Source organism: Salmo salar, chromosome ssa01 (assembly GCF_905237065.1).
Source record: "Salmo salar chromosome ssa01, Ssal_v3.1, whole genome shotgun sequence".
NCBI classification, from domain to species: Eukaryota; Metazoa; Chordata; class Actinopteri; order Salmoniformes; family Salmonidae; genus Salmo; species Salmo salar.
Window position 1 is genome coordinate 50,082,545 of NC_059442.1, and position 72,089 is coordinate 50,154,633.

General features: G+C 42.8%; 2 protein-coding genes across 3 annotated transcripts; one reads left to right on the forward strand and one right to left on the reverse strand.

The window, feature by feature from the left end:
* Positions 1–14,381: 14,381 nt before the first annotated feature.
* Positions 14,382–32,401, reverse strand: zdhhc16a (zDHHC palmitoyltransferase 16a). The gene is made up of 11 exons (XM_014198860.2): positions 32,247–32,401; positions 19,127–19,385; positions 18,382–18,576; positions 18,192–18,280; positions 17,953–17,981; positions 17,577–17,710; positions 17,301–17,384; positions 16,935–17,020; positions 16,370–16,493; positions 16,225–16,295; positions 14,382–14,988 (listed from the first exon to the last, which is right to left on the reverse strand). Exons 2-11 carry the CDS (start codon positions 19,376–19,378, stop codon positions 14,886–14,888), a joined length of 1,167 nt encoding a protein of 388 aa, XP_014054335.1. The 5' UTR covers positions 19,379–19,385; positions 32,247–32,401; the 3' UTR covers positions 14,382–14,885.
* Positions 32,402–32,404: 3 nt separating this feature from the next.
* On the forward strand, positions 32,405–42,378 carry LOC106604331 (histidine protein methyltransferase 1 homolog). 2 transcript variants are annotated; one of them, XM_045718814.1, is made up of 3 exons: positions 32,431–32,637; positions 33,447–33,738; positions 40,659–42,378. In XM_045718814.1, the coding sequence occupies exons 1-3, from the start codon at positions 32,624–32,626 to the stop codon at positions 41,679–41,681; spliced, it is 1,329 nt and encodes a 442-aa protein (XP_045574770.1). In that variant the 5' UTR covers positions 32,431–32,623; the 3' UTR covers positions 41,682–42,378. The 2 variants fall into 2 exon arrangements, with proteins under 2 accessions (XP_014054346.1, XP_045574770.1); XM_014198871.2 differs by lacking the exon at positions 33,447–33,738 and having other exon boundaries at positions 32,405–32,637.
* The last annotated feature ends 29,711 nt before the right edge of the window (positions 42,379–72,089 follow it).

Here is a 72,089-nt window from a genome sequence, read left to right on the forward strand (position 1 = left end):
AAGTCCTCAACGGGCAGCTTCATTAAATAGTACCCGCAAAACACCAGTCTCAACATCAACAGTGAAAAGGCGACTCTGGGAAGCTGGCCTTCAAGGCAGAGTTCCTCTGACCAGTGTCTGTGTTCTTTTTCCCATCTTAATCGTTTATTTTTATTGGCCAGTCTGAGCTTCTGGCCTTTTCTTTGCAACTCTGTCTAGAAGGCCAGCATCCCGGGGTCTGGCTGGGCCACTTAAGGACATTCAGAGACTTGTCCCGAAGCCACTCCTGTGTTGTCTTGGCTGTGTGCTTAGGGTCGTTGTCCTCTTGGAAGGTAAACCTTCGCACCAGTCTGAGGTCCTGAGTGCTCTGGAGCAGGTTTTCATCAAGGATCTCTCTGTACTTTGCTCTGTTCATCTTTCTCTCTGTCCTGACTTGTCTGCCTGTCCCTGTCGCTGAAAAACGTCTCCACAGAATGATGCTGGCATCACCATGCTTCACCGTAGGGATGGTGCCAGGTTTCATCCAGACGAGACACTTGGCATTCAGGCCAAAGAGTTCAGTCTTGGTTTCATCAGACCAGAGAATCTTGTTTCTCATGGTCTGAGAGTCCTTTAGGTGCCTTTTGGCAAACTCCAAGAGGGCTGTCATGTGCTTTTTACTGAGGAGTGGCTTTTGTCTGGCCACTCTATCATAAAGGCCTGATTGGTGGGGTGCTGCAGAGATAGTTGTCCTTCTGGAAGATTCTCCCATCGCCACAGAGGAACTCTGGAGCCATGTCAGTGACCATCGGGTGCTTGGTCACCTGCCTGACCAAGGCCCTTCTCCCTCGATTGCTCGGTTTTGCCGGGCGGCCAGCTCTAGGAAGAGTCTTGGTGGTTCCAAACTTCTTCCATTTAAGAATGATGGAGGCCACTGTGTTCTTGGGGACCTTCAATACTGCAGACATTTTTTGTTACCCTTCCCCAGACATGTGCCTCAACACAATCCTGTCTTGGAGCTCTACTGACAATTCCTTTGACCTCATGCGGGACCTTATATAGACAGGTGTGTGACTCCAATGAAGTTGTAGAAACATCTCAAGGATGATCAATGGAAACATGATGGACCTGAGCTCAATTTCGAGTTTCATAGTAAAGGGGCTGAATACTTATGTAAATAAGGTTTATTTTTTTTATGTTTAATACATTTGCTAAAATTACAAAAAAAACTGTTTTCACTTTGTCATTATGGGGTATTGTGTGTAGATTGATGACAAAATTAATACATTTTAGAACAAGGCAGTATTGTAACAAAATGTGTAAAAAGTCAAGTGGTCTGAATACTTTCCGAATGCACTGTACACACTCACTCACTCACTCACACACACTGCATTGACACTCCCACACAAAACATACGCACACACACATACCGACACAACACAAACACACATACACATGACACACACGCACTCACACACTTTTACACTCATCATTTGCTGCTGCTACTTTGTTCTTTATTTTACTCTTATCATTATCTATCCTGATGGCTAGTCCCTTTACCCTGCCTTCATGTACATATCTACCTCTAATACCTTGTAACTCTGCACATTGATCTGCTACTGGTACTCTCTGTATATAGCTCCATTGTGTATTAAATGTTTTTCCTCGTGTTACCATTTTATTTATATTATTATTATTTTTAAGCTGCATCGTTGGGAAGGGCTCTTAAGCAAGCATTTCACAGTAAAGTCTACAACAGTTTTATTTGGTGCATATGACAAATAAAATACAGTATTATTTGATATAAACCCTGCACTAGTCAAGCTTTACCCCTACTCCTTAACTCTCACCCCTCCCCCTGTCAAGTATCATCTCTGCACTAGTCAAGCTTCACCCATCCTCCTCAACCTTCACCCTTGCATTGGTCAGTTATCACCCAAGAGGAGGACAGAGGAGTCGAGGAGTGAATGGACTTTTGAGAAAAGGCCAGAGAAGAAAAAAAAAACCTCTCAAATGATGTAAAGAAAACAGGGTAAAAAGCATTTAATTTAACGATCAATAAAAATACAGATAAACAGTCAGATATTGTGGAAGCACAGCTTCTCTACCATGTTGGCAGTCTGATATGGTTGATTAGAATCAGATTACATTTGGCCTCATGCCAAAAAGGTTCTGCTAAAAAAAGTTCCAGGCAAAGGTAATGCATTATACAGGAAATAAGGTGCAATTCCAGGCCCTTGGTGTTCGTAATAGTTTGTGGGACATAAGACTCCATCTTCTCCTAAAGTGTACCTGGGTAATACCACAAATAGAGTGCCTTTTAAGTCCCACAGACATTGTGTGTACATGTTGATAAAACACTCAATTAAAAAGTTAAATCACATCTATTTTCTCATTCTCTCACTTGTCCATCTCCTCAATTGAATTCAATGCTGTCACTGTGACTTGTCCACTCAAGCTTAACATTGTTGTCATCTATCGCCCATCAGGGGCCCTTGGAGAGTTCATCAATGAGCTTGACACTTTGATAAGTTCATTTCCTGACGATGGCTCACTTCTCTTCGTACTTGGCAACTTCAACCTCCCAACGTCTGCCTTCGATTTGTTCCTTTCCAACTCTCTTTCCCTTCCTTGCCTCCTTTGACCTCACCCTTTCCCAGTCCCATCCCACTCACAAGGCAGGCAATACGCTTGACCTCTTCTTTACCAGAGGCTGTTCAAATCAAATGAAATGTATTTATATAGCCCTTCGTACATCAGCTGATATCTCAAAGTGCTGTACAGAAACCCAGCCTAAAACCCCAAACAGCAAGCAATGCATGTGAAAGAAGCACGGTGGCTAGGAAAAACTCCCTAGGAAAAACTCCCTAGAAAGGCCAAAAACCTAGGAAGAAACCTAGAGAGGAAGCAGGCTATGAGGGGTGGCCAGTCCTCTTCTGGCTGTGCAGGGTGGATATTATAACAGAACATGGTCAAGATGTTAAAATGTTCATAAATGACCAGCATGGTCAAATAATAATAATCATAGTAGTTGTCGAGGGTGCAACAAGCACGTCCGATGAACAGGTCAGGGTTCCATAGCCGCAGGCAGAACAGTTGAAACTGGAGCAGCAGCACGGCCAGGTGGACTGGGGACAGCAATGAGTCATCATACCAGGTAGTCCTGAGGCATGGTCCTAGGGCTCAGGTCCTCCGAGAGAAAGACAGAAAGAGAGAAAGAGAGAATTAGAGAGAGCATATTTAAATTCACACAGAACACCGGATAAGACAAGAGAAATACTCCAGATGTAACAGACTGACCCTAGCCCCCGACACATAAACTACTGCAGCATAAATACTGGAGGCTGAGACAGGAGGGATCAGAAGACACTGTGGCCCCATCCGATGATACCCCGGACAGGGCCAAACAGGCAGGATATAACCCCACCCACTTTGCCAAAGCACAGCCCCCACACCACTAGAGGGATGTCTCCAACCACCAACTTACCGTCCTAAGACAAGGCCGAGTATAGCCCACAACGATCTCCGCCATGGCACAACCCAAGGGGGGGCGCCAGCCCAGACAGGAAGACCACGTCAGTGACTCAACCCACTCAAGTGACGCACCCCTCCCATGGACGGCATGGAAGAACACAAGTAAGCCAGTGACTCAGCCCCTGTAAAAGGGTTAGAGGCAGAGAATCCCAGTGGAAAGAGGGGAACCGGCAAGGCAGAGACAGCAAGGGCGGTTCGTTGCTCCAGCCTTTCCGTTCACCTTCACACTCCTGGGCCAGACTATACTTAATCATAGGACCTACTGAAGAGATAAGTCTTCAGTAAAGACTTAAAGGTTGAGACTGAGTCTGCGTCTCTCACATTGGTAGGCAGACCATTCCATAAAAATGGAGCTCTATAGGAGAAAGCCCTACCTCCAGCCGTTTGCTTAGAAATTCTAGGGACAATTAGGAGGCCTGCGTCTTGTGACCGTAGCGTACTTGTAGGTATGTACGGCAGGACCAAATCGGAAAAATAGGTAGGAGCAAGCCCATGTAATGCTTTGTAGGTTAGCAGTAAAACCTTGAAATCAGCCCTTGCCTTAACAGGAAGCCAGTGTAGGGAGGCTAGCACTGGAGTAATATGATCAAATTTTTTGGTTCTAGTCAGGATTCTAGCAGCCGTATTTAGCACTAACTGAAGTTTGTTTAGTGCTTTATCCGGGTAGCTGGAAAGTAGAGCATTGCAGTAGTCCAGCCTAGAAGTAACAAAAGCATGGATTAATTTTTCTGTTCGCCTACTAATCTCACTGCAACCCCCCTCCAGGTCTCTGATCACTACTTTGTTTTACCTTTTCTGTCTCCCTTTCCTCCAACCCTAGCCACTCAGCCACTACCCAGATGGTCATGAGCTGTCGCAATCTTCGCTCTCCCATTAATCTCTCCCTTTTGCTAAATCCTTCTGCCTTCTCAACCCTACTCTTCTCCGTTCCCTCATCTTATGACTCGCACTGTCCCCTTTCCTCCCGGACGGCTTGGCCTTCCCCTCCTGCTCTGTGGCTGAGTGACTCATTGCAAGGTTACAGAACAGGTCTGCAGGAAGCTTGAGTGAAAATGGAGGAAACCTACACTTCCGGAGGACCTACCATCCTTCCACTCCCTCTATATCCGCTGCTAAAGCCACTTTCTATCACTCTAAATTTCAAGCTATTGCCTCTAACCCAAGGAAACTCTTTTCCACCTGCCCCTCCCTCCTCCCTCTCTGCAGACAACTATGTCAACCCCTTTGAAAAAAAGGTTGAGAACATCCACTCCTCAGCCTATTGAGTCTACTGGTTCCACTCACACAGAACTACCCTACGCATTGACCTCTTTCTCCCCAGATGAAATCTTGACTAGTGAGGTCCGGCCGCCCGACAACCTGCCCACTCGACCCCATCCCCTCCTCCAGACCATCTCTGGAGACCTTCTCCCATTCCTCACTTCCTCATTCCTGACCCTGACCGCGGTCCCTCTGACTTAAAAATGTCCCGAGTCGCTCCACCTCAAGAAACCAAGACTAGAATGCTCTGACTTCAAAAACTACAGACTGGTATCCCTTTTCTTTCCAAAACACTTGAGCATGTGGTCTCTGACCAACTCTCTCGCTGTCTCTCTCAGAACTATCTTCATGACCCGAATGAGTCAGGTTTCAAGATGGTTCACTCAACCGAGACTGCTCTTGTCTGTGTCACAGAAGCTCTCCGCACTGCCAAAGCGAAATCTCTATCTATCCGTCGCCTTTGACACCGTGAACCATCAGATCCTCCCTTCTCAGGGCTGGGAGTGTCAGGCTCGGCACTCTTGGATTGCATCCTACCTGGCAGGCTGCTCCTACCAGGTGACGTGGAGAGGATCTGTGTCTGCACCACATATTCTCATAACTGGTGTCCCCCAGGGCTTGGTTGTAGGCCCTCTCCTCTTCTCTCTATACACCAAGTCACTCGACTCCATCATATCCTCACATGGTCTCTCCTATCATTGCTATGCGGATGACAACTACTTTTCTCCTTCCCCCCCTTCTGACACCCAGGTGGCAACACGCATCTCTGTGTGCCTTGCAGAAATCTCAGCTTGGCCCACCACCTCAAGCTCAACCTCAAGAAGACGGAGCGTCTTGGCGTGACCCTGGACAACACCCTGTCGTTCTCAGCAAACATCAAAGCAGTGACTCGCTCCTGCAGGTTAATGCTCTACAACATCTGTAGAGTATGACCCTGCCTCACACAGGAAGCGGTGCAGGTCCTAATCCAGGCCCTTGTCATCTCCCTTTTGGACTACTACAACTCGCTGTTGGCTGGGCACCCTGCTTGTGCCATCAAATCCCTGCAATTTATACAAAATACTGAAGCCCGCCTGGTGTTCAACCTTCCTAAGTTCTCCCATGTCACCATGCTCCTCCGCACACTCCACTGGCTTCCAGTCTAAGCACGCATCCACTACAAGACCATGGTACTTGTCTACGGAGCAGCAAGACGAACTGCCCCTCCCTACCTTCAGGCTATGCTCAAACTCTACACCCCAACCAGAGCACTCCATTCTGACACCTCTGGTCTTTTGGCCCTCACACCCCTACGGGAGGGCAGCTCCCGCTCAGCCCAGTCCAAGCACTTCTCCGTCCTGGCACCCCAATGTTGGAACCAGCTTCCCCTGAAGCTAAGCCAGCAGAGTCCCTGCCCATCATCTAAAAAAAAAAGTAAAACCCTACCTTTTTAAAGAATCTCTTAAATAATTGCACCGCACCCCCCTCCCGCATCCCCTTCGCACCTGACCCTCCCCACATAAAAATAAATAAATACTAAAACAAGTACTGGAGTGTGGTAGTCCTTTATTACGCAACCCCAGAACCAAGTGCCAGGACCAGGTTTGAGGTTAGGTGTGCGTTTCTTTCGCCTCGAGATTATTCTGTTACCCAGTAAACAGCACCCTACCGACAAAAAGCTCTACAAAGATGCCGAATTATAATTATTTTCCTGACACTGGTCAAAGACCCAAACAAGATTACTTTGAATGTAGCCAAAGGGAACGTGATAAGATAATTGTATCGGAGTCCATTTTTGACATGCCAGGAGGTAATTCTGACCTCTCGAAAGAATTGTTACATTTATCTAAGCGCCAGATGAGAATGCCTCTACATATAGTCACTCTTAGTGATTATGTGCGTCAAGGCATTATTCCACGGGGACGCAAAAAGAGCCATCATTGGGACAGCGCACAGATGATTTATGTGACTGCTGGTGTGCCCTCCTGAACAAATACTCTATTGATTTAATTACATTAATTGTTGACCAGTTGAAAAATGATTTTATTGAAATGGATAACACGATTGAAGAGACCGACGAGATGATGCACCCGATGGGGTGAGAAGAAACGACTACCAGAGGCAGAGGGGACCGTTCACACGGGCCCATAACCCACGGGACTGAGTGTTTATAATTTATCATGCAAGATATTGCGCCCTGCCCATATCTCCTTGCTTAATAAAGGGTTATCTTTTGTGCCTACAACTCAGTGCAACGATTTTGATGTTAAGGTAGACATGTTTTAAGTTTTTTAGAAACATCCGTTTAAGGGAATACTTTAGCTCCCCTAATCGTGATGTTTCTACTGAACATGTAGGTTGCTCACCTGCACATACTCCGACTCCTTTCAGAAGTAAGAGTTATTTTGTACCTCCAGCCAATCGCAATCACTCTATTGAGACATATTGCAGACTCGATAAAGATATGTACAAACAGAAATACATATCTTTCCATAATTTACCTAAGGATGAAAAACAAGCTTTGCTTGATTTACAATCCGATACATCAGTCCTTACCCGCCCTGTTGATAAGGGTGGGTCGGTTGTACTCATGGATAGGACAGTTTATGTAAATTAGTGTCAAAGACAACTGTTTGACAACACCTTTTACAAGAAACTCAGAAGTGACCCCACTGCCCCATTTCAGAACACGATCTTTACTGTCCTAGATGGGTATTTAAGTTCTGGTCAGATAACCAAAAAAGAACACAACTTTTTGGCTATTCAACACCCTAAAATTGCCACTTTTTATACTTTGCCAAAATTACACAAGAATGTTACAAAACCTCCAGGGCGCTCTATGTAGTGGGCATTGATGCAGTAACGGCCCCTCTATCGACTTTTGTTGACTTTTTTATTACACCACTCGCAGAACAGCTCCCCTCCTTTGTAAAGGACACCAGCAGTATGATCTATATTATTGAATCTCTTGATCCTCTCCCAGATAATACTTTGTTAGTTACTTTTGATGTTGAGTCGTTATACACAAATATTCCACAAGAGGGCAGTATTGAAGCTATGAAACATTTTCTTCTGCAACGTGACCATAATGAACTACCTTCCTTCCAGTACATGCATTATAACATTGGCTGTAATAGTACTCACACACAACTACTTCATGTTTCTAAATTATTTCTTTATTCAGACGAAGGGTACTGCTATGAGATCCCCCATGGCTCCTAACTATGCTAATTTGTATGTGGGTTACATGGAGAAACAAATGTTTTCTTGCCTAATATCATTATTTGGAAACGGTATATTGATGATAGTTTTGTTCTGTGGAGGGGTGATGCAAAACAGCTCCAGGCATTCCATGCTTTTCTTAACTACTGTTCTGAGCATCTGAGATTTACTATGCAATCTGATAGACCTCAAATCAGTTTTCTTGATCTTCTGATCTTGTGTGAAGATAATGTTCTATACACTGATCTTTACAGAAAACCTACTGATCGTAACAGTTTGTTGAGGGCTGATAGTTGGCACCCACTTCCCTTGAAAAACAGTTTACCCTACAGCCAATTCTGTTGAATCAAAAGAATTTGTAAAAAACTATCAGATTTCGACAGAAATATGACAGACGCAAAGGAAATTCAAGGAGAGGGGGTACAAAAATGGTCAGATTAATATTGCCATTGAGAAAATTCAAAACAAAACGAGACATGACCTTTTTCAAGGTAAAAATAAGCATTCTTGCATTCTAACTACCCGCTATTCAAAGTGCTCTGAACAAATTAAGGGAATCGTTCACAAACATTGGCACATTCTAAGTTCCGATGATAGTATCGGTAATGTGTTTTCAGACCTTCCCTTGGTTGTATTCTCACGGGGCAGAAACCTCAGAGATCAACTTGTAAACTGATTTACCACCCCAAGATATCCCTGCACAACATGTATTTGCGCCACTACAGGGTGGAAAGTAGTGTAATGGCTGTGCTCAATGCAATGGCACTTATAAATGTAGATCCTTCAAACACCCCCAAACAGGGACACAGATCCCAATCAAAGGTGTTATCACGTGCTCCACTAAGGCAGTTATTTATCTTATAACTTGTCTTTGTGGGAAAAATGATGTGGGTAAAACAAAGCGCGAATTAAAAGTACGTATATCGGAGCATCGTAGCACCAATAGATGCAAAAACACGACTTACCCAGTTGCGGCCCACTTTTTGGAAGAAAACCATTTGATTTCGTCTCTACGTTATATTGGCATCGAACATGTCACCCTCCCTAGGAGAGGGGGTGACCTCGACAATTTATTGTTAAAACGAGAGGCTGCTTGGATCTTTACTTTAAAGACCCTTGCTCCCTTCGGTCTCAACATAGACTTTGATCTGAAGCCATTCTTGTGATTTTGCTATTGTAAATGTTTGTAGGCTTATGTAGCCAAATTGTACCTATGTTCGTATGCTACCCATTTGTTTTTTTGTATGCTATTTCTATATATATGAGAATTAACCAATGATATCAGGCCACACCCGGCCATGATTACAGACACGTGTGTCTTTTGACACTATATAAATGAGTCATCCTGCAGTGTTTGTCATTATACCCGGATGAAGACAGCTTGTCTGTCGAAACGTTGGACATAAATATTTTTTTGCATCTGCGCTCCTAGAGTGTGTGACTCTCCTTTATTTTTTTTGAAGAGGACCAGGTTTGAAACATTTTGTAGGGGGGCAATTCCACGGTAAACTGAATTGCGCTGACTCAGATTTTACACTTCAAACCTATGCTAAACAAAAACCATTGATTCCAAAATGTAACAAACCATACACATCTATGCACAAGGACTACTTTCAACAATTTACACTGAACTTTTTACAAAAACACATTTTCTGGAAGAACTGTGCAGGTGCACATTTCGGTAACATAATTTCATTAAAATCTCCCTCAGTTTTTTACATGACCACATTTTCAAAAACGTTTAAATATCTGCTCTGAATTAAGATTCAATGATGTCTGCAGAAAGAATGTGGTCTCAGCTATGATAACAGCTTGAGTTTGAAAAAATCTATTTTGGAATTACAATAAGTGAAGTGGATTTACACCTGGTAACAGAATTGCGGTAAAAGAATTGTATCATCGGTCCCTGATCTTTACTACACAGAAATGCAAAATTATGGATATTAATGTAATTCTGTTCATGGTGATGTATCCTAAATAGTTAAACCAAAGGTAGAAAAATGCAATATCATTCTTTGCATAGTTGGGTATTATTCTACACACTGGCTATTATTTTAATGAGCTACGCCACCAAACAAGACCAACGTTTTTTTGCTTCTATAATCAGCACAACAGTTTTCAGCTGTGCTAACATAATTGCAAAAGGGTTTTCTAATGATCAATTAGCCCTTTAAAATGATAAACTTGGATTAGCTAACAAAACGTGCCATTGGAACACAGCAGTGATGGTTGCTGATCATGGGCCTATGTAGATATTCCATTAAAAATCAGCTGTTTCCAGCTACAATAGTCATTTACACATTAACAATGTCTACACTGTTTCTGATCAATTTGATGTTGTTTTAATGGACACATTGTTTTGCTTTTCTTTCAAAAACAAGGACATTTCTAAGTGACCCCAAACCTTTGAACAGTAGTGTAGTTCAGTACATTATAATTCAGTACAGTACATTAGTGTACTCAACTTGTGTGCTCTACTGTGTATTGTTCTGAACTCTACTTTTCTTCACTGTACAGAACTACAGTACCAGTCAAAAATTTGGACACACCTACTCATTCAAGGGTTTTTATTTTATTTTTACTATAATAGTGAAGACATCAAAACTATGAAATAACACCTATGGAATCATGTAATATTTAAAATTATTAAAAGTAGCAACCCTTTGCCTTGATGACAGCTTTGCACACTCTTGGCACTCTGCTTTTCCTCTCGAGTTCCCACAGATGCTGAGCACTTGTTAGCTGCTTTTCCTTCACTCTGTGGTCCAACTCATCCCAAACCATCTCAATTGGGTTGTGATTGTGGAGGCCAGGTCATCTGATGCAGCACTCCATCACTCTCCTTGGTCAAATAGATCTTACACAGCCTGGAGGTGTGTTTTGGGTCATTGTCCTGTTGAAAAACAAATGATAGTCCCACAAAGTCAAAACCAGATGGGATGGTATATCACTGCAAAACAAATCAAAAATTCTGATTCATCAGACCAAAGGACATATATCCACCGGTCTAATGTCCATTGCTTGTGTTTCTTGGCCCAAGCAAGTCTCTTCTTCTCATTAGTGTCCTTTAGTAGTGGTTCGACCATGAATGTCTGATTCATGCAGTCTACTCTGAACAGTTGATGGTAGACGTGTCTGTTACTTGAGCTCTGTGAAGCATTTATTTGGGCTGCAATCTGAGGTGCAGTTATTCTAATGAACTTATCCTCTGCAGCAGAGATAACCCTGTGTCTTCCTTTCCTGTGGCGGTCCTCATGACAGCCAGTTTCATCATAGCGCTTGATGATTTTTGCAACTGCACTTGAAGAAACTTTCAAATTCTCGTAATGTTCCATATTGACAGGACTTCATGACGTAAAGTAATGATGGATTGTCGCTTCTAATATGGACTTTGTCTTTTACCAAATAGGGTTATCTTGTCACAACACAACTAATTGGCTCAAACGCATTAAGAAGGAAAGAAATTCCACAAATTAACAAGGCACACCTTTAAATTGAAATGCATTCCAGGTGACTACCTCATGAAGCTGGTTGAGAGAATGCCAAGATTGTGCAAAGCTGTCATCAAGGCCAAGGGTGGCTACTTTAAAGAATCTCAAATATAAAATATATTTTCATTTGTTTAACACCTGGTTACTACATGATTCCATATGTGTTATTTCATAGTTTTGATGTCTTCACTATTATTTTACAATGTAGACCCTGGAATGAGTAGGTGCGTCCAAACTTTTGACTGGTGCTGTATACTTTACTGTACTCCACCTACGGTGCTGTAATGTACTGAACAATACTCTACTGTAGTGTACTGTTCAAACTTGGGAAACACTATGTTTGGGTCAAATGAAGGCCGGTCCAGACGTTTGTGGATGTTGAAACCAAGGCTGGTCTGGACCAAAATACATCTGTGGGCATTGAAATCAAGGCCAGGGCGGATTGAACCAAATTGTAACTACTTTTTACGTCCATGGACGTCCAATGCTCAGTGGATGAGGAGGCTGGTTTCAGTAAATGGAAAGAGAGGACTCATGGGTAGGTGTCAGTAAAAGCCGTTAAGAGGTTACAATTAATTTCTGTCTAGTGACTTTGGCCACTAGCCCGAAATAAAACAGTTACAAGCTGAACATAACAGTATGCCAGTGGAAGGCAGGACAGTAGCAGGTGACAACTGTGGTATGTGAATACTATGATTTCCCATTGAAGCTAATTCAATTGCAGAAATTCTGTTACCGAATTGTTAACAGAATTAAAAGTTTTAATACCTTAATTCATAAAGTAAAAATTATCACTAATTGATAGTTCTACTTTTACTTGTTACTTCTGGAAGGAGTAACAAGTAAAGGAGAACATTTTAAAATATCTTAAATATATGTGGGTTTTTGGTAACGGAATTTCAACATTTACATTTACATAATTTAGCAGACACTTATCCAGAGCGACTTACAAATTGGTGCATTCACCTTATGATATCCAGTGGAACAACCACTTTATAATAGTACATCTATATATTTTTTTTTGGGGGGGGGTTAGAAGGATTACTTTATCCTTATCCTATCAAGGCAAAAGACAATGTTTCTTAAAACTTACAGAAGGCAGAAAAAATGATCCTAAGCTAAAATGTGTTGCCATTAGTTGGCAGGGGTCTTTACTTCAATAGTATTGTCTTTTGATATATTTCTAATCCATTTTAAGACTTTTTCTGGTAGATGTTTTCTAAGACTCCTTTTCCATCTGTTTGACAAGAAATCAAAGCATTTGCCTATTCTACATTTTTAGGATGTAAAATAATTTAAACATTTACAGTTGAAGTCGGAAGTTTACATACACCTAAGCCAAATATATTTAAACTCCGTTTTTCACAATTTCTGACATTCAATCCTAGCAAAAAGTCCCTGTCTTAAGTCAGTTAGGATCACCAGTTTAATTTAAGAATGTGAAATGTCAGAATAATAGTAGAGAGAATGATTCATTTCAGCTTTTATTTCTTTCATCACATTCCCAGTGGGTCAGAAGTTTACATACACTCAATTAGTATTTGGTAGCATTGCCTTTAAATTGTTTAACTTGGGTCAAATGTTTCAGGTAGCCTTCCACAAGCATCCCACAACAAGTTGGGTGAATATTGTCCCATTCCTCCTGACAGAGCTGGGGTAACTGAGTCAGGATTGCAGGCCTCCTTGCTCACACACGCTTTTTCAGTTCTGCCCACAAATCTTCTATAGGATTTAGGTCAGGGCTTTGTGATGGCCACTCCAATACCTTGACTTTGTTGTCCTTAAGCCATTTTGCCACTGTTAACTCGAAATGACACAACGACAAGGTTCCAGTTTAACAACGTTTACTATACCGTATGAACACACTACAAGGTAGCCATTCCACTCAAGGCTAGGTCCATCAACAACTAAACTTCCCACGCAGGCGCACTCTTAACAGAGTGATAGCCCCGTAATAACAGAAATATAGGGATACTTAAAACATGAACTTAACAGCCACAACTTTGGAAGTATGCTTGGGGTCATTGTCCATTTGGAAGACCCATTTGCGACCAAGCTTTAACTTCCTGACTGATGTCTTGAGATGTTGCTTCAATATATCCACATCATTTTCCCTACCTCATGATGCCATCTATTTTGTGAAGTGCACCAGTCCCTCCTGCAGCAAAGCACCCCCACAACATGATGCTGCCCCCCCCCCCCCGTGCTTCACGGTTGGGATGGTGTTCTTTGGCTTGCAAGCCTCCCCCTTTTTCCTCCAAGCATAACGATGGTCATTATGGCCAAACATTTCTCCAAAATGTACGATCTTTGTCCCCATGTGCAGTTGCAAACCGTAGTCTGGCTTCTTCCTTGCTGAGTGGCCTTTCAGGTTATGTCGATATAGGACTCGTTTTACTGTGGATATAGATACTTTTGTAGCCGTTTCCTCCAGCATCTTCACAAGGTCCTTTGCTGTTGTTCTGGGATTGATTTGCACATTTCGCACCAAAATACATTAATCTCTAGGACACAGAACGCATCTCCTTCCTGAGCAGCATGACGGCTGCGTGGTGCCATGGTGTTTATACTTGCGTACTATTGTTTGTTCAGATGAACGTGGTACCTTCAGGCATTTGGAAATTGCTCCCAAGGAACCAGACTTGTGGAGGTCTACAATTTGTTTTCTGAGGTCTTGGCTGATTTCCCCATGATGTCAAGCAAAGAGGCACTGAGTTTGAAGGTAGGCCTTGAAATACATCCACAGGTACACCTCCAAATGACTCAAATTATGTCAATTAGCCTATCAGAAGCTTCTGAAGCCATGACATCATTTTCTGGAATTTTCCAAGCTGTTTAAAGACACAGTCAACTTAGTGTATGTAAACTTCTGACCCACTGGAATTGTGATACAGTGAATTATAAGTGAAATAATCTGTCTGTAAACAATTGTTACTTGTGTCATGCACAAAGTAGATGTCCTAACCGACTTGCCAAAACTATAGTTTGTTGACAAGAAATGTGTGGAGTGGTTGAAAAACAAGTTTTAATGACTCCAACCTAAGTGTATGTAAACTTCCGACTTCAACTGTATATATGCATTCATTTCTCAAAAATATTGACTCTTAGCTTTCATTTGACACCCAATTTGACATGCTCCTATGAACTTCACATGTTGGTGCTCATGGGTCCTTTTACATGGAATTGACCAGGTTTGTTTCACTTGGGCGCTGCAAACATTCCCCATCTCTTCCCTGCTGGCTATCCCTGTAGTCCTCGGAGTATTCACTCTCCAGCTCAGAACTCCACTTCTCGTCTATGGTCATTGGTCTTTAGCACCTGTAGGGAGCAGGGGCCACAGGGAAATGTTGTTTTCTCTGTAGACAGAGTCTGTGGGGTCAGACAGCCATCAGGTGTTTCTTCATTGGGTAGATGTCTCAAGTCAGTTCTTTTCTATTTGGCTCAGACGGGAATCATGTCTTTTCTGATTGGATAGATGTCCCAGGTCAGGCCGTTCCCATAGGGGGCATGTCCAGAGGGCAGGAGGACTCGCGTCAGCCAATGACTGGAGAGAGAAGAGAGGCAGAGGTTACCACAACTAAGTACAATATATTATTTATTAATAGTGTTTTTATGACCACAACAGTCACATAATGTGCGTGTTAAATATCTGCAAAGAGCAACAGATCTTCACACTGCTTGGTGACAAGTAGGGCTGGGCGATATATCGATATAAAAAATATATCGATATATTTTAAATGTGATATGAAATTAGACCATTTCGCATATATCGATATAGTTCAAATTTGCGCTCTGATCCTTGCTCCAAGCAAGCTGCAGACCCGGAGCTCTCTGCGCTGCTCCCCGCGCCCCGCCCCTCCTCTTTCATGCACAGAGCGGGGAGGGGCAGGAACAGACACTTCAACAAACATGGAGGAAGCAACAGCGTCTGCGGAGCGTTTTGAGGAGGAATTGGTTAGTAAAAGAAAAAGCATTGGCTCAGTAATTTGGAGATGGTTCGGATTCAAAGTATCAGATGAGCAACAAAATCACGTTATATCTAGGCAGTGCCATAAAAAAGTTACAGCCAGGGGTGGAAGCACTACAAATCTTTTTCACCACCTTAAACAGTGGCACAAACTGCAATACGAAGAGTGTGTGAAACTGCACGCTGCAGAAGCCCCAGCCGCAAGCCGTCGACAACCCGAAAAAGCCCCGAAACAAAGCTCACTGCAAACTTCATTTTCCCGCAGTGTGCCTTATGAAAAGAAAATTGGCAAGTGGTGTACTATAACTAAAGCGGTGTCCTATCACATTGCTAAAGATATGGTCCCTGTTGCAACTGTGGAACAAGTCGGATTCAAAAAGCTACTGAAAACTATGGACCCGAGATATGAGCTTCCCAGTCGCAACTACTTTGCACGAGAAGCACTGCCACAAATGTACACTGAAGTCAGGCACCTTATGGAGCTTTGATTTCAAAAAAGGTACTCCTGTTGTTATACAGTGTTTATGTTTACATGTTATTGTTATTTGAACAGCTGAACATTTAATCTGAACCAGGTGAAGAGCCCTGTTTATTATTTATTCATTTGATTTTTCAACTGTTCACTGTAATAGCCGGTTTCAATAAAACTACTTGAGACATGTCATATCTGGCTTTGACTTTGACTGAACATTTGCTCTCACTTTGCGGAAAAAATATTGGGATATATATCTTATATCGATATTCAGCCTAAATATATCGGGATATGACTTTTGGTCCATATCGCCCAGCCCTAGTGACAAGCATTTAACCAACCTTCTCTTCTCCACACCAAAGAAGACTTTCCAGTTGTTTAATCTGCCATAGTTAAAGGGGTTCTTGTACACCTGGGAGAAAGAGGAGAATACAGTTTAAATAGCTTGTGTCCGCCAACTTTAAGACTAGTGGCGTGTGTGCTCACCTTGCCATGTTTGGCCATGCGTTCGGCCTCCTTGTTGTTGATGTGTCTCTCTATGCTGGTCTCTCCTCGGGATATCAGCACTGCGTGCCAGATAGTCAGCCCCCCCAGAGCTACGGCCACCGTGCTAAAATGACCAATCACAGTTTTGGGGGGGAAAACAGCCAATGACAACACACGGTTGAGGTTCTATCATCATGGGGAAATAATGTACTTTGGTTACAAAAATTATATTTTCGCCTAATTTCAGTTAATGTGACAAAACAAGCAGGTATTGTGTTAACAATCATTGTACCATCTCAACCACTGAAATATATTTTCCATAACAAAAAATATTGTATTTTCAGCTGTTTGAAACTGGTGTACAAAACCGAAAGTAAAAGACACAAAAACTAAATGGGAAGAATGGGAAGCATAGAAATAGCTCACATAAAACATATCTACTGCTTCTTAGACTTCCTTTCAATGACAAATTTATAACTAACATTTCTATGTGAACATGGTCAGGTCACCCAAAAAGTTACATATTACAGTAATAATAACAGTAATATTATGAAGTAGATCTCACCTGGTTAATACCCACATGTAGATGATACTCTTGTGGAACATCTTGTCTCTGAACGTGTAGGGAGGAGGAGGGGTCTGGTAGGTGCTCTGATTGACAACAACATACAGAGGTCATACAAACTCCTAAACATTAAAACATATCCTAGTTGGGACCCAGAGGTTGTGCTTAAGTCACCGGTTTTATGAGTATACAATAATAAGCATAATATAAGATCAATGATCATATGAACAATACCACCCTTTAAATCTAAGTCATCCATTGACCTACCACCACTAAGAACAAGAAAGTAACTACGAGAAGCAGAATGACGTGGAAGGGGCAGTGTGTGTGTGTGTGTGTGTGTGTGTGTGTGTGTACGCGTACTACCTGCCCAGGAGGTAAGATTCCTATGAGTTGCCCCATCCCTGTCACCGGGACACCTGATTTATCCAAGTCCATGTGTTTGAAGCGCTATGGGGACAATGCAAAAACACACACTGAGACAACCAAGAGTTAGAGATAAACAGAAACACTTCAAGAGTTAAAACTGAACACAGAGACTGTTAAAGTAGACCGACAATAGAAGCCCCACAATGGAGGAGATAGCAGACCAGCAGGCGCAGGTCTCTCTCAAAGAGTTTGCAAGCGTGTGTATGTGTGTACCTCTATAGCACTATAAGCATCTAGGAAGAGGTTCCGGCCACTGATGCTGCAGTAAACACAGCCCAGGGTCATGGAGAGACAGAAGCAGAAGAAGTAGCGCTGGTTAAAATGGCCAACACAGTTATTCAGCCACGCTGGAGGAAACGGGAGTTAAGGAGAAAACCAACAACACTAACACCCATTCTCAAAATACTACACATTGTCATGTGTTTAAATGTTTTATATCCTGTGATTTTGTCTTCATTCTTGTGCCTAACAGACTTGCTTGTAAAAGACATAGCTATGGTAGAGACACAATCTAAATGGTGTCACCCATCCCTAATAACTTGACATTACCAATCATAATCTCCACTCTCCTACTTCATTTAAAGGATACGACAATGATGATCCATTTTCAGAATACACCTGTGAAGTAGAAGATGTCATGTTAGCGTTGGCCATCTACAACGCTACCATACTGTAGCAGGGTTATGAGTTTATCGAGTAGGTAGAAGTAATTCCCGTACCACTGACCCAGGGTCAGATATTTCATCCCCCTAGTGGTTATGGTTAGGATATGCGATAGGATCATCTGATCTTAGATCTGTGGTTAGGGGCAACCTGAGTTTGTCTTACGTGTTGCAGATGCCACAGTGGTGAGTCCTGGCTGGTTTGGGGATGATACACTTCTTACACACGGACACAAACGGAATGTCATTCTTTACCTGGAATAAACACAACACAGAGATATCTATTACACCCCTGTGTGTGTGTGTGTGTGTGTGTGTGTGTGTGTGTGTGTGTGTGTGTGTGTGTGTGTGTGTACCGTAGGGGGGTATCCTGGGGCGGTCTTGGTGGCTTTATAGTAGTGGAAGACGATCATGAAGAGGTTCCAGTGTCCATAACCGATGTGCCAGACTATCCAGGGTGGAGAGTAGGTGTTGAGAATCAGGGGCAGCAGACCCACGTAAGCTATCAGCAGGATAGAACTGGTCAGTATCACCACCAGACAGACAAACACCTGCAGAGATAGAGAGAGTAATTAAAGACATGATCCGGAACTTTGGCGACTACTTAGTATTTTCTAAACCTCCCACTTTGGGCTGGATGTGTCAATGTGTAGTTCATACATGCATAATCTATGAGCAGAATTAGTCTTAATTAGCCTTAGAAGAATTAACCCTAATTAGCCACGAAATCCCTAGTTTGAAAGCGACTGTTTTTCTGAAAGCTGTGCTGTGCCATTTTCCCTACATTTACCCCCAGATGGGCCCACCCCCTAGCAATTTGATTTCTACCGAAGAGCTTCAGCCCATTGCCATATAAGTGACAGCTAGCAAGAGGTATATCATGCACCCACCGCAGAGCAAGAGAACAATGACGTGGTGCACATATTTGCACATAATGTGATGTAGTAAGTAATTTTCGGGAACCACTTGTCTCGAGCGCTACTTTCAGAACTACTGGCTAAAAAGTATACAAAAAAAAGGTACCAGAGAATCTACTTAAGAGCAGGAGACATTGTTTCATGAGCAGGAACATCTGTGCAACTATCTATCACACATACTTACCGACCCGAACCAGCGGGTGAGTAGGTCCACCATCCAGAAGATGGGTTCCATCAGTGAGTCCATGACGACGTCAGAGTTGGTGAGGGAGTTGTAATAGAGGGAGTTAACCATCAGTTTGAGGTAGGCCCATCTCTGTCTCACACACAGCGGTAGTCTACTGTTGTTGCCATTGCTGTAGCGCCACCGTCTGGCGCACATGCGCAACCGCACCCAGCGCAGCAGCACCAGCAGGAAGGTGGGGCACGGCCGCATTCTGCTCCTGAAACACACACACATGGATGAATGTACACACACGCAATATGTACCACACAGAGCTACAAAGACCACATGGGTGTAAGGAATGGTATTGGTTCTGGGTTCAGGCCTATTCCTTCTCTTGTCATCTGCCGGACGTAGCAATTATGATGTTGGGATCTATGTTCTGACATTCCCCTGGCTCCCTGGGAATAACGGCATATGTTGGACCTGCCAGCTGGCCCTTCTGCCTACCCGTAATTCCAGTTTAGGATTAGATTAAACCAACCCCCCCATGACACCACATTTAATCTCTGCTATTGGATGGTGGGAAGTTACATTCCAGCCATTTGGAAATAAAATTAAATTGTGTTTCATACTTTCACATCCTTTTCAGAAGGGGGTTGACTACAACGTGCAGAAAAATGAATGATGAAATCTGGATTAAAACAGTGCAAATGAATGTATTTATTTTAACTAGGCAAGTCAGTTAAGAACACATTCTTATTTACAATGACGGCCTAGGAACAGTGGGTTAACTGCATTGTTCAGGGGCAGAATGACAGATTTTTACCTTGTCAACTCGGGATTTGATCTAGCAACCGTTTGGTTACTGGCCCAACGCTCTAACCACTAGGCTACCTGCTGCCCCAGTCTCAGTAAAGGGATAAATGTGGAAACAGGCCAAATGTACATTTATAAATCACTGGCCCAATTCCAAACCGATCCCTAGACCCTACGCTCAATGCACTTGTGGAGATCGGAGATAGTTTGATAGGTCAAAGCCATATGGTGAAACTTCCACCTAGCCTGGAACTATTACCAAATTGCTAACATCTGTCAAATAATCTCAGACAAGTGTATAGGGTAGATTTGAGATTGAACCACCAACTGCTAGGCCTACTGCTGTAAAAAAAAAAAAAACACTTAATTTACAGCAACTCTTGCTATTCTGCATTCCAAACACGCTAACAATGTCAATAGATGTCCTTAAAGATGGAAGGCAGGAGACAAATGGCGAGATCAGGTGAAACCATTCACGCCAATGAGAACTCCGATATAAAGTCTTTTTTTCCTCCAAAGTTGTCGAAATGCCACGTGCGTCCACTTATATCAGAGCATTCGTAACAACATAACCACCAGGAAGCTTCTATTCAAATAAGCCTCACATCGTGGTCTTATGTTTGTGGGCAGATTTTGGGCGGAATAAACCCTCTCGCTTCGCCTCTTCCTCTCCGATATCCAGATGTTCTTAAAGGCCCAATGAAGCCATTTTTAATCTCAATATCAAATAATTTCTGGGTAACAAGTAAGTACCTTACTGTGATTGAAAACAATCAAAAAGTAACAAAAATAGATTCTTAGCAAGAGCCATTTCTCAAGAAAGAAAACTGAAAACTAGCAGTTATTGGCAGAGAGCTTTGTGTTATGTATGCTAGAATGGAGGTTTAAAAATGACAGCTGTAAATGCATATTAACCAATCCATATATAGCACACCTTGCAATACAATATTCTCTAAAAACAGTTGTACAATGTGCTCTGCAATAAGATATCCAGAGTTTGAGTTCTAAACCAGATGAGTCCTCAAACAGCAGCTGCCCAATACCAAGGTGGGCATACATAATGTTGGATGCATTAGAATATAAGGTATGGAGAATAATAAAGAGCCTGTATGATTATAGAAAAAGCAGTTGGGAAATTAATGTTTTAGTTTCAAATACTAAATATTCAGTGAATGCGAGTATATTTAGGTAGTTTAAAATCAGCGATTCTCCACTGGTGGGTCGTGAACCAAGATTTTGAAAGGGTCACAGGTGTCTGAGTAAAAAAAAATGCGCTGAACAAAAATATAAAATAAACACAACATGCCTTCATGAGCTGAAATAAAATATCCTAGAAATATTCCAAATGCACAAAAAGCAAATTTCTCTCAACGGTTGTGAAAGAAAATTTGTTTACATCCCTGTTAGTGAACATTTTATCCTTTGTCAAGATAATCCATCCCCCTGACAGGTGTGGCATATGAAGAAGCTGATTAAACAGTATGATCATTACACAGATGCACCTTGTGCTGGGGACAATAAAAGGCCACAAATGTGCAGTTGTCACAATACTGACGGCAGGAATATCCACCAGAGCTGTTACCAGAGAATTTACTGTTCATTTCTCTACCATAAGCCACCTCCAACATTTTATAGAATTTGGCAGTACGTCCAACCTGCCTCACAACCGCAGACCACGTGTATGAGCGGGTTTGCTGATGTTAACGTTGTGAACAGAGTGCCCCATGGTGGCGATGGGGTTATGGTATGGGCATGCATAAGCTACGGAAAACGAACACAATTGTATTTTACCAATGGCAATTTGAATGCACAGAGATACCGTGACAAGATCCTAAGGCCCATTGTCCTGCCATTCATCTGCCACCATCACCTCATGTTTCAGCATGGTAATGCACGACCCCATGTCGCAAGGATCTGTACACAATTCCTGGAAGCTGACAATTTCCCAGTTCTTCCATGGCCTGCATACTCACCAGACATGTCACCCACTGAGCATGTTTTGGATACTTTCTTTTTACAGTATCTGTGACCAGATGCATATCTGTATTCCCAGTCAGAGCCGGGCGGCCCTATACGCTCACTACGCAAGTTGCGTTGTGAGCGTAGGGCCCCGCAAATTATACAAGGGCCCGCCACAGGAGTCGCTAGAGAACATACCTGCCAGCCAAACCCTCCCCTAACCCAGACGACGCTGGGCCAATTGTGTGCCGCCCCACGGGTCTCCCGGTCGCGGCCGGCTGCGACAGAGCCTGCACTCAAACCAGGATCTCTAGTGGCACAGCTAGCACTGCGATGTAGTGCCTTAGACCACTGCGCCACTCGGGAGGCCGTTCATATGGAGAATTTCTGGGATCTTTTATTTCAGCTCATGAAACATGGGTCCAACACTTTACATGTTGCGTTTATATTTTTGTTCAGCATATACAGGGCATTCGGAAAGTATTCAGACCCCTTGACTTTTTCCACATTTTGTTACATTGCAACCTTACTCTAAAAGTGATTAAATGATTGTTTTTATTCCCCACATCAATCTACACACAATATCCCAAAATGAAAAGGCCATTTTTTTGGGCACATTTATAAAAAGAATCTGTAATATCACATTTACATAAGTATTCAGACCCTTTACACAGCACTTGAAGCACCTTTGGCAACGATTACAGCCTCGAATCTTCTTGGGTATGACGCTACAAGCTTGGCACACCTGTATTTGGGGAGTTTCTCCCATTCTTCTCTGGAGATCCTCTCAAGCTCTGTCAGGTTGGATGGGAAGTGTCACTGCACAGCTATTTTCAGGTCTCTTCAGAGATGTTCGATCGGGTTCAAGTCTGGGCTCTGGTTGGGCCACTCACTGACAATCAGAGACTGTCCCGAAGCCACTCCTGCGTTGTCTTGACTGTGTGCTTAGGGTTGTTGTTCTGTTGGAAGGTGAACCACTCTGGTTTAGGTTTTGATCAAGGATCTCTGTATCGCATCTTTCCCTCGATCCTGACAAGTCTCCCAGTCCCTGTTGCTGAAAAACATCCCCACATGATGCTACCACCACCATGCTTCACCGTAGGTATGGTGCCAGGTTTAGATGTGACGCTTGGCATTCAGGCCAAGGAGTTCAATCTTTTATAAATAAATAAAAAATCGAACGTTTATTTAATTAGGCAAGTCAGTTAAGAACAAATTCTTATTTACAATGACGGCCTACCCCAGCCAAACCCGGACGACACTGGGCCAATTGTACGCCGCCCTATGGGACTCCCAATCACGGCCGGATGTGATACAGCCTGGATTCGAACCAGGTACTGTAGTGAAGCCTCTTGCACTGAGATGCAGTGCCTTAGATCGCTGCACCACTTGGGAATTACAGTATGAAATTCACAACTTAATGTTTGCAAACTAGATATCTTATACCTATTAAGTTAACTGTCTAAAATGTGCTAAATGCTCTGCAGTTGTGCATTTGGTTTGCTAATTTATTAGCTAGTTAGCCATCTAGCTAAGTGGTTAGCTTCTTCCAGAAATCAAATCTTTGATTGGTAACAGCAGAGAATCCTCTCCTGGACCAAGAGCCTTGCTGTCTATATCATTTGTTTTGTGTGTGCAGCAAACTGTGTAGCATTTGAGCTGGGATATCTGTCCTGCAAATACACTACATGAGCAAAAGTATGTGGACAACTGCTCGTCGAACATCTCATTCGTAAATCATGGGCATTAATAATGGAGTTGGTCCATATTTCTGCTATAACAGCCTCCACTCTTCTGGCAAGGCTTTCAACTAGATGTTGGAACATTCGGCCCGGCTCGCAGTCAGCATTCCAACTCATCCCTAAGGTGTTTGATGGGGTTGAGTTCAGGGCTTTGCGATCTCGACAAACCCTTTCTGTATGGACCTCGCTTTGTGCACGTGGGCATTGTCATGCTGAAACAGGAAAGGGCTTTCCCCAAACTGTTGCCACAAAGTTGGAAGCACAGAATCATCTAGAACGTCATTGTATGCAGACGATTCTTACACGCTACGTGCTTCAGCACTCGGCGGTCAAGTTCTGTGAGCTTGTGTGACCTACCACTTCGTGGCCGAGCCATTGTTGCTCCTAGAAGTTTCCACTTCACAATAACAGCACTTACAGTTTACCAGGGCAGAAATTTTATGAACTGACTTGTTGAGAAGGTGGCATCCTATGGCTGCCAAGACGAAAGTCACGGAGGTCTTCAGTAAGGCCATTCTACAGCCAATGTTTGTCTATGGAGATTGCATTGCTGTGTGCTCAATTTTACACCTCTCAGAAACAGGTGTGGCAGAAATAGCGGAATCCACTAATTTGAAGGGGTCCACATTAGGGATGCACAATATATTGGTGAACATATCGGAATCGGCCGATATTAACCTGTTATGGCTAGGGGGCAGTATTTTCACGGCCGGATAAAAAACGTACCCGATTTAATCTGATTATTACTCCTGCCCAGAAACTAGAATATGCATATAATTATTAGCTTTGGATAGAAAACACTCCAAAGTTTCTAAAACTGTTTGAATGGTGTCTGGGAGTATAACAGAACTCATTTGGCAGGCCAAAACCTGAGAAGATTCCTTACAGGAAGTGCCCTGTCTGACCATTTCTTGCCCTTCTTGATTATCTCTATCCATTACAGGGGATCTCTGCTGTTACGTGACACTTCCTACGGCTCCCATGGGCTCTCAGAAGGCGGCAAAAAGCTGAATCGTGGCTTTGCAGGCTCTGGCTGAAAAAAAAGTAGCGTTTGGATAGTGGCTGGTCACAGTACTGTGAGACTCAGGCTCGTGCACGAGGGGATCCCATGCTTTTATTTTCTCTCTCTTTGTACGTATACACGCTTTCCCGGTCGGAATATTATCGCTTTTTTACGAGAAAAATGGCATAAAAATTGATTTTAAACAGCGGTTGACATGCTTCGAAGTACGGTAATGGAATATTTAGAAATCTTTTGTCACGAAATGCGTTGTGCTCGTGACCCTTATTTACACTTCGGATACTGTCTTGAACGCACGAACAAAACGCCGCTATTTGGATATAACAATGGATTATTTTGAACCAAACCAACATTTGTTACTGAAGTAGAAGTGCATTCTGACGAAGAACACCAAAGGTAATCAAACTTTTCTAATAGTAAATCGGAGTTTGGTGAGGGCTAAACTTGGTGGGTGTCTAAATAGCTAGCCGTGATGGCTGGGCTATCTACTCAGAATATTGCAAAATGTGCTTTCACCGAAAAGCTATTTTAAAATCGGACACCTCGATTGCACAAAGGAGTTCTGTATCTATAATTCTTAAAATAATTGTTATGTTTTTTGTGAACGTTTATCGTGAGTAATTTAGTAAATTCACCGGAGGTTTGCGGGGGGTATGCTAGTTCTGAACGTCACATGCTAATGTAAAAAGCTGGTTTTTGATATAAATATGAACTTGATTGAACAAAACATGCATGTATTGTATAACATAATGTCCTAGGTGTGTCATCTGATGAAGATCATCAAAGGTTAGTGCTGCATTTAGCTGTGGTTTTGTTTTTTGTGACATTATATGCTAGCTTGAAAAATGGGTGTCTGATTATTTCTGGCTGGGTACTCTTCTGACATAATCTAATGTTTTGCTTTCGCTGTAAAGCCTTTTTGAAATCGGACAGTGTGGTTAGATAAAGGAGAGTCTTGACTTTAAAATGCTGTAAAATAGTCATATGTTTGAAAAATTGAAGTTTTTGTATTTTTGAGGAATTTGTAATTCGCGCCACGCCTATCATTGGATATTGGAGCAGGTGTTCCGCTAGCGGAACGTCTAGATGTAAGAGGTTAACTAAAAATGCCAACATCGGTATCGGCCCGATGTCTAGTTTAACGCCGATGTTAACTTCTCTAGGGTAGGGGGCAGTATTCAGAAATTCAGATGAATAACATGCCCAAATTAAACTGCCTGCTTCTCGGGCCCAGAAGGTAGGATATGCATATGTCTGTGAGTTTAACAGAACTCATATGGCAGGCAAAAACCTGAGAAAAAAATCCAACCTGGAAGTGACTTGTAGTTTTTCTATCTAATCCCTATCGAAACGACAGTGTCTGTGGGGTAATTTTGCACTTCCTAAGGCTTCCATTGGCTGTTAACAGTCTTTAGAAACTTGTTTAATGCGTCTCCTGTTACTGGGCAGAGAATAGGAGCTCAGTCAATCAGTGGACTGCCTGGGACCAGTGAGTTGTTTACTGCGCGGGCACACTGGCGCGCCACTCCTTCTTTTTCCTCTGTAATGAATACGCTATTGTCCAGTTGGAATATTATAGAAGTTTTATGTTAAAAAGACCCTACGGATTGATTGTAAACATCGTTTGATGTTTCTACGAACGGTAATGGAACTATTTTGACTTTTCGTCTCTGGTTTTACGCTCACGCGTTATGCCTTTGGATTGGTGATCTGAACGCGCGAACAAAAGGAGGTATTTGGATATAAATATGGAGTTTTTCGAACAAAAAGAACATTTCTTGTGGGAGTCCTGGGAGTGCATTCCGACGAAGATCAGCAAAGGTAAGGGAAGATTTATAATACTAATTCTGAGTTTAGTTGACTCCAGAACTTGGCGGGTAACTGTATAGCTTGCTTTGATGGCTGAGCTCTGTTCTCAGAATATTGAAAAATGTGCTTTCGCCGTAAAGCTATTTTAAAATCTGACACAGCGGTTGCATTAAGGAGAAGTGTATCTATAATTCTTTCAATAACTGTTGTAAATTTTATCAACGTTTATGATGAGTATTTTTGTAAATTGATGTGCTCATTCATCGGTAGTTTTGGTGGGAATACATTTTCTGAACATCACGCGCCAATGTAAAATGGGGTTTATGGATATAAATATGAACTTTATCGAACAAAACATACATGTATTTTGTAACATTGAGTCCTGGGAGTGTCATCTGATGAAGATCAAAGGTTAGTGATTAATTTTAGCTGTATTTCTGGTTTTTGTGACGCCTCTCCTTGCTTGGAAAATGGCTGTGTGGTTTTTCTTGTTTAGGCGCTGTCCTAACAAAATCTAATGTTATGCTTTCGCCGTAAAGCCTTTTGAAAATCGGACACTGTTGGATTAAGGAGGATCTTATCTTTAAAATGGTGTATAATACTTGTGTGTTTGAGAAATTTGAATTATGACATATGTTGTTTTGAATTTGCCACACTGCTATTTCACTGGCTGTTGATAGTGTGTACTGCGGGTGGGACGGTCACGTCCCACATACCCAAGAGAGGTTAAAAACCGATGTCAAAGCTACCAGGCATACCTATATAAACGTAGGTACATGACGTAATGAATGGCACGTATATTTTTGCGCTACAGGTGCAGATCAGCATTCCTAACCTAGCCCACATTGTCTGCTGTGTGGATAGAGCAGTCACTTGAAAGAGTAAGAACATTTCAGCGAGACAACTCAAAGGCGAAATCCATTGAAGCCAAGATAATGGAATTCATTGCCCATGACAATCAACCGTTCTCTGTCGCGGGTGATGTTGGCTTTCACAGACTGGTCAAGCACCAGTACACACTACCAAGTAGAGGTCGATCGACTAATCGGAATGGCTGATTGATTAGGGCCGATTTCAAGTTTTCAAAACAATCGGTAATCAGAATTTTTGGACACCGATTATGGCCAATTACATTGCATTCCACGAGGAGACAGCGTGGCAGACTGACTACCTGTTATGCGAGTGCAGCAAGGAGCCAAAGTAAGGTGCTAGCTAGCATTAAACCTATCTTGTAAAAAAAATTAATCTTAACATAATCACTAGTTAACTACACATGGTTGATGATATTACTAGGTTATCTAGCTTGTCCTGCGTTGCATATAATCAATGCGGTGCCTGTTCATTTATCATTGAATCACAGCCTACTTCGCCAAACGGGTGATTTAACAAGCGCATTCGAGAAAAAAAAGCACTGTCGTTGCACCAATGTGTACCTAACCATAAACATCAATGCCTTTCTTAAAATCAATACACAAGTACACAAGTTAAATCTGCATATTTAGTTAATATTGCCTGCTAACATGAATTTCTTTTAACTAGGGAAATTGTGTCTCTTCTCTTGCGTTCTTCTGTGCAAGCAGAGTCAGGGTATATGCAGCAGTTTGGGCCACCTGGCTCGTTGCGAACTGTGTGAAGACCATTTCTTCCTAACAAAGACCATAATTAATTTGCCAGAATTTTACATAATTATGACATAACATTGAAGGTTGTGCAATGTAACAGCAATATTTAGACTTAGGGATGCCACCCGTTAGATAAAATATGGAACGGTTCCGTATTTCACTGAAAGAATAAACGTTTTCTTTTCAAAATGATAGGTCATTAATATGGTCAAATCCGGAAACTAAGGCTCGTATTTCTGTGTGTTATTATATTATAATTAAGTCTATGATTTGATAGAGCAGTCTGACTGAGCAGTGGTAGGCAGCAGCAGGCTAGTAAGCATTCATTCAAACAGCACTTTCCTGCATTTGCCAGCAGCTCTTTGCTGCGCTTCAAGCATTGCGCTGTTTATGACTTCAAGCCTATCAACTCCCGAGATTAGGCTGGCAATACTAAAGTACCTATTAGAACATCCAATAGTCAAAGGTATATGAAATACAAATGGTATAGAGAAAAATAGTCCTATAATAACTACAACCTAAAACCTCTTACCTGGGAATATTGAAGACTCTTGTAATAATGACAATTACAACAATACTGAATGAACAATGAACACTTATTTTAACTTAATATAATAAATAAATAAAATCTATTTAGTCTCAAATAAATAATGAAACTTGATCAATTTGGTTTAAATAATGCAAAAACACAGTGTTGGAGAAGAAAGTAAAAGTACAATATGTGCCATGTAAAAAAGCTAACGTTTAAGTTCCTTGCTCAGAACATATGAAAGCTGGTGGTTCAATATTCCCAGTTCTTCAATATTCCCAGTTAAGAAATTTTAGGTTGTAGTTTCTATTGGAATTATGACACGTCGACTATCTCTCTCTATACCATTTGTATTTCATATACCTTTGACTTTTGGATGTTCTAATAGGCATTTTAGTATTGCCAGCCTAATCTCAGGAGTTGATAGGCTTGAAGTCATAAACAGCACTGTGATTCAAGCATTGCTAAGAGCTGCTGGCAACGCTTGGCTTACCTGGATGAATAAAGGTGAAATAAAAAATACAAAAATACTGTATGTGGGAATGTCTCATGTCCGTCCTACATGTAGTGTTGGTACATGGAATATTCCTCAACTGCATATATATTAAATTTCTATTACAAATAGAAGTATTATGTTCAACAACTGACATTTTCAGATATTATTTTGACAAACACACTTTGGTGCTTACAAATCATTCTCTATTGTCATAGATTTGGTGGGCATTGTCATCTGCGATCTTTGTGATATGACTTTCTTTAAGCACGTACTGATGAAACTGTCACTTAATATTTTTTTCTTAAAGTCTACAAACGCTCTACATTTATTCACTCTGTGATAGGGTTGGATCCTATATGCTACTTTTATTATTGTCCTGTAGATGGTTCCGTGCCTATAATTTTGGCTGTGTGTGTGTGTAGAATGGGGCATAATGGAAATTACCTCTACTACTAGATTATAGTGATAAGGAAAACAGCATACACATTTGGCTTGTGTATTAATTTGCCTATAACTAATCAGAATTCCATTATGTTTACATAAAAAAGAGAATACTTCAAAATGAGAAGATCCTGTCATGGAAAAGACGACTGGGTGGATATAAAGTGGAAAGGAGGGGAAATAACTCACACCATGCAGCAGGACACCTTCAGCTGCAGGATTTTTGTAATGCAGGTTTGATAGTTATATTTTCAGTAATGAATGGTTAGCTGTTATGTGACAATTAGGTCAGAAACTTTATTTTATTTTTTGGTGTAGATGGCCAAGGAAGTTGCACAGAACTTCCCCAACATCCCCTCCCAAATTGATATGGAACCTTCACAAAAACACATGGAGCAACTGCGAAAAGAAATGGCTGACGATATACTAAAAATGTCTGGTATGTAATGACATTTAATTCGAAGTAAATGTAAATTCTTTATTTTTATGTAGTTGTGTGGGACAGCCATATGTTCAGTTCATGCCTATGATTTCAGAGTTCAACAAAGCCAACAACTGCTTCATGTGTGCCACTGATAAAGAACCTGGATGTGGCCCAAAGACTGACTGGGTTAGTAACTTTATTTAACATGTTTATAAGCTTTTGACAACAGTGACTGCATGTAAGACAATTTATGATATAACACAATGGATGTCTAATTCGTCATTTTACATTGATATTTGATATTATTTATAACGTGTTACGCTTTGTTTTGTTTTAGATTGAATGTTTTGCATGCCAACGGTAGTTCCATGAGCTGTAACTAGGAATGAAGACAAAATAGTTCAAGTAAAAAACACAAACTGGAAGTGCAGTCTTTGTTGTTGAAAATGTATGCTATACCCCATCCACACTTAAGAGGCTCTGAAATGTACATCAACCAGGGATAAAGAGAAAGTTAACACTGAAATGTTTCGTACTTATTTGAAGTTAAGCGTCTGTTGACATGTTGGAAAAGATGAAAGGTCTACAATTTCTGTTTAATTTGTCAATATTACATTTTCAATCATCGATTTACTGGCCACCATTACTGTGGTTACATGTTCAGTATATGTATTGACCAGCAAACCGACTGCAGCCTACCTCACTAGCTCACTCTCAATCCCTGCTTTGGACAATTAATAGCATGACTCTCGTACTTTGCCCTTTTCCTTTATGGTTGATATTAACGACGAAAGGAGATATTATCTGTCTCTCTCCTATTGTACACCGCTGTTAAATACTGTGGAAAAATAAAAAACGGAAAATAAGTACTTAGAACTACCAATTATTATAGATAAATATTACAGAAAAGGGTAAACACAACACTGGACTGAACCCCCTAATTGTCAAATGAATATTAATGTACAACAATATAGAAGAGACAACTATAGGTTATGCAATATGGGTGTATATCCACTGCACGCTTCTTAGGTGTGTAATTGACATGACCAAGGAGCTATTGAAATTTAAAACTATGATAAATGTACATTAAACTGCGTAATTTAACAGTACACAAACAAGAGTGTGCAATATAGAAAGGTACATTCTGCACCATGTTTGAAGTCAGTTGGTCACATGACCAAGGAGCTATTGAAATTTTACATTTGGAAAAATTCATGTAAAAACATGTGAGATGGAAAATGGACAAACTAAAGGGTGTGCAATGTGGAGGCCCACTGAGTGGACATTCTGAACCTTGTTTGAAGTCCATAGGTCACATGACCAAGGAGCTATTGAAATTTTACATTTAGAAAAATTCATGTAAAAACATGTGAGATGGAAAATGGACAAACTAAAGGGTGTGCAATATAGAAGGGTAGTCAGTGGAGATTCTGAACCTTGTTTGAGTCCAGTAGGTCATATGACCAATGAGCTATTGAAATTCATTTTTTTAAATCAATAATTTAAAATAGTGCAAGATGTAAATCGACAATAAATGTGTGCAATGTGTGTCTATGCCATTGGGTTAGCTAGAACCAGTTTTGAAAGTTTTAGGAGTAATGGTTAAATAGCTATTGGAATCTGAAAAATTTGATTTGTCACTATGTTGACGGTCCCTAACTGCTGTTGGTGGACGTAAGGAAAACTACAGGCGAATATCCAACCTGAAACTGTCTTTACCTCGGTCTGCCAGTGTAACAGAAAGAATAAAGCTTTTTCGTGATACAATTTGATTTCATTTGAACATTGTATTTGTCTCATGCACCGAATACAACAGGTGTAGTAGACCTTACCGTGAAATGCTTACTTACAACCCCTTAATTAACCAACAATGCAGTTAAAGAAATAGAGTTAAGAAAATATTTACTAAACAAACTAAAGTGATATATAACACAATAAAACGACAGAACAACAACATTATACAGGGGGTACAGAGTAGTCGAGGTAATTTAAAAAGTGACTATGCATAGATAAAACAGCAGTGTAAAAACAAAAGGATGGGGTTCAATGTGATGACACGACGGACTGAAGGCTGTTTATAAAAGATAGCTAAACAATAATATGCAGACATTCATAACAATTTAAACGCTGACATCTTCCTCACCGCCCTGTCTGCCAAAAATCATCTATTGAAATGAAAAGTCCATTAGCACAGACCAGCAGTGTCGTGAGCTCACCAGTAGCGTTATATGCTGCTTGCTAGCTACCATTGCAGAAATACGTTGAATGTATTTACTCACTTTCTTAGGATCGCACGCCACCCGCGAGAAAGGTATTATCTCTGGCCATTATACCGAAGTAGGTTAAAATTATTCGGAGGCGAATACTTGGAAGAGAGATACTCTGGCGCGAGCTTCGTTTTTAGCCCAAACGCTACTCCTCTACTGCGCAGACTCAGTGCTGCAAGGTGTTCTGGGTATTTAGCGAACTCCTTTTCCTTCCAGTCCGCGTGTAGTTGATGTAGGTTACTGAATTGATTCCCTGCCTTTTTGTCGCTATACTAGTTAGATACACTGCTTCGTCAGAACTATGTCGTTCAGTTTCAACTTTGATGTGGAGTTAACGACAAAGGGGCAACAAGGTGAAGAAAGTAAACCACAAACTGGAAAGCAGGACTATGCAGCCAAACCTGTGAGTAACAGAGCTAGCTAGCTCGAGCCACTACAACCTTAGTTATGAGGTCCCAAAGAATTTCCCAGGCTTTTTGGGCTGTTACCTAAGAGCAGAATTCCTGCTACCTTAATTAAATGGAACTGAATATAATTTATGAAGTAGAAGTAACCCTGGCTTTATATTTTTGTTTAAAATGGATGGTGTGCAGCTGCCCCTGTATCTGCGTTAAGGGCCATCCACACCAAGTATGAGAACTATAACAATAAATTAGAGCAACATAACTATAAACGCCAGAGGTAAAGACAGATTCAGGGGGGATATTCTACAGATATTCACCTGTAGTTTTCCTTACGTCCACCAACAGCAGTTAGGGACCGACAACATAGTGACAAATCAATTTTTTCAAATTTCAATAGCTCTTTAACCATTACTCCTAAAACTTTCAAAACTGGTTCTAGCTAACCCGATGGCATACACACATTGCACACACTTTTTTAAATATTTAATTTCAATAGCTCCTACGTCATGTGACCTGACTTCAAAACAAGGTTCAGAATGTACACTCAGTGGGCCTACACATTGCACACCCTTTAGTTTGTCCATTTTCATCTCATACGATTTTACATGAATTTTTCTAAATTTAAAAATGTCAATAGCTCCTTGGTCATGTGGCCTACTGGACTCAAACAAGGTCCAGAATGTCCACTGACTACCTTTCTATATTGCACACCCTTTAGTTTGTCCATTTTCATCTCTCGCTTTTACATGAATTGTGTAAACTTTCACATTTCAATAGCTCCTTGTTAATGTGACCTACTGACTTTCAGAATGTCCGTGGACTGGCGGAGACAGGCGCCGCGAAGCATCCAGTACGGTAACGCGACCGATCCCGGCGAAGCTGGCGGGAGCCCCGGGGAGAGTACTCTATTCTTTGTGAAGGGCAGGGCACCCTGGAATGGGTTCGCCCTGAGAAAGGGGCCCAAGCCCTGGAAAGCGTTGCGGTGTCCGGTGAGCTCTCCCTGGTCCTTGAAAATCCAGGGGAGAGGGTGTAATTCTCGCGCCGTACCCATATCCGCAGCAGGTCTCCAAGGTGAACAGCCTCTGGCATGTTATAACAATGTAGGTAAGGGAAGTTGGCATAAAAGATCCGTAACTTCGGGATAAGGATTGGCTCTAAGGGCTGGGTCGGTCAGGCTGGGGTGCGAGGGCGGGGCTGGGCTCGAGTCGCGGCCTAGGGAGCAGTCGCTCCGTTGCCCTCCTCGCACCACCATTGGAAGTTTGTTGTGTGGCCCATCTCGCGGTCTCTCTTGCAAGGGGCTGCGTGTGGGGTTTCGTCAGGGTGGTGTCCGTCGGCGGGCCAAAGGTGGACCGGTGGGGGTTTGGGTCCGGTGATTGGCGGCGGCAACTCTGGAACGCGTGCCGGGCCCTTCTCGCGGATCACCCCAGCTACGGCGCTCGCCAGCCCCACACATTGTAGGTGGGGAGGTCTCCTCTACGCTCACTAGACTTGAGGCGGAGACAAAACCCATTGGCCCCGCAGTGATGGGGCATTGCATGGATCTGGCTCATGCCCTACGAAGTGGGGAGAGGCATCTCCAGCTTGTCTGGGGAGGGAGGCCTACAGGAAATCATGCACAGAGCGAGCACTATGGCTGGTGGCATTGTCATGTCAAGATGAGCCTGCAGGAAGGGTACCACATGGGGGAGGAGGATGTCTTCGCTGTAACGCACAGCGTTGAGATTGCCTGTAATAATAACAAGCTCAGTCCGACGATGCTGTGATACACCGCCCCAGACCATGACGGACCCTCCACCTCCAAATCGATCCCGCTCCAGAGTACAGGCCTTGGTGTAACGCTCATTCCTTCGACGATAAACGCCTATTGCGGACAGTCTGAACACAAGGCCAAATCTACACTGGAGTTGCTTATCAAGAAGACTGAATGTTCCTTAGTGATCAAGTTAGTTTTGACTTAAATCAATGGCAAAACCTAGAAGTTATCAACAACCAATTTGACAGAGTTTGAAGAATTTTGAAAAGAATAATGGGCAAATGTTGCACAATCCAGTTGTGGAAGCTCTTAGAGACTTAGGCAGAAAGACTCTCAGCTGTAATTGCTGCCAAAGGTGACTTGGGGTTAAATATACTGCTCAAAAAAATAAAGGGAACACTTAAACAACACAATGTAACTCCAAGTCAATCACACTTCTGTGAAATCAAACTGTCCACTTAGGAAGCAACACTGATTGACAATACATTTCACATGCTGTTGTGCAAATGGAATAGACAACAGGTGGAAATTATAGGCAATAAGCAAGACACCCCCAATAAAGGAGTGGTTTTGCAGGGGTGACCACAGACCACTTCTCAGTTCCTATGCTTCCTGGCTGATGTTTTGGTCACTTTTGAATGCTGGCGGTGCTTTCACTCTAGTGGTAGCATGAGACGGTGTCTACAACCCACACAAGTGGCTCAGGTAGTGCAGCTCATCCAGGATGGCACATCAATGCGAGCTGTGGCAAGAAGGTTTGCTGTGTCTGTCAGCGTAGTGTCCAGAGCATGGAGGCGCTACCAGGAGACAGGCCAGTACATCAGGAGACGTGGAGGAGGCCGTAGGAGGGCAACAACCCAGCAGCAGGACCGCTACCTCCGCCTTTGTGCAAGGAGGAGCAGGAGGAGCACTGCCAGAGCCCTGCAAAATGTCCTCCAGCAGGCCACAAATGTGCATGTGTCTGCTCAAACGGTCAGAAACAGACTCCACTGGCGCCCTGTGCTCTTCACAGATGAAAGCAGGTTCACACTGAGCACGTGACAGACGTGACAGAGTCTGGAGATGCCATGGAGAACGTTCTGCTGCCTGCAACATCCTCCAGCATGACCGGTTTGGCGGTGGGTCAGTCATGGTGTGGGGTGGCATTTCTTTGGGGGGCCGCACAGCCCTCCATGTGCTCGCCAGAGGTAGCCTGAATGCCATTAGGTACCGAGATGAGATCCTCAGACCCCTTGTGAGACCATATGCTGGTGCGGTTGGCCCTGGGTTCCTCCTAATGCAAGACAATGCTAGACCTCATGTGGCTGGAGTGTGTCAGCAGTTCCTGCAAGAGGAAGGCATTGATGCTATGGACTGGCCCGCCCGTTCCCCAGACCTGAATCCAATTGAGCACATCTGGGACATCATGTCTCGCTCCATCCACCGACGCCACGTTGCACCACAGATTGTCCAGGAGTTGGCGGATGCTTTAGTGCAGGTTTGGGAGGACATCCCTCAGGAGACCATCCGCCACCTCATCAGGAGCATGCCCAGGCATTGTAGGGAGGTCATACAGGCACGTGGAGGCCACACACACTACTGAGCCTCATTTTGACTTGTTTTAAGGACATTACATCAAAGTTGGATCAGCCTGTAGTGTGGTTTTCCACTTTAATTTTGAGTGTGACTCCAAATCCAGACCTCCATGGGTTGATAAATTGGATTTCCATTGATTATTTTTGTGTGATTTTGTTGTCAGCACATTCAACTATGTAAAGAAAAAAGTATTTAATAAGATTATTTCTTTCATTCAGATCTAGGATGTGTTGTTTAAGTGTTCCCTTTATTTTTTTGAGCAGTGTACTTATCTAATCAAGATATAATCATTTTACTTTTTTTTTTACAAATGTTCAAATTTTTATTCCACTGACAGAGTATTTTGTGTATATTGTTGACAAAAAAAGGACATCCATTTTAAGCAAACTTTAACACAACTCTGTGAAAAACGTCAAGGGGTGTGAAGCCACTGTAGCTAAACCTATTGCCAACCTTTTTTGTATATAGGTGTTTTAAAACGCTTCCTCCTTTCCCTGTCAAGACAATCATCAGCTGTCAATTTACGGATAGGATAAATGTATAGCTAGCTAACACCACAGATGAAAGGATTAGTTTAGCTATGTGATCTGTTAGAAAGATTACGATATCTGCTTAGCTACCTTGCTCATTGCATGCATGTCGACGCAAGCCTTATTATTAGTGAATTAACTAAACTAATATTTGCAACAGGAGTTCAATTTTGGTCACTGTCAATTCATCCAAATCCATTAATTTCTATTTCTGTTGGATAATGAGCTAGCTTGCTGCTGCTGATTTTCCCAGCTAGACATTCCACGGCATTGTGCAGTGCTCGTGGCTCAGGCATGAGTGGCGGCTAGCATAGCAGCAGCTTTGCTATTTAGCGGGAATATTGGCAGGGCCAATAGACTAGAAAAGACCAATAAAAGCCTGATATATTCTCGGCCTATTTTTATTTTTTTATTTTAACCAATAATTTAAAAAAAAATCTTATTCAAACTCCCATTAGACAGCTCTGCAAGTGTTAAGTGTTTGGCGATGTACTTCCAAAAACTATGGAGTTGTGCTAATATGAACTTTCGTTATGTACTTCCCAAAAAGGTCTAAATAAAAATGTACAAGCAACTGAAAAAAATGCCTCTTCGGCACCTTCATTACTGCCACGCACAGGTCGAAAGTCTACAACAGCTCAATACATTGCAGGTGCCAAAGACACCGTTTTTGGGTTGCTTGTACATGTTTATTTAGAATTTTATTTTGGAAGTCCATATCAGCCCTAACGGTAGTAGATGAAGATAGTTGCACAACGACGCACCATATTTTGTGAGTAACAAACATATGTTGACAATGATTGCAGAGCTGTCTAATGGAAGTTTGAATCTGAGCTTCCTGGGTGTTAGAGACGAGATGCGTCATACTCCTCAACATCTCTAACACACAGATACTGGGACAGTGTGCAGCCCAACCACAAGAGGGAGTCTGTGTTATTCTGTGTCCTTCATGACATTAGGCATCTTTGCTTGTGCTTCCACAGTGGCAAGAAAAAGTATGTGAACCCTTTGGATTTACCTGGATTTCTGCATAAATTATTTTTAAAATGTATTTCACCTTTATTTAACCAGGTAGGCAAGTTGAGAACAAGTTCTCATTTACAATTGCGACCTGGCCAAGATAAAGCAAAGCAGTTTGACACATACAACACAGAGTTACACATTGAGTAAAACAAACATACAGTAGAAAAATAAGTCTATATACAATGTGAGCAAATGATGTGAGATAAGTAAGGGCAAAAAAAGGCAACGGCAAACAGGTAAAGGCAAAAAAAGGCCATGGTGGCGAAGTACATACAATATAGCAAGTAAAACACTGGAATGGTAGATTTGCAGTGGAAGAAAGTGCAAAGTTGAAATAATGGGGTGCAAAGGAGCTAAATAAATACAGTAGGGGAAGAGGTAGTTGTTTGGGCTAAATTATAGATGGGCTATGTAGAGGTGCAGTGATCTGTGAGCTGCTCTGACAGCTGGTGTTTAACTTACATTTTTACATTTTAGTCATTTAGCAGACGCTCTTATCCAGAGCGACTTACAGTAGTGAATGCATACATTTCATTTCGCCAATATCCAATGGAAGAGCGTGGCGCAAAATACAAAAACCTCAAATGCAATAATTTCTATTTTACTATTTTACACCATTTTAAAGATAAGACTCTTGTTAATCTAACCACACTGTCCGATTTCAAAAAGGCTTTACAGCGAAAGCAAAACATTAGATTATGTTAGGAGAGTACATAGCCAAAAATAATCACACAGCCATTTTACAAGCAAGCATATATGTCACAAAAACCCAAAACACAGCTAAATGAAGCACTAACCTTTGATCTTCATCAGATGACACTCCTAGGACATTATGTTATACAATACATGCATGTTTTGTTCAATCAAGTTCATATTTATATCAAAAAACAGCTTTTTACATTGGCATGTGATGTTCAGAACATGCATTCCCACCCAAAACTTCCGGTGAATTTACTAAATTGCTCATCATAAACGTTGACAAAATACATAATTATTTTAAGAATTATAGATACAGAACCCCTTTATGCAATCGCTATGTCAGATTTTAAAATAGCTTTTCGGCGAAAGCACATTTTGCAATATTCTGAGTACATAGCTCAGCCATTACGGCTAGCTATTTTGACACCCGCCAACTTCGGGGCACACTAAACTCAGAATTAGTATTAGAAAAATGTTATTACCTTTGCTGATCTTCGTCAGAATGCACTCCCAGGACTGATACTTCCACAAGAAATGTTGTTGTTTTTCCAAATAATCCATAGTTATGTCCAAATTACCTCCGTTTTGTTCGTGCGTTCAGGTCACTATCCAAAGGGTAACGCGCGATCGCATATCGAGACAAAACAATTCTAAATGTTCCATTACCGTACTTAGAAGCATGTCAAACGCTGTTTAAAATCAATTTTTATGGTATTTTTCTCGTAAAATAGCGATAATATTCCAACTGGACAATTGTGTATTCATTCAAAGAGGAAAAGAAAAAACAGCGTGGTCTTGTGAACGCGCATATCCAATCTCTTTGTCACCAGGCAGACCACTGAGAAACTGCGCTACTATACTCTGCCCAGAGACAGGAGACGCCTCAATCCGCTTTCTGAAGGCTTTAGAGGGCCAATGGAAGCCTTAGAAAGTGCTACGTAACCCCACAGATACTGTAGTTTCGATAGAGAATCAAAAGAACTACAAATTCTCAGACAGGCCACTTCCTGCTTGGAATTTTCTCAGGTTGTTGCCTGCTATATGAGTTCTGTTATACTCACAGACACCATTCAAACAGTTTTAGAAACTTCAGAGTGTTTTCTATCAATATCTACTAATAATATGCAAATATTTGACTCTGGGCCCGAGAAGTAGGCCGTTTAATTTGGGTACGTTTTTCATCCGGCCATAAAAATACTGCCCCCTATAGCGAAGAGGTTAAAGCTAGTGAGGGAGATAAGTGTTTCCAGTTTCAGAGATTTTTGTAGTTCGTTCCAGTCATTGGCAGCAGAGAACTGGAAGGAGAGGGGGCCGAATTTGACATAAAACTTGATCTGATCTTCATTTAAATCACAACAATAGACAAAAGGTGTGCTTAAACTAATAACACAAATGATTGTATATTTCTTGTCTATATTGAGTACATAATTTAAACATTCACAGTGTAGGTTTGGAAAAGTATGTGAACCCCTAGGCTAATTGGGGTTTTTTTTGGTTAGAGCTGCCCTGACTCCCAAAAAAAACTCCCAAAATTTGAGTGCTATTCACAAGAAGCATTGCCTGATGTGAACCATGCCTTGAACAAAAGAGATCTCAGAAGACCTAAGATTAGGAATGGTTACCTTGCATAAATCTGGAAAGGATTACAGAAGTAGCTCAAAGTCAGTACAGGGTAAGAGAAATTGAGCATCATGGTTTGGGGCTGCTTTGCTGCCTCGGGCCTGGACAACTTGCTATCATTGCAGTTTAGCCTAACATTCTCCTGCAAAATGTCTGTCTGCCAACTGAAGCTCAACAGAAGTTAGGCGACGCAACAGGACAACAACCCAAAAGACAGAAGTAAATCAACAACAGAATGGCTTGAATTGAAGAAAATATGCCTTCTCGAGTGGCCCAGTTAGTCTTGACCTCAACCCGATTGGCATGACCTCAAGAGAGCGGTACACACCAGATATCCCAAGAATATTGCTGAACTGAAAGTTTTGTAAAGAGGAATGGTCCAAAATTACTCCTGACCGTTGTGCAGGTCTGATCCAGAAAACTACAGAAAACATTTGGTTGAGGTTATTGCTGCCAAAGGAGGGTCAACCTGTTCTTAAATCCAAGGGTTCACATACTTTTTCTACCCTGCACTGTGAATGTTTACACGGTGTGTTCAATAAAGACATGAAACATAATTGTTTGTGCATTAGTTTAAGCAGACTGTGTTTTGTCTATAGTTGTGACTTAGATGGAGATCGGATATGTTATGACCAATTTATGCAGAAATCCACATCATTCTAAAGGGTTCACATACTTTTTCTTCCCACTATGTCCATTCAATTCATGTGTATGTAGTTGACTACCAGGAGACAACAGTTACAACACTTGTGTATGCATGCAGATTGTACTTTGCATTGTACATGACAATGGGCATCTTTTACCTGTGTGTAATCAACAGGTGCCCGGCAACAACACCACTCCAGCAGAAACTGTCAAAGCAGCTGTTGAACACCATCCCCCTGCAGATCCCCACTTTCTCCTCAACGATGCTGTCTCTGAGACTGTTACCATAGGAACGCTTCCACCCCTCCACTTCCTGAATGAGTCTGTGTTCGAGCGGACGGCCAGCGAGCGAGATGACAACGAGAGGATCCTGTCGCGGACCGCCGCCCAGAGCTCGGACCTCATCTCCGGGGTGTACGAGGGAGGGTTGAAGGTGTGGGAGTGTACCTATGACCTCCTGGAGCTGCTAGAGAGAGAGGGGGAGACGTTCGGGGGGAAGATGGTTCTGGATTTGGGCTGTGGTGCTGGACTGCTGGGCCTACTGGCGCTGAAGAGCGGAGCAAGTCAGGTCCACTTCCAGGACTATAATAGTACTGTTATAGAACAGCTCACACTGCCTAACGCACTGCTCAACTGTCAGGTGGAAGGGGAGGAGGAAGAAGAGAAGGGGAGAAAGGGAAAGAAACGGGGGCTGCAGGAGGAGGACGATGAGACAATTATAGAAGAGGACAAGGTGAAAAAGGATGAAGAGGCAAAGTCAGATGAGGAGAAGAAGAATGAGCAGAAAAAAGAGGGAGAGTATGGCAGCCCGTCGCCCAAGAGGCAAGCCCTGGACCCATCCCAGCATACGAAGCTGACCTGCTGTCGTTTCTTCTCGGGCGACTGGATAACGTTCCTAGCGCTGGTCCTCAAGGAAGACCTGTTCCCTAAATATGACATCATCTTCACCTCAGAGACCATCTACAACACGGCGTACTACTCAGCTCTTCACGACACCCTCCACAGACTGTTGGCCCCGAGGGGAGTGGTCTACCTGGCCACCAAGGCCCACTACTTTGGGGTGGGGGGTGGGCTGCATCTATTTGAACAGTTTATAGAGGACAAGGGAGTGTTTGATATGGAGAAACTGTGGGTCGTGGACCAGGGGCTACAGAGACATGTTGTGGCCATGCACTTCAAAACAACAAACAAGTCTTGACTTTTTACTTTGTAGTTTCAAAGAACTAAAAAATATCATATTTTTCAAATTAATTTGTACTCAATGCACCTGGAACTTCTATGCTACCTAAGGTGTGCTAACTTCAATCAGTTTCAAATATACTTTTTCCTATAAAGATCACCTGTGTGTCAATTGGGACAAAGAAAAAGGACGTCCACATAATTAAAATGACCGTATGTTTGATTGTTTGATAGATAATGAAAAGACATAGAATATTTAAGACTTACTGTAGGTATGTCAGTCTGGCTTTTTTTTACCTTGGTGGTAAAACCTTGTATGTCAAATACTGTTGATGTGCTTCACAAAAAGAAGGCAGATTATGGAGGAGTTTGAATATGTGCCAGTTGAAGAGGACAACAGGATAGCTGCACTGATGGAGGGAAAGAAGCAGAAGTCTGATAAAGAAGATTGAGGAGATGAGCAGATATTCCATTACCGTGGCACTATTCCATTGTTTCCATGGCAGTGTGCAAACTAGGCCAATATCAAGCGTACCTAAAGTATTTCAAAGTATTTTGGCAAGTGTATTTGGTGCAGGTCGGCTTTTAACAGGACATTGCTTCTTGTGTTCTACATACTGTAGAAGTTTCTGTACCGTACTTAATGTTAACGTGAAAATGTCTTCAACTCAGTTTCCATTTGTTATGTGTATGTTTGTAATACACTATAAAGAAAAGCTGAGTTTGTCTTCATTTTTGATTGTAGGGTCATAAGTGGTAGTTGAAGTAGGCACAATATAATACCCTAAAGAAGATACCGGTTCATGTCAAATTTACCCTTTGTTCACATACCTCTCTCGCTTTATTTATTTAGAAAAGAGCTAGTGCAGGAGAAAAGTGGAAGGGAAATAAAGGTCTTTATAGGGGGTAGGGAGGAGGAAAGGAAATGGGCTCAGTGACCTTTGCAGGTGATTCCCGAAGTGTTCAAATAGCACCATGAAAGCTAGACTTGTTTCTGAAGTCCGCCGCAAAATGTCAATTGCGACTTATCCCATCTGGCCAAGGACGAGGTCTGAAAGTGGAGTCCGGCGTCACTGTAGTGTAGCACATCTATTTTGCAGTGGGGCTTTATGTGGTTTCTGTCTCCTAATTCAACCTTTCACATTTTGTTGCCCATCCATATTATTTTGTATACACTTTGTAACGTCTTTAATCTAATGTTATCAAAGATAGATGCATCTCAAAATATCTTGTGGCAATTTTCTAGAAGGGTGACCATATTGGATGTGTCATCGAATAAATATTGTAAAGTGTCACAAATCATGATTGACACTTAATGTAAAATATTCAACTAACTTATTACAGTAGACCTATGAGTAGGAACAAACCAGGGTAGATTCTGTTGAGGAAGAGAAGTCCAGCATGGCGACATAGTGGTATAGCTAGAGTGGAATCCCCTTTTAGCTTTATCATGGAAATCTAAACCTTGTGGAAATACTGTAACACAGACTGAGAGAAGGGAATATAATGCACAGTAAAACCAGTGGGCGAGAAAGGGGGATTTCCTAGGAAGAATAATTAACAGGGCAGCACCACCTAAGTGGGTTACTCCTGTGTTGGTGTCAATGTAACATGATGAGGAAGAAGGATTAACGTGGGTTTTACGGTTATCGTATGTGTCATCTTCCACTTACTGATAGTTTGTGTACACTTTCATCTATGTTCTGTTTCGCATTCATCTCTGTGTATGACTAATCTGTTCCAGTCCTTGACACTTGCACACCTCGAGTGCCCTGTTTCATCCAATAAGATTAAGATGACTTTATTGGTCAATTCCAACTGAAATTTGACTTCCCGTTTCCCCCAACCCTTCAGAAGGATACACATACAGTGCCTTCAGAAAGTATTCATACCACTTGACTTATTCCTAATTTTGTTGTTACAGCCTGAATTCAAAATTGATTAAATGTGTGTTTTTTTTCACCCATTTACACACCATCCCATAATGACAAAGTGAAAACATGCTTTTAGAAATGTATTGAAAATGAAATCCATAAACTTTGTAGAAGCACCTATGGCAGTGATTATAGCTGTGAGTATTTTCTAGGTAATTCTCTGAAGAGCTTTCCGCACCTGGATTGTGCAACATTTGCCCGTTTTTATTATTTTCAAAATTCTTCAAGCTCTGTCAAATGAGTTGATCATTGCTAGACAACCGTTTTCAGGTCTTGCCATTAGGGTTGCAAAGGGTCAGAAACTTTCTGGGAAATTTCTGGAAATTTTGCCTGGAAGTTAAGCCTGGAAATTTGGAATTTTCCTTAACTTTAAGGAATTTATCTTATAACAGTGAACCTTTTTTGTGGGATACACATAAGGCAATTCTAGGTCTTGTGGCATATTTTGGTTAAACTATCCCCAATTCAATGGAATTGCAACCCTCTGCAAGCACAGTGCATTCTTCCATCACATGTACAGCTGATTCTCAAGGTCTTGCACACTAATGAGATGCTATTGAGCCCACACTACTACACTGAGGCATGGACTACATGCCTTCTGGTAAGTTTTGATTACAATACTGGGTGAGGTGAATAGCTTTTATGATACAGATAATTTTTTGTTAACTAGTAAATAGTAGCCTTCAGCAAAGTGTGTTTAAATCATTTCTAAATTGTTAACAATTTCTGCTAGTTAGTTTTTGCTACCATGTGGGTTTTAGCTTGCTTGAGCCTGCTAACTGAGGAGTGTTAATTCACCTGTTTCATTATAAAACATTTATCTTACAAAGGAGTTGTTTAACTGCTTAACTATTTATCTGTACATGGAATTTTATTTTTTATTTTTCTAATCTGTACAGGAAAATGCCAAATGTGTGGAGACATTTCACTACAGCTAATGTAGAAGGAAAAGTTGTGTACATTTGCAAATACTGTGCCAAATAATGTGAAGAATGCAACAAAGATGCAGAATCATTTGGCCAAGTGCATAATGTTCCCTTAGCGCTCACAACAAGCAACCTCTGACAAAAGTCCCTGTACTTCTATTCGAGGTGAAAATGATGAATCCGACCTTATCGATAGTAACAGCTCATGGTCCTCCTGGAATCAGAAGTTTTTTGACTCAATGGAGGAACACAGTCAGAGAAATGCTGATGAATGTCTTGCTCGGGCTGTGTATGCAACTGGCTCACCTCTGATGCTCACAGGAGATGTGTATTGGGAGAGATTTCTGAAAGTTCTTCGCCCAGCATACACCCCTTCAACCAGACATGCTTTATCTACTAATTTGCTGGATGCATACTTCAAGTGAAGGTCAAGCAAATCATAGAGAAAGCAGACTGTATTGCAATCATCTCTGATGGGTCGTTGAATGTTCGTGGGCAAGAAATAATTAACTACATCTCCACCCCTCAACCAGTATTCTACAAGAGCACAGACAGAAGGGACAAGAGACACACCAGTCTTTACATTGCAGATGAGCTGAAGGCAGTCATCAATGACCTTTGACCACAGAAGGTATTTGCACTGGTGACAGACAATGCTGTGAACATGAAGGCTGCTTGGTCTAAGGTGGAGGAGTCCTACCCTCACATCACACCCATTGGCTGTGCTGCTCATGCATTGAATCTGCTCCTCAAGGACATCATGGCACTGAAAACAATGGAATGGAAAACAAGAGAGCCAAGGAAATGGTTAGGCATGTGAAGGTTATAGCAGCAATCTACCTAACCAAGCAAAGTGAGAAGAATAAGAGCACCACATTGAAGCTGCCCAGCAATACCTGTTGGGGTGGTGTTGTCGTCATGTTTGACAGTCTCCTGGAGGGGAAGGAGTCTCTCCCAGTGATGCCAACTTAGCAATTTTGTTGCTAGATTTAGCAACTTTTCAGACTACCCTGGCAACTTTTTTTTCAAACAGCACCTAGCAACAAATTTAGCTACTTTGAAAAAATATATTTGGAACTTTTAGCAACTTTTGAAAAGTGACTCGAACGCTGAAATGCACGCATTTTCCCTCTGTCACGCACTCAGTCACAACACACGTGCCTGGCTGCAAAAGTGCATTGTGAGTGACGTCGGGAGCAGGCAGTAGCAGGCCAGCAGCAATTTCAGCAAATTGCAAATCATTGTTGGCTGACTGCAGCAGCAGTAGTACGTGTTCGACGAGCCAAACCCAATGAATATAGTTGGTCACGAATGTTTGATCTTGAACAGAACTTACATCAATCAACATGCCTCAATCAAAAATGTACAGCCAGAAGTACAGAAAAGAGTGGGAGTCTGTACCTGAACAAATGTCAAATCATATTTTTTGCCGAGATGACCGGTCAATTTGAGTAACGTTATTGTGTATTCTAAGTAATGATGCAGTTTTACGTTATCACGCAATGACATGACAATGTCATTTAGCACCTTTTAGCAACTAAACAACCTGCCTCTAGCAACTTACCCTGTGAAAATTAGTTGGCAACACTGGTCTCTCCAAGAAATGGCCATATCACAATCTGCCGATATGGACAGCCCCATCAAGAGGATCCTCCTGGATGATGTATTTTGGGAGAGAGTGGTAAGCAGCCTGAAACTCCTGAAACCTATAGCAGTAGGCATTGCACGGATTGAGGGAGACAATGCCACGCTGTCTGATGTTCAGACTCTGCTTGCAGGTGTAAGAGAGGAAATCTGTACTGCCCTGCCCACTTCACTGTTGCTCCAAGCAGAGGAAACTGCAGTTATGAAATACATCAAAAAGCGTGAAGACTTCTGCCTGAAGCCCATACACACCGCAGGTACATATTGGACCCCAAGTATGCTGGCAAGACCATCCTCTCTGGTGCAGAGATCAACAAGGCCTATGGTGTCATCACTACCGTGTCGCGCCACCTTGGCCTGGATGAGGGCAAGGTTCTTGGCAGTCTGGCGAAGTACACTTCCAAGCAAGGGCTTTGGGATGGAGATGCAATATGGCAGTCGTGCCAACATATCTCATCAGCAACCAGGTGGAACAGACTGTGGATCTGAGGTTTTATAGGATTCGTTTTACTGTGGATATAGATACTTTTGTACCTGTTTCCTCCAGCATCTTCACAAAGTCCTTTGCTGCTGTTCTGGGATTGATTTGCACTTTTTGCACCAAAGTACGTTCATCTCTAGGAGACAGAACGCATCTTCTTCCTGAGCGGTATGACGGCTTTGTTGTCCCATGGTGTTTATACTTGCGTACTATTGTATGTACAGATGAACGTAGTACCTTCAGGCGTTTGGAAATTGCTCCCAAGGATGAACCAGACTTGTGGAGGTATACCATTTTTTTCTGAGGTCTTGGCTGATTTCTTTTGTTTTTCCCATGATGTCAAGCAAAGAGGCAGTGAGTTTGAAGGTAGGCCTTGAAATACATCCACAGGTACACCTCCAATTGTCTCAAATTATGTCAATTAGCCTATCAGAAGCTTCTAAAGCCATGACACAATTTTCTGGAATTTTCCAAGATGTTTAAAGGCACAGTCAACTTAGTGTATGTAAACATCTGACCCACTGGAATTGTGATACAGTGAAATAATCTGTCTGTAAACAATTGTTGTAAAAATGACTTGTCATGCACAAAGTAGATGTCCTAACCGACTTGCCAAAACTATAGTCAGTTAACAAGAAATTTGTGGAGTGGTTGAAAAACGAGTTTTAATGACTTCAACCTAAGTGTATGTAAACTTCCGACTTCAACTGGATGTTGAAAATGTTTTTGGGAGATGCGATGGATCATTGGGGATAATTCAATATTCCTTTTATTTTGTTGTTCCGTGAAGTCATCCCATGTGAAGAGTCAACTCATTTGATTCTTATTTCTGTTGGAAGGATTTAATAATTTGCAATTATGTCTATTTATGATAAGGTAAAATGTTTGTTTCTGTCTCCATATGATATGGTAAATATATCCAATGCAATAGCATATATTTCCATTATTTTCAAGGGTTCCACCTCTGAATATTCCCCAAAATCTGCAACCCTACTTGCCATAGATTTTCATGTAGATTTAAGTCAAAACTAACTCGGTCACTTAAGAACATTCACTGTCTTCTTGGTAAGCAACTTAAGTGTAGATTTGGCCTTGTGTTTTCGGTTATTGTCCTGCTGTTAGGTACATATCTGTCTGGTGGAAAGCAGACTGAACCAGGTTTTCCTCTAGGATTTTGCCTGTGCTTAGCTCCATTCAGTTTCTTTTTTTATCCTGAAAAACTCCCCAGGCCTTAACAATTACAAGCATACACATAACATGATGCAGCCACCACTATGCTTGACAATATGAAGACTGGTACTCAGTCATGTGTTGTATTGGATTTACACTAAACAACAGTGTATTCAGGACAAAAAGTGAATTGCTTTGACTCATTCTTTGCAGTATTACTATAGTATCTGTAATAACTTCACCATGCGCAAAAGGATTTTCAGGTCTGCTTTTTTCACTTTTACATATCTACCAATAGGTGCCCTTCTTTGAGAGGCATTGGAAAACCTGGTCTTTGTGGTTGAATCTGTTTGAAATTCACTGCTCGACTGCGAGACCATTGTATGTGTGGGGTACGGAGATGAGGTAATCTTTCGAAAATCATGCAACTTATTATTTAACTTTTTAAGCAAATTTTTACTCCTAAACGTATTTAGTCTTGCCATAACAAAGGTGTTGAGTAATTATTGACTCAAGACATTTCAGCTTTTCCTTTAATGAGTTTTTACACATATCTAAACATAAATCAACATTGAAATTATGGGGTAAAGTGTGTTAGCCAATGACAAAAACATCTCAGTTTAATCTATTTTAAATTCAGAAATTATTCACACCCCTTGACTTTTTTCACATTTGTGTTACAGTCTGAAGGTACTGTATACAGGTTTTGGAAAGGTGTGAAAGGTTCCCACGTTGGGAGCTGCTGTTATGGGGGGGTTAAGGGCTCAACAGCAGAAAATGTAATCTAGGATTTAACGCCGGAAACCCTCCGGTTGCCAGCTCGCTTCCCTCCAGATTTTTCCCATCAGACCCGGGATTCAAACTAGCAACCCTCCAGTTGCTGGCTTGCCTCTCTAACTGCTAGGCTAATCATCAGTTTAATCATGCACATAGTGTAGACCTAACAGTGGAGTCAATGTTATTTTTTAGGCTTCAAGCTTGTCTAGATTGGTCTAGTTGACTCCCTTCTCCACACGCACTAATCGGAATCAATGACGCAATAACCTAATTGACACATATGAGAAAAACAAAATATTTGTGGTTTTGTGGAAACCTAATTGCATTCCACCAACTCTTGAAGCATGCCTCTTTGTTAAAAAAGGGCAACAAGTGACTGCATAAAATATCCACTTTTCACTCAAACACACAGATACCAACCAATGCATGTTTCCTGTGCCTTGTCACCTACACTCAGCAGCTGTTCTGAGGCTGAGGGGAATTCCTGTTTCCTCCACCAGACTAGGGCTGCATATCAATACTCTAACACAGGTTCCTCCCCTCCTACCCTTGTCTCCTCTTTATCTAATTGGAGAGGATTTGACAACACAATTCCTCATCGGAATTCAGCTGAATTTTTTGGCATTGTTTTTAGATCAGAAAAGAGAATTAAGAGAGAGTTGAAGGTGAGAGGAAAGAGAAGACAAGCAGAGGAAGCGACTGTAGACTATTAAGCAACCCCTAGCCTTTCCCCAGGTTTTCTGATGGGAAGTGAGGGAGAGAGGGAGGGCAGGGCTGGTCTGATGGAGTTCTTCAGAAGCAGCTCTGTTGAATCACTGTGTGTGGGGGCGTGAGCCTCACTCCCACTGTTTCTTTGCTGGGAAGTGACTGCCTTGCTTGTCATACAGAGAGAAAGCTAGAAAAACAAGGAGGGGGAGACTAGTGTGGAGGGGAGTGGTATTTAAGCGGGTCTCAACTCAATGTCAGACAGTGTGGTGCGACTGTGGGACAGGGAACAGTGGGACCTGGCTGCACAGTACAGGTGGATATCAGTGGAGGGAGAAATGTGGAGGATGGCCTCAACTCCAGTAGGATTTCAGAATGAAACAGAATATTCTCAATGGTGTTTTAATTGGACATATCAGATGCCAAAATGGAAGATACCGCTATTTGTTGGGTGAGGGCCGGGTCACTATTGTGAGTTTCGTTTTTTAATTAGCCAGAACATTGTTTCTGGGAAAGACACGATGAAGCAATGGGACAATGTATGTAGTCTGATGTAAGTATTTGAGTAACAAATGTCTTAATCTGTGTGAGTATAATTTCTGTATTGGAATAAAAGATTATGTGGAGCTGTTACTATTCGACATGATGTATCACACAAAGTAGTGTGAATCGTCTGAAATTAACCACTAAACCCTTGTACACTTCTTGTTGGCCTTTCAATGTTCTGTGAGAATTGGATGGATGTAAGCAATATGGCAGAAACCCAAAGGCTACAAGGGCTGTGTGGAGTTAGAGTATCTGATCTATGAGGGGCCATTGAACCGTATCTATCTCGGTTACATATGCAAGAGGTTGATTAAAGATTAGAGACTGTGCTCAGACTTTGCCTGGTAGCCAGATCTTTCCCCGCTTTAGTCTACTCCATATGTGTGTGTGTGTGTGTGTGTGTGATTCATATCTTTTCATTGATATTTTTGAATAACAATAGTTCCTAGTCAACGACTGAATGGGTTTGACTGCGTTTAACCCCACTGGTTTAAAGCCTAGGCATTAGCTCTGGGAGCTAACACAAGACTCCAGGTCTCAGGCAAGGTTATTCCAGTTTAGTTCCAGGCAGTTCAACCGGTTGTTGCTCAGTTCAACTAATTGACGGGAAGACTGCCGTTTCCTGAGCATATATTAAGGTGTGTTATTCCTCACAACTTTCTGTGTGTGCGTTTGGTGCTAGTTTGTTTGTGTGTGTGTATGTTCACTTAGGAATGCACTGTAAACCACCCAGGATAACACTGAAGATTCCTCAAACTGTACTCACACTGTCAATATTGACTCTAGTCATTTGAATGGGTTATATTCCTGCAACATAAATTGTTCAGATGACGATGAGTGTCAAACCATATCTATTGTTGTGGATTTAAAGATATACTGAGCAACATAAAATAAGTATTGTGTGTTTGTATCACACTGCTGGGGCTTGTCCATGGGAGGGTTCTACGTTACAGAACGTTAAGATAGATATGTATTGTGTACAGATACAGTATGATTGTCTTTCATGGGGTGAACCAACTATTTATTTTTATCTGAACGTTTCACCTTCCTGATTACTCCCCTTGTTTCTGTGGAAATGTTTTGTGATGAGTCATATCTTGGCTTGACCAGTGCTGTGTGTGTGTGTGTGTGTGTGTGTGTGTGTGTGTGTGTGTGTGTGTGTGTGTGTGTGTGTGTGTGTGTGTGTGTGTGTGTGTGTGTGTGTGTGTGTGTGTGCGCGCGCGCTTGTTTTTGGCTGACCACTGCTGTACAGTATCTCTCAGTGCAATCTGAATCAGGCCTTGCATCACCACACCACAGAAGATTCCCTTTCCTCCCTGCCAACTTCCATCACAGAAGTTGTGAAATGCTCAGGAATCTTGGCTGCTGCAGATGGATCCTTTAACCATCCTTTGGCAAGGTTAAGAGTAGGAGTAACCCTTAGGCACAGATCTAGGATTAGGAACTGCATACCCCTCTAACAAACTGGCTCATCGTTCAGTCTAAGATGAAGATGGAATATGCTCAACCAAATAGCATTTTACTCTTAGGAGGTAGAGGTGCTGGTATCTTCTATCACCATCTTCTCACATCCATTTTAGTGACTTTTTATAGAAATAAAGGTTGCCCAACCTCTTGGGCAATCTCTCCACTGATCTCCTGCTCGTCGTTTCACTGCCTTTTATCACTCAGCTGTACAGAGGTTTAGTTCTGAATAGGAGTCAGACCAGTTCCGTTTACTGATGTTTTAAAAGATGTTTCAACATGGTAGAGAGGTACACTTGATTGAACTTGCCTGATGGGTCTAGTTGAATAGTCCCAAAAGTGCAAACCTCGCACAACCAGCCTGGCTTCAGAGCCAAAACATACTTGACATTTTTCTGAGCACCTCCAAGATGTATGATACCTACTAATGGTCTAGTTACTTTAGACAGAAACAAAAATAGGGAGGTAGGTCGGGGAGGTTGGTCGGGTGGGCATAATCCGTGACCGTCTAGCAATCCGGGACCGTCTAGCAATCCAAAGGTACTGTGTTTGAGTCGCCTCTGGGATAATTATAGCGTTTTAGCTAACCCTTATGCTAAACATAACCCAATTCACATAACCTGCTACGTAAATTATCATAACCTTTGTCGTTAGTTCCCCTAACCGCCAACATCAATTCTTCCCGTAATTTGTAGTTCTCCTTTGTTATTGTGAGTACGCAACAAGCAACCTGGTCTTAGAGAAAGACGTATAATACTATACGTCTCCCAAAATGTATGATAAATTAATCATACAATTCATATGCTATTGTAGGACCGGCCGGGTAACACGTATGGAACTATATGTCTTATAATTCGTACGATATAGTACACTGTTATTCCATTCATAATGTAACCTAATGTAACGTAAAATATCATACTAAAGTGTCATTGACTTTGAACGAAAACAAATACCATTTTGAGCCAGGTGTTACAGCAGCCATTTGAATGGATTTAAAAGGTGATAAAGCCTAGAGAGTGAAAGAGAAGCTCAGGAAGACATAATATGGGAGGAGAATGCGAGGTGTTGTGCCCTGAGAACTGAATTCCATAGATGGTGGCTACTGGAGATGTCATCTATGGGCTCAGTTCTTCTGGCAAGGCACTGCTTATCAGCATAAGACAGCACCTATACTTCTATAAGGGGAATATGGATTCTCTGACTTTCAATGGCAAACTTGTGGTTTCAAATAAAATAATTATTGTGTCCTTCTGTAGATTACATGTAGTCAGCACGTTACAATTCAGCTTTGTTAAGTAATAAACAGCTAAAGTCTGTAATTGGGGTATATATTTTGTATGTACACATGTAAATTAATAAATGTGTCTTCAGAAAATACACTTTCTCATTAATCTTTACAATCTCATCATAATGAATGTTTATTTACACTACGGACTGGATTAATATTGACAGTCAAACATTCATGTATAGTAAAATCATCAGTGACACTTATTTATAGAGAAACAGGGTGTGTGCTCAAGCACAGATTTTACTGTACATTTTTGCAGTTCAGGGAACATTCTAAACTAGAGTAATAGGATGGCGTATACCCAACCAACACACCCTGGCCACAACTATGTGTTATCTCTCAACTGGGAAAGGTGACTCAGACCCAGAGCCTGTTCCATGGAAGAGTTAGTGACTTCAATGGGAATGTCCATTCTAGTACTTATATTTCTATGCTGATGGACAGAGTCCAATGTGAGGAGTGATGAGATATGAGAGATTCAACTGGCTTTAATACGGTATATGACAGAGGTTTATACAGTAAGAGAGATCAATCATAGGTGACATATATGAAAGACAAAACGACAGGAGAGAGAGGGTTTAAATGCGTGACGGGAATATACAGTAAGAACTAAGAGGCAAATGACAGGAGTTGATAAAAGGAGTGGCAAAGCAAACAGTAAAACGAGTAATCCCCTCTCTTCTTATGCAAACTTGCTAATGTTACAGAACACCTTGATAAATTATAGTAGTACATGGTAGCCAAATGAAAACACCAGACCTGAATGACTCCAACATTGAAGTAGCCTGAGGTAGCTATGTATTAATAAAATAATGAGATGGAGAAAATGAACAAATAAGTAGCATTTGGCTGCTTTCTATTAAACATATAGTATCTGGAGTTTGGATGTGGAACGTTTATTTTAACTGACTTTGTCCCAATACTTTTGGTCTCCTAAAATGGGGGGACGATGTACAAAAAGTGCTGTAATTTCTAAACGGTTCACCCGATATGGATGAAAATACCCTCAAATTAAAGATGACAGTCTGCACCTTAACCTCACAGTCACTGTATAATTTGAAATCCAAAGTGCTGGAGTACAGAGTACTAAAATTATACTATTGGAGCTCACTGTAAGTCTACGGTTACACCAGGGCAGGTAGTAAGGTTTATGATAGTGGTGGAACGCTCTGGCATCAGGTCCCTGGGGTTTCCTCATACTCCTGGAGACCAGGTTTAAGGTGAATTGATGCTCGGTAGGGACTGTAGTTGTTGCGCCCCTGCATCAGTGGGGTGATTGCAATGGGATACATAGCTCGGTAGAAGTCATGTGAAGATACAGGTCAAGGTGATGTGTATGGGTAGAAGTAGTTAAGGTTCAGGTTGGGGTTGTCTTCGTCCCTACAGCGATCTCACGTCACTGAAATAAATAACAAACAAAAACAAACTACTTATAATAAAAATGTACACTGAACAAAAATATAAATGCAGCATGCTACAATTTCCAAACTTTTACTGAGTTACAGTTCATATAAGGAAATCAGTCAATTGAAATAAATCTATTAGGCCCTAATCTATGGATTTCACATGACTAGGAATACAGATATGCATCGGTTGGTCACAGATACCTTAAAAACAAAGGTAAGGGTGTGGATCAGAAAACCAGTCAGTATCTGGTGTGACCACCATTTGCCTCATGCAGCATGACACATAGAGTTGATTGTGTCCTGTGGAGTGTTGTCCCACTCCTCTTCACCCTGTCGTGCACATTGATCCAGAGCATTCCAAACATGCTCAATGGGTGACATGTCTGGGGATATGTAGGCCATGGAAGAACTGGGACCATAGCTGCGGGAAGATGTTTGGGGGTGGGGGTGCTTTTTTGTTGTTGAGAGAGAGAGAGTTTGTTTTGACGGAGCTACAAACGGCTAGAGTGCATTCGGAAAGTATTCAGACCCCTTGAAACAGGTTTTTAGAATTTTTTTGCAAATGTTTTAACTGAAATACCTTTAGACCCTATTCAGACCCTTAGCTATGAGACTCGAAATTGAGCTCAGATCCATCCTGTTTCCATTGATCGTCCTTGAGATTTTTCTACAACTTGACTGGACTCCACCTGTGGTAAATTCAATTGATTGGACATGATTTGGAAAAGCACACACATGTCTATTTAAGGTCCCACAGTTGACAGTGCGTGTCAGAGCAAAAACCAAGCCATGAGGTTGAAGGAATGTCCGTAGAGCTCGGGGGAGAAGGGCTTTGGTCAGGGAAGTGACCAAGAACCCAATGGTCACTCTGACTGAGCTCCAGAGTTCCGTTATGGAGATGGGAGAACCTTCCAGAAGGACAACCATCTCTGCAGCACTCCACCAATCAGGCCTTTATGGTAGAGTGGCCAGATGGTAAAAGGCACATGACAGCACGCTTGGAGTTTGCCAAAAGGCACCTAAAGACTCTCAGACCATGAGAAACAAGATTCTCTGGTCTGATGAAACCAAGATTGAACGCTTTGTCAGGTCTGGAAGAAACCTGACACCATCCCTGCGGTGAAGCATGGTGGTGGCAGCATCGTGCTGTGGGGGTGCTTTTCTGCGGCAGTGACTGGGAGACTAATCAGGATCGAGGGAAGATGAATGGAGCAAAGTACAGAGGGATACTTGATGAAAACCTGCTCCAGAGAGCTCAGGACCTCAAGACTGGGGCGAAGGTTCACCTTCAAACAGGACAATGAGATGAAGCACGCAGCCAAGACAAAGTCTCTGAATGTCCTTGAGTGGGCCAGCCCGAGCCCGGACTTGAACCCGAATGGAACATCTCTGGAGAGACCTGAAAATAGCTGTGCAGCGATGGTCCCCATCCAACCTGACAGAGCTTATGAGGATCTGCAGAGAATAATGCGAGAAACTCCCAAAATACAAGTGTGCCAATCTTGTAGCGTCATACCAAGAAGACTTAGGTTGTAATCGCTGCCAAGCAAAGTACTGAGTAAAGGGTCTGAATACTAATGTTGATGTGGTTTTTCAGTTTTACATTTTTTTATACATTTGTAAAAATGTTTTAAACTGTTTTTGCTCATTATGGGGAATTGTGTGTAGATTGAAGGGGGGGAAACAATTTCATCAATTTTAGAATAAGGCTGTAACGGTACAAAATGTGGAAAAAGTCAAGGGGTCTGAATACTTTCTGAATGCACTGCATATCGGTCCACTAGTACAGGGCTAGTACTGTTCTATAAAATGATTAAGCTTCTAGGAATTGTGTACAGATCCTAGTAACATTGGGCTGTGCATTTACATGCTGTAACTTGAGGTGATAACAGCAGATGAATGGCACGACAATAGGCCTCAGGATCTCGTCACGGTATCTCTGTGCATTCAAACTGCCATCGATAAAATGCAATTGGGTTCGTTGTCCTTAGCTTATGCCTGCCCATACCATAACCCCACCGCCACCATGGGGCACTCTGTTCACAATGTTGACATCAGCAAACCACTCGACTACACAAACTCCTGTCTGCCTTCTGCCTGCTACAGTTGAAACCAGGATTCATCCGTGAAGAGCACACTTCTCCAGCATGCCGGTGACCATCGAAGGTGAGCATTTGCCCACTGAAGTCGGTTACGACGCCGAACTGCAGTAAGGTCAAGACCCTGGTGAGGACGACAAGCATGCAGATGAGCTTCCCTGTGACAGTTTGTGACAGTTTGTGCAGAAATGATTTGTTTGTGCAAACCCACAGTTTCATCAGCTGTTCGGGTGGCTGGTCTCAGACGATCCGTCAGGTGAAGAAGCCAGATGTGGAGGTCCTGGGCTGGGGTTGTTACACGTAGTCTGCGGTATTGAAGCCGGTTGGACATACTGCCAAATTTCTCTAAAATGACAATGGACATTCCTGTAGACAGCATGGCTATTTGCACGCTCCCTCAAAACTCGAGTCATCTGTGGCATTGGGTTGTGTGAATAAACTGCACATTTTAGAGTGGCCTTTTATTGTCCCAAGCACAAGGTGCACCTGTGTAATGATCATACTGTTTAATCAGCTTCTTGATATGCCACACCTGTAAGGTATCTTGGCAAAGAAGCAATGCTCACTAACAGGGATATAAACAAATTTGTGCACAAAATTTGAGACAAATAAGCTTTTTGCGCGTATGGAAGATTTCTGGGATGTTTTATTTCAGCTCATGAAAAATGGGACCAACACTTTACATGTTGTGCTTATATTTTTGGGTAAATAGTACGTCGGTATTGTTGGCAAGTCATAAAGTCAAAACACCAAATAGCTTTTTAGGACAGTCTACCATTGGCAGTTGCACCTTTGAGTTACCTGGCTGTTCCTCCTATACTACTGGACATATCAATCAAACAGTAGACGGCACCATAGGCCTAGTGAAATTTGTGTTTGCATTTCACACTAGGCAGATTTATGCAAGCCTACCCAAACATTAAAATGGATGGGATGGGATGTTAAAATGGGGGTCCTTATTGTCTGATATACAAATGTCTGATATGCAAATGAGATGAGTACTGCGAGATATGTAAACATTCTTAAAGTGGCATTATTAAAGTGACTAGTATTCCATTTTTTTAAGTGGCCAATGATATCAAGTCTGTAGGTAGGCAGCTGCCTCTCTGTGCTAGTAGTGGCTGTTTAACAATCTGATGGCCTTGTGATAGAAGCTGTTTTTCAATCTCTCTGTCCCAGCTTTGATGCACCTGTACTGACCTTGCCTTCTGGATGGAAGCGGGGTAAACAGGCAGTGGCTCGGGTGGTTATTGTCCTTGATTATATTTTTTGTCTTCCTGTGACACCGGGTGTTGTAGGTGTCCTGGAGGGCAGGTACCACCCTCTGGAGAGCCTTGCGGTTGTGGCTGGTGCAGTTGTCGTACCAGGCGGTGATACAGCCCGACAGGATGCTCTCAATTGTGCAGCTGTAAAAGTTAGTGAGGGTTTTCGGTGACAAGCCACATTTTTTCAGCCTCCTGAGGTTGAAGAGCGATTGTTGCGCCTTCTTCACCACACTGTCTGTGTGCGTGGACCATTTCAGTTTGTCGGGGGAAACACCGAGGAACTTTAAACCTTCCATCTTCTCCACTGCTGTCCCATCAATGTGGATAGGGGGGTGCTCCCTTTGCTGTTTCCTGAAGTCCACATTCATCTCTTTTGTTTTTCTGACATTGACTGAGAGGTTATTTTCCTGACACCACACTCCAAGGGCCCTGATCTCCTCCCTGTAGGCCGTCTCGTCGTTGTTGGTAATCAAGCCAACCACTGTTGTATTGTCTGCAAACTTGATGATTGAGTTGGAAGCGTGCATGGCCATGCAGTCGTGGGTGAACAGTGAGTACAGGGGGGGGCTGAGAACGTACCCTTGTGGGGCCCCAGTGTTGAGGATCAGTGGAGTAGAGATGTTGTTTCCTACCTTCACTACCTGGAGGCGGCCTGTCAGGAAGTCCAGGACACAGTTGCACAGGGCAGGGTCGAGACCCAGGGTCTCAAGCTTAATGATGAGTTTGGAGGGTACTATGGTGCTGAATGCTGATCTGTAGTCCATGAACAGCATTCTTACAAAGGTATTTCTCTTGCCCAGATGGGATAGGGCAGTGTGATGGCGGTTGCATCGTCTGTGGACCTATTGGGGTGGTAAGCAAATTGAAGGGGGTCTAGGGTGACAGGTAGGGTGGAGGTTATATGATCCTTGACTAGTCTCTCTATGCACTTCATGATGACAGAAGTGAGTGCTACGGGGCGAAAGTCATTTAGTTCAGTTACCTACGCTTTCTTGGGAACAGGAACAATGGTGGCCCTCTTGAAGCATGTGGGGACAGCAGACTGGGATAGGAATTGATTGAATATGTCCGTAAACACACCAGCCAGCTGGTCTGCGCATGCTCTATGGACGCGGCTAGGGATGCTGTCTAGGCTGGCAGCCCTGCGAGGGTTAAAACCTGTTGGGGATAGGGTGCAGTATTTGCACGGCCGGATAAAAAACGTACCCGATTTAATCTGGTTACTACTCCTGCCCAGTAACTAGAATATGCATATAATTGTTTGATTTGGATAGAAAACACCCTTAAGTTTCTAAAACTGTTTGAATGGTGTCTGTGAGTATAACAGAACTCATATGGCAGGCCAAAACCTGAGAAGATTCCAAACAGGAAGCGCCCTCTCTGACCATTTCTTGGCCTTCTTTGTCATCTCTATCCAAAACAAAGGACCTCTGCTGTAACGTGACAATTTCTAAGGCTCCCATAGGCTCTCAGAAGGCGCCAGAACGTTGAATCATGACACTGCAGTTACTGGCTGAAAAACAGTAGCGCATTTGGTAAGTGGTCGATCTGAGAACAATGAGACGGGTGCGCGCGTGCACGTGAAGAGTCCATTTTCTTCTTTGAGTCTTTGAACGAAAACAACTTCTCCCGGTCGGAATATTATCGCTATTTTACGAGAAAAATTGCATAAAAATTGATTTTAAACAGCGTTTGACATGCTTCGAAGTACGGTAATGGAATATTTTTAATTTTTTTGTCACGATACGCGCCGGGCGCGTCACCCTTCGTTACCCTTCGGATAGTGTCTTGAACGCACGAACAAAACGCCGCTATTTGGATATAACTATGGATTATTTGGAACCAAACCAATATTTGTTATTGAAGTAGAAGTCCTGGGAGTGCATTCTGACGAAGAACAGCAAAGGTAATCCAATTTTTCTTATAGTAAATCTGAGTTTGGTGAGTACCAAACTTGGTGGGTTTCAAAATAGCTAGCCTGTGATGGCCGGGCTATCTACTCAGAATATTGCAAAATGTGCTTTCACCGAAAAGCTATTTTAAAATCGGACACCGCGATTGCATAAAGGAGTTCTGTATCTATAATTCTTAAAATAATTGTTATGTTTTTTGTGAACGTTTATCGTGAGTAATTTAGTAAATTCACCGGAAGTGTTCGGTGGGAATGCTAGTCACATGCTAGTCACATGCTAATGTAAAAAGCTGGTTTTTGATATAAATATGAACTTGATTGAACAAAACATGCATGTATTGTATAACATAATGTCCTAGGAGTGTCATCTGATGAAGATCATCAAAGGTTAGTGCTGCATTTAGCTGTGGTTTTGGTTTTTGTGACATTATATGCTAGCTTGAAAAATGGGTGTCTGATTATTTCTGGCTGGGTACTCTGCTGACATAATCTAATGTTTTGCTTTCGTTGTAAAGCCTTTTTGAAATCGGACAGTGTGGTTAGATAAAGGAGAGTCTTATCTTTCAAATGGTGTAAAATAGTCATATGTTTGAGAAATTGAAGTAATAGCATTTCTAAGGTATTTGAATATCGCGCCACGGGATTCCACTGGTTGTTGATTAGGGTGGGACGCAAACGTCCCACCTAGCCCAGAGAGGTTAATAGATTTAAATGTTTTACTCACGTCGGCCACGGAGATGGAGATCCCATAGTCTTTGGTAGCGGGCCGCGTCGGTGGCACTGTAATTGTCCTCCAAGCACGCAAATAAGTTGTTTAATTTGTCTGGAAACAAGACGTCGATGACTGTCACATGGAATTACGCTGGAGAGGCGAAACATTTAATAAGGAACGGACATGGAACAAGACAGGAACAGCGTTAGCACACGAGTAACACAAACAAAAAACAATTCATGTAGCAGCAGGGAACAGAGCAAGGGAACTGACAAATATAGGGGAGGAAATAAACAGGTGATGAATGAGCTGAGGTGAGTCCAATATCGCTGATGCGCGTGACGAGGTAAGGCAGGTGTGCATAATAGATGGCAGGAGTGCGTGATGCAGGGCAGCCTGGCACCCTCAAGCGCGGGGGGAAGAGCGGGAGCATACGTGACCGTATCCCCCCCTCTAGGGGCGCCACCCGGCGTCCCACCTGGTTGAACCGACCAAGACATGGGCGCTGGGCAAGCCAGTTGGGGCGTGGAAGCCCAACGAACCGGCAGGAACGTGGGTGCCTGGTGGGCCGGCTGAGGCATGGAAGCCTGACGATCTGGCTGAGGCAAGACGCCTGTCGATCCCACTGCAGAGAGGGAGCCCGAAGATCCGGTGGTGTGTGACGTGGAATGGAAACATGCCAGGCCAACCGAGGCGAGGAAACCTCTCGAGCCAGCCAGGGTGTGGAAACCCGACGGCAGGCTTAGGCACCCCCGGTTCCATCGGCGGCGGAATCCACCCCGACGTCACCAACAAAACAAAAACAAACTCTTGGACCGGCTGGGCGAACAAAAACTGACGATCCGGCTGACACCCGACGTGGGATGGGTGCCATCCGAGCCAACCGGGGCAAGGAAACCTCTCGAGCCAGCTAGGGCGTGGAAGCCCGACGAGCTGGCTAGGCACCCCCGGTTACATCGGCGGCGACCCAGAGCCGATGTCACCACCAACCGGAACGCCAGTATTCCCCGATACTTCGTATGTTGGCTGCTGCATTCTGTCACATGGAATGACGCTGGAGAGACAAATCAGGTATGGGGAGTAAAACATTTAATAAGGAACGGACATGGAACAAGACAGGAACAGCGTCAGCAAACGAGTAACACAAACAAAAAACAATGCAGCAGCAGGGAATGGGAGTATGGGAACTGACAAATATAGGGGAGGAAATAAACAGGTGATGAATGAGTCCAGGTGAGTCCAATATCGCTGATGCGCGTGACGAAGGAAGGCAGGTGTACGTAATAGATGGCAGGAGTGCGTGATGCAGGGCAGCCTGGCACCATCAAGTGCCGGGGGGGGGGAGAGCGGGAGCAAATGTGACAGCAACGGGGCTGGTTTTCTTTTTGTAATTCGTGATTGTCTGTAGACCCTGCCACATACGTCTCGTGTCTGAGCCATTGAATTGCAACTCCACTTTGTCTCTATTCTGACATTTTGCTTGTTTGATTGCCTTATAGACGGAATAACTATACTGTTTCTATTCGTTCATATTTCCAGTCACCTTGCCATGATTTAATGTGGTGGTACGTGCTTTCAGCTTTGCGCGAATGCTGCCATCAATCCACGGTTTCTGGTTAGGGAAGGTTTTAATAGTCACAGTGGGTACGACATCTCCTATACACTTCCTTATTAACTCGCTCACCAAGTCAATGTTATTATCTGAGGCTACCCGGAATATATCCCAGTACACGTGATCGAAGCAATCTTGAAGCGTGGAATCCGATTGGTCAGACCAGCATTGGATAGACCTAAGCACCGGCGCTTCCTATTTTAGTTTCTGCCTATAGGAGGGGAGCAACCAGATGGAGTCAGATTTGCCAAAAGGAGGGCGTGGGGAGAATGGCCGGGGAAGGGCGGAGGTCAGATTTGCCAAAAGGAGGGCGGGGGAGGGCCTTGTATGCATCGTGGAGTGAACGTGTTACTCGCTCGTGTACAACAATCCTTATGCTAATAGCATTTAGGTTGCCTTGTTCTCAAATTAGCTTTGTTAAAATCACCAGCTACAATAAATGCAGCCTCAGGATATATGGTTTCCAGTTTGCATCAAGTCCAGTGAAGGTCCTTGATGGCCGTCTTGGTATCCGCTTGCGGGGGGATATACACAGCTGTGACGATAACTGAGGAGATAATACGGTCGGCATTTGATTGTGAGGAATTCTAGGTCAAGTGAACAAAAGGACTTGAGTTCCTGTATGTTGTTACAATTACACCATGAGTCATTAACTGAGTCATGAAACATACATCCCCGCCCTTCTTCTTTACCGGAGAGATGTTTATTCCTGTCGGTGCGATGCACAGAAAATCCCGTTGGCTGTATGGACTCCGACAGCATGTCCCCAGCTAGCCATGTTTCCGTGAAACAGAGTACGTTACAATCTCGGATATCTCTTTGGAAAGCAACTCTTGCCCCGATTTCGTTGACTTTGATAACTATGGACAGGACATTAGCGAGTAATATACTATGGAGCGGTGGGTGGTGTGCGCGCATCCGAAGCCTCACTAGAAGACCGCTCTCCTCCAGCTGCATTGTTTCGGGCCGGCCTCTGGAATCAATTCAAATGCCCTGAGAGGTGCAGACAAAGGATCCACTTTGGGAAAGTCGTATTCCTGGTCGTAGTGCTGGTTGTGCTGTTAAGTTGACGTCTCTCTGATATCCAATAGTTCTTCCCGGTTGTATGTAATAACACTTAAGGTTTTCTGGGCAAACAATGTAATAAATAATACATAAGGACTTGAAGCGAAGCTGCCATCTCTATCGGTGCCATCTTGGCCAAAAGCGTGTACTGTATTATAGCGTGATAGACTGTTTCATCAACATGAAAGAGAGGAGGATGGCATTGGCGTTCTCTACAAGTAGGGTGAGGCAACATGTTTTTCTACTTGCACGAATACTCACGCACGCACACACAGAAATCAGAACCATGGACAGCCACATCATATTTAGCTTACGTTGATTGGACTAAATGGTTTTTGGTATCTTTTAGTTGTCACTGTATTAGACTAAGCAGAGGTGATTTGATGATGTTGAAGTTTAAATGATGCTGGAAAAGTAGAGGCAGTGATTTTATCCACGCACCGCTACTGAGTAATGCTAGAACTGCAAAATTGTTGCTAATGCTCTCCACTTTCTGGAGGACCAAGTGTGAAACCAGTGGAATGCCCGGTGGAAGCAGAATATGACAGCTAAGGAGATGGAGAAAATTTGAGTGTTTTGACTGCAAATATGCGGAGGGAGTTGAAAAGAGAACACACAGAAGACGGTTGTATAAAACACCTCTCTCCGGATTACATCTTCAAACTGTGGGCAACCATGGCAGAAAGGGAGAAGCGTTCATCCATGTATATGTAATGTACCCTTATTTACATAAAGTTGCATGTTTTCATAAGATTAGGTCCCAGAAAAACACAGAATTTCTCATTTGAGTCCCACACTGAAAAAGTTTAAGAACCCCTGGTACAATCTGTAGCAGATGTTCCTGAACTAGAGGTCACGACCCCATGTGGGATTGCCTGGTATGAAAATGGGGTTGCGGTAGAATTTCCAAATCCTTTAAAAAATATCTAGATATCTTATAATATCGTCTTTGTATCTCAAAACCATTGTAATGTGGTTAACCTTTAAAATCTAAATGAGAATTATTCTAACCTAAAAGATAAAATTCAACCAGAGAGCGCCCTGAGATCATGGGAAAAGGCTGCACTTGACCATTGCACTTGAGTCATTCCCACGGTGAATGGCTAGGCCCGCTACGCCGTAAATCCACACACTATTGCAGAATCTTTGATATTAGACAGAGGCACAGAAACTCACATCAATACCTTTATCAGATAACACTGTTAAAGAAATAATTAATGCTATTGCTAGCAATCAAGAGATAACTGACTGAACGACTCAAACTCCCCAGCTTATACTCTCTAAATGGACGTTAGCTGTGAGGGCCGAGATGCCCATGCATTGGCTTTTGTTTGCTATACATGTCGGGGGATGCTATTCACGAGGACATTTTGTTCTGTCTCACGATTCCCAAGCATCCAACTGCACAGGGGATCAGTGTGCTGTGTGGCTATATTGACGAAAAACAGATTCCATGGGATCGAATGGTGGGCTTTTGCACAGATGGGGATCCATCTATGGACGCAACTGGTGTAAAAAGAGCTGAGCACAGTACTCAGAGATATATACCACAGCAGATAACTTTGATTGTAAACTTCATCAAACCACATCCACTGAGCGCACGCCTGTTCTCAAAACTATGTGGAGATATGGGATCAGAGCATGACAATGTTCTATTTCACATCGAGGCTTGGTGGTTATCGAGGGGGAGTATTGGAAAGATTTTTCGCATTGATAGAGCAACTGTTGTCATTCACAAGGGGTGTAAAAAAACAGACTTAGTTGACTTGTAATGAAAATACATTTACATTTTAGTTATTTAGCAGACGCGACTTACAGTTAGTACATTAACCTTAAAAACCTCTTAAGGATCGGACCCTTTTTTTAAATTTTCACCTAAAATGACATACCCAAATCTAACTGCCTGTAGCTCAGGACCTAAAGCAAAGGTATGCATATTCTTGATACCATTTGAAAGAAAACACTTTGAAGTTTGTGGAAATGTGAAATGAATGTAGGAGAATATAACACATTAGATCTGGTCAAAGATAATATGCAGAAAAAAACATACGTTTTATTTTTTAACTTTTCATCTTTGAAATGCAAGAGAAAGGTCACAATGTACTATTCCAGGTTAGGCGCAATTTCAAGTTTGGCCACTAGATGGCAGCAGTGTATGTGCAAAGACTTAGACTGATTCAATTAACCATTGAATTTCTGTCCAAAATGTTGTATCAAGACTGCCCAAATGTGCCTAATTGGTTTATTCATATATTTTCAAGTTCATAACTGTGCACTCTCCTCAAAGAATAGCATGGTATTCTTTCACTGTAATAGCTACTGTAAATTGGACAGTGTAGTTAGATTAACAAGAATTTAAGCATTCTGCCCATATCAGATATGTCGAAGTCCTGGGAAATGTTCTTGTTACTTACAACCTCATGCTAGTCACATTAGCCTACGTTAGCTCAACTGTCCCGTGGGGGAGACACTGATCCTGTAGAGGTTAATTAAGATAGCTAGGGGGGCTAACCTCATATCACAGGCATAGTAAGTACACTTTTCCTCAATAAAGTAGCTATCAGCAAAGTCAGAGTTAGAAAGGAGGGGGAGTCAAGTGCAAGTGTTGGTTCAGGAATTAGTAATGATTATTATTATTTTTTAGGGGGGGTCGAGGTAAGGAGGGGGATTATTTAACATACTATTTGAAAAGTTAGGGTTTCAGGTGCTTTTGAAAAATGTGACTCTGCTGTCCTAGCTTCAGGGAGAAGCTGGTTTCACCATTTGGGTGCCAGGACAGAGAAGCGCTTGGACTGGGATGAGCAGGAGCTGCCCTCCCGGAGATGTGGGAGGGCCAAGAGACCAGAGGTGGCAGAACAGTGTGCTCAGGTTGGGGTGTAGGGTTTGAGCATAGCCTGAAAGTAGGGAGGGGCAGTTCCGCTTGCTGTTCACTGGTCTTGTAGTGGATGCGAGCTTAGACTGGAAGCCAGTGGAGTGTGCGGAGCGGGGTGAGATGGGCGAACTTGGGAAGGTTGAAAACCAAGCAGGCTGCAGCGTTCTGGTTAAGTTGCAGAGGTTTGATGGCACAAGCGGGGAGCCCAGACAACAGCGAGTTGCAGTAGTCCAGACGGGAGATGACAAGTGCCTGGATTAGGACCTGCACCGCTTCCTGTGTGAGGTAGGGTCGTACTCTACGGATGTTGTAGAGCAAGAACTTGCAGTAGCGAGTCACTGCTTTGATGGTTGCAGAGAATGACAGGGTGTTGTCCAGGGTCATGCTAGGGCTGTTACGGTGATCGTATTACCGCTACAAGGAGTCACGAGTCATGACCTCAGTCAAATACCCCGTTACCGTTTAGTCACGGTAACAAGACTTCTCCAAGCTCTGATGCTACTGATGGTCATTAGTAGCTTACCAAACTTGCCATCTGCCTAGTACTCAGCATCCTATTGTCACTCTAATTACTCTGACATCAATGCAAATGTTATTCAAAAATCAAACACTTCATGAGAGCTCGTGAGCTGATGTTGCGCAACATTTCTATAGGCAATTGCATGATAAAACAGAGTTTTAATGGCCTCTTAAAAAGAGGACGCCATCTGTGTTTTTTTTATTTAACCCTTATTTTACCAGGTAAGTTGACGGAGAACACATTCTCACTTACAGGAATGACCTGGGGAATAGTTAAAGGGGATGAATGAGCCAATTGGAAACAATTAGGTGCCCATGATTGTCATATTGGGAATTTAGCCAGGTTTAACACTCCTACAATAAGTGCCATGGGATCTTTAGTGGCCACAGAGAGTCAGGATACCCATTTAATATCCCATCTGAAAGATGGCACCCTACACAGGGAAATGTCCCCAATCACTGGCCTGGGGGATTCTTTTTCAGACCAGAGGAAAGTGTGCCCCCTACTGGTCCTCCAACACCACTTCCAGCATTATCTGGTCTCCCATGCAGGGACCAACCAGGACCAACCCTGCTTAGCTTCAGAAGCAAGCCAGCAGTGGGATGGAGGGTGGTATGCTGCTGGCCTGCTATTTCTGTAGGCTAGGCCTACTATATTTATTTCTCAACTTTCTCCAAAAAAATTACAACAGCCTACCTGACTGGCATGAAAATGTTTTCCCGCTAATTGATTGCATTTTGTAACATTCACGCTTATTGCCTACTGTCGTGTGCGCATTGCTGCGCTTATAATGTGAAGAAACAGTTTATAAACATTTTAAGCTAAATGTTCTAATCTGTTGCATCAGCCTCATTGCTTTAAAAAGTTTTTTTGATGCTAGTGGTTTATTAATTTGGGATTTATATCCCAGACTATGTTTGGAATATTTATTTCTTGCACAGAAGGACAAGTTGACAAGTAGAATGTCAACTGTTGTACTATGGGGATAGTAGATTGACCTAGGCTAGTTCTTTTGCTGTTTGTTAGGCTTACTCATCTTGTTGGCTGATGAAAAGTAAATGTGGACAGTTCTTCCAACATCTTCAATATGCGCCTCAGAATTCGATAAGCAGGACGTGCGCAGCTCCATCCCCGATGTGTCTGTCTTCACTTCTAGCCTACTTCGGAGCTGAAATGTGAGAAGGGCCAATCTTGTGAGTGAGAGGTGCTTCTGAGCACACAGCCAGGAAAAGGGAAATATAATTATTATATTTAGCCCAAGGGCACAATGGCCACTGGCCGCAAAAGGTCTGGATTGTTTTAGGGGGAATTACGGCCGCACAAGGGGGATGCCGCCAGGAAATTCAAGGCATTATCAAGTGCTTGTCAAATTGTGAATGAGAGACTGATGAAGTGTGTGCAGCCTGCACAAAAAACAATGCAGAGCTCACGTGTTTCATGCAACTTTTTTCAAATCATTATTAGAGTTGCATCATGCAGCCTTAGAATGTATAAAAAAAATCTAATCCTATGGCCCAATGTTTGTATCACAACTAAAGTTGCATAAATAACTCTAAATTAAGCATATACTGTTGGAGGACTTGTTTCTTTGTTAACCGCTCAACACAGAATAGCATGTGCACACTCCCTCAGAAATATTTTGGAGAAAATATCCTTTCTATTTTATTCAACTATGTTCAATTGTATTCTTCTAACTATAAAATAATAGAAAATAATACCACGGAATACTTAGCAAATGAACTAGTGTTGCCCGCAGCCATATGGCATATCCAGATCAGGGCCTAACACAAGGACAACTAAAAGTATGCTATTCTGTTCTTCTGAAATATATATTTTTTCATATCATGTTTCTTTAGACCTGTCTAAAATAAATAATGGATTTATTGTGATAGTGTAGGCTATAATAAATTGATTTATTAGACTTTTTAAAATCTATATGTTCCAAAGGTCTGCATCATTGGATTGTAGGCTCTGCATGGAAGCCAGGAGATGCTAAATGTGTTTATATTAATGAACGGTTAATTACCATGAGACCGGCAGTTATTTGACAATCACGGGCTGACAAAATTTCATGACCAACACAGCCCTAGGTCACGTCAAGGTTCTTTGCACTCTGGGAGGGCGACACTGTGGAGTTGTCAACAGTGATGGAGAGGTCTTTGAGCGGGCAGGCCTTATCCCGGAGGAAGACCACCTCCATCTTGTCGAGGTTGAGCAGGCACGCATAGATGCGTGTTGCCATCTGGTTATCAGAAGGGGGAAAGGAGAAAGTAGTTAAGAGTGTCATCCACACAGCAATGATAGGAGAGACCAATGTTCCCTTTAATCTGCTTGCATGCGTGGGCGCACAGCTCCCCCGGGACTGCCACGCAGAAGAAATATCAGCGTGCGCAGAGAAGCACGAGATTGAACTTCACTCAACTTTCTAGAGTTTTCCCCGTTAGTTAACACTATCAGCCTTTCCCTTTGCTGTGGGAATTGTGATCGAATCAACAAAATATTATCCAGTTTCACTGCAACATACCGAAATAAAACAAACTATACTAGTATGCAAAACTAACTATATAAGATACTTTGTTGCAGGCAGAACGCATCAGAGTTGGATTCTATTGCATTGAGAAGGATTAGAAGGATTACTTTATCCTATCATAGGTATTCCTTAAAGAGGTGGGGTTTCAGGTGTCTCCGGAAGGTGGTGATTGACTCCGCTGTCCTGGCGTCGTGAGGGAGCTTGTTCCACCATTGGGGTGCCAAAGCAGCGAACAGTTTTGACTGGGCTGAGCGGGAACTGTGCTTCCTCAGAGGTAGGGGGGCCAGCAGGCCAGAGGTGGATGAACGCAGTGCCCTTGTTTGGGTGTAGGGCCTGATCAGAGCCTGAAGGTATGGAGGTGCCGTTCCCTTCACAGCTCCGTAGGCAATCACCATGGTCTTGTAGCGGATGCGAGCTTCAACTGGAAGCCAGTGGAGAGAGCGGAGGAGCGGGGTGACGTGAGATAACTTGGGAAGGTTGAACACCAGACGGGCTGCGGCATTCTGGATGAGTTGTAGGGGTTTAATGGCACAGGCAGGGAGCCCAGCCAACAGCGAGTTGCAGTAATCCAGACGGGAGATGACAAGTGCCTGGATTAGGACCTGCGCCGCTTCCTGTGTGAGGCAGGGTCGTACTCTGCGAATGTTGTAGAGCATGAACCTACAGGATCGGGTCACCGCCTTGATGTTAGTGGAGAACGACAGGGTGTTGTCCAGGATCACGCCAAGGTTCTTAGCACTCTGGGAGGAGGACACAAGGGAGTTGTCAATCGTGATGGCGAGATCATGGAACGGGCAGTCCTTCCCCGGGAGGAAGAGCAGCTCCGTCTTGCCGAGGTTCAGCTTGAGGTGGTGATCCGTCATCCACACTGATATGTCTGACAGACATGCAGAGATGCGATTCGCCGCCTGGTTATCAGAAGGGGGAAAGGAGAAGATTAATTGTGTGTCGTCTGCATAGCAATGATAGGAGAGACCATGTGAGGATATGACAGAGCCAAGTGACTTGGTGTATAGCGAGAATAGGAGAGGGCCTAGAACAGAGCCCTGGGGGACACCAGTGGTGAGAGCGCATGGTGCGGAGACAGATTCTCGCCACGCCACCTGGTAGGAGCGACCTGTCAGGTAGGACGCAATCCAAGCGTGGGCCGCGCCGGAGATGCCCAACTCGGAGAGGGTGGAGAGGAGGATCTGATGGTTCACAGTATCAAAGGCAGCAGATAGGTCTAGAAGGATGAGAGCAGAGGAGAGAGAGTTAGCTTTAGCAGTGCGGAGAGCCTCCGTGACACAGAGAAGAGCAGTCTCAGTTGAATGCCCAGTCTTGAAACCTGACTGATTAGGATCAAGAAGGTCATTCTGAGAGAGATAGCAGGAGAGCTGGCCAAGGACGGCACGTTCAAGACTTTTGGAGAGAAAAGAAAGAAGGGATACTGGTCTGTAGTTGTTGACATCGGAGGGATCGAGTGTAGGTTTTTTCAGAAGGGGTGCAACTCTCGCTCTCTTGAAGACGGAAGGGACGTAGCCAGCGGTCAAGGATGAGTTGATGAGCGAGGTGAGGAAGGGGAGAAGGTCTCCGGAAATGGTCTGGAGAAGAGAGGAGGGGATAGGGTCAAGTGGGCAGGTTGTTGGGCGGCCGGCCGTCACAAGACGCGAGATTTCATCTGGAGAGAGAGGGGAGAAAGAGGTCAAAGCACAGGGTAGGGCAGTGTGAGCAGGACCAGCGGTGTCGTTTGACTTAGCAAACGAGGATCGGATATCGTCAACCTTCTTTTCAAAATGGTTGACAAAGTAATCCGCAGAGAGGGAGGAGGGGGGGGGGAGGATTCAGGAGGGAGGAGAAGGTAGCAAAGAGCTTCCTAGGGTTAGAGGCAGATGCTTGGAATTTATAGTGGTAGAAAGTGGCTTTAGCAGCAGAGACAGAAGAGGAGAATGTAGAGAGGAGGGAGTGAAAGGATGCCAGGTCCGCAGGGAGGCGAGTTTTCCTCCATTTCCGCTCGGCTGCCCGGAGCCCTGTTCAGTGAGCTCGTAGTGAGTCGTCGAGCCACGGAGCAGGAGGGGAGGACCGAGCCGGCCTGGAGGATAGGGGACAGAGAAAATCAAAGGATACAGAAAGGGAGGAGAGGAGGGTGGAGGAGGCAGAATCAGGAGATAGGTTGGAGAAGGTTTGAGCAGAGGGAAGAGATGATAGGATGGAAGAGGAGAGAGTAGCGGGAGAGAGAGAGCGAAGGTTGGGACGGCGCAATACCATCCGAGTAGGGGCAGAGTGAGAAGTGTTGGATGAGAGCAAGAGGGAAAAGGATACAAGGTAGTGGTCGGAGATTTGGAGGGGAGTTGCAATGAGATTAGTGGAAGAACAGCATCTAGTAAAGATGAGGTCAAGCGTATTGCCTGCCTTGTGAGTAGGGGGGGAAGGTGAGAGGGTGAGGTCAAAAGAGGAGAGGAGTGGAAAGAAGGAGGCAGAGAGGAATGAGTCAAAGGTAGACGTGGGGAGGTTAAAGTCACCCAGAACTGTGAGATGTGAGCCATCCTCAGGAAAGGAACTTATCAAGGCGTCAAGCTCATTGATGAACTCTGCAAGGGAACCTGGAGGGCGATAAATGATAAGGATGTTAAGCTTGAAAGGGCTGGTAACTGTGACAGCATGGAATTCAAATGAGGAGATAGACAGATGGGTCAGGGGAGAAAGAGAGAATGTCCACTTGGGAGAGATGAGGATTCCAGTGCCACCACCCCGCTGGCTCGATGCTCTAGGGGTATGCGAGAACACGTGGGCAGACGAAGAGAGAGCAGTAGGAGTAGCAGTGTTATCTGTGGTAATCCATGTTTCCGTCAGCGCCAGGAAGTCTAGGGACTGGAGGGTAGCATAGGCTGAGATGAACTCAGCCTTGTTGGCTGCAGACCGGCAGTTCCGTAGTCTGGCTTTTTTATGGCGGTTTTGGAGCGGTGGCTTCTTCCTTACTGAGTGGCCTTTCAGGTTATGTCGTTATAGGACTCGTTTTACTGTGGATATAGATACTTTTGTACCTGTTTCCTCCAGCATCTTCACAAGGTCCTTTGCTGTTGTTCTGGGATTGATTTGCACTTTTCGCACCAAATTACGTTCATCTCTAGGAGACAGAACACATCTCCTTCCTGAGCGGTATGACAGCTGCGTGGTCCCATGGTGTTTATACTTGCATACTATTGTTTGTACAGATGAACGTGGTACCTTCAGGCATTTGGAAATTGCTGCCAAGAATGAACCAGACTTGTAGAGGTCTACAATTTTTTTTCTGAGGTCTTGGGTCTTTTGATTGTCCAATGATGTCAAGCAAAGAGTTAGTGAGTTTGAAGGTATGCCTTGAAATACATCCACAGGTACACCTCCAATTGACTCAAATGGTGTCAATTAGCCTATCAGAAGCTTCTAAAGCCATGACATAATTTTCTAGAATTTTCCAAGCTGTTTAAAGGCACAGTCAACTTAGTGTATGTAAACATCTGACCCACTGGAATTGTGA

Excerpts from the sequence above, each read along its gene's own strand:
- zdhhc16a (XM_014198860.2), bottom strand. The coding sequence starts at position 19,378 with ATGCGGCCGTGCCCCACCTTCCTGCTGGTGCTGCTGCGCTGGGTGCGG. Across the intron at positions 18,577-19,126 it reads TCACCCGCTGGTTCGGGTCG|GTGTTTGTCTGTCTGGTGGT; the intron begins GTAAGTATGTGT and ends CTATCTCTGCAG. Across the intron at positions 17,021-17,300 it reads GAATCTTACCTCCTGGGCAG|AGCACCTACCAGACCCCTCC; the intron begins GTAGTACGCGTA and ends GTTGTCAATCAG.
- LOC106604331 (XM_045718814.1), top strand. Across the intron at positions 33,739-40,658 it reads CTCTGGCATGTTATAACAAT|GTGCCCGGCAACAACACCAC; the intron begins GTAGGTAAGGGA and ends TGTAATCAACAG.